This window comes from Sorex fumeus, unplaced genomic scaffold (genome assembly GCF_029834395.1).
Source record: "Sorex fumeus unplaced genomic scaffold, SorFum_2.1 ptg000008l, whole genome shotgun sequence".
NCBI lineage: Eukaryota > Metazoa > Chordata > Mammalia > Eulipotyphla > Soricidae > Sorex > Sorex fumeus.
This window is the reverse complement of record NW_026606065.1, coordinates 63,522,602-63,594,690: the sequence shown is the minus strand read 5'-3', so window position 1 is coordinate 63,594,690 and position 72,089 is coordinate 63,522,602. Positions and strand designations below refer to the sequence as shown.

Sequence of the window (72,089 nt, the reverse complement as noted above, 5' to 3'; positions counted from 1 at the left end):
ACAATGTGGAGCAATAATTGTTGGCAGGGATGTGGCATAAAAGAAAATCTCATTCACTGCTAGAGCATGGGTGGGATATTTCTGGATGGATATTAATTGGTTAAGACTCTTTGGAAAATGGTTCAGAGATGCCTTAATAATATAAGAATAGAGGTTGCCACATGATCTTGTGATTACTCTTTGGCATCTATCCCAAGAACATATATTATTAATCCAAAAAGACATATGCACTTATGTTCATTGTAGCATTGTCTACAATAGACAAGATTTGGAAGAAGCTAAATGCTCAACAACAAATGAATAAATGAAGAAATTTATGTATATACTTACAAAATGAAACACTCCTTGGATTGGAAAAGATGAAATCTTGAAGTTTTCTGCAACTTGGATGGGATTGGAGGTAGTAAAGTGAGCACGCATCAGATTATCTCACTTACATGCTAAACATAAAGATATAAATTGAAGAATTAGACAACAAACAATGCAAGCCATTATCTGTTGTCAATAGTCTATGACCTGAGTATGCTAGGAGGGTGGATAGTGGAAAGGGAAATGGTGGTGGCTTCTTATGCCTACCAAGGTGGTAGGCATGATATTCGAGTGCAGCAAGTAAAAGATATACTCTTTCCATATATACATATGTATGTACATATATACATTTTACAAGAGTACCGATATATTTTACTCTAGTAAATTTTTTTAAAAAGTTTTATGTGGAAAGAACATTTAAAAAGATTCTACTATATATAAATACTGATAAGAGATCTTATCTTTCTACACCAACAGGTGGATAAAGCCCACCATGCATATTTTTAATGTAAACACTGACTAATCCTTGAAGAATACCAATATATACCAGCAATGAACTGATGGAGACACAAAAGAACTTATTCTGTGGCACACTGGATTTTTAGAGGCTTGAAGTAAAAATTCCAAGAAGTTATAAAGAAGCTGAAAAGATAAATTTGTCGATAAATATAAACCTATACACATGACAAAGAACCAGAGCAACTGGTGAACTATATCATGGTTTTAGATACCACATCATAATAAATTTTCTAAGTTAGAAGGCAGGGGCAATATAAGTTAATAAGGTAGTATTTTTAAAAGAAAATGGTAATGCAGGAGAGATAATACAGCGGGAAGTTTGTTTGCCTTGCATGTGGTCTGTCTATTCCTGTAATTCCATGATTCCCCAAACACAGCCAGGACTAATTCCTGAGTGCAGAGCCTGGAGTAACTTCTGAAAAATAGCCATGTGACCCAAAATGCCAAAAAAAAGAGAATAAAATGGAAATGGCAAAACCTGGAGTTTTAAGTTTTGCTTTATCCAGCAACTTGACCTTAAGGTCTAAAAAAGGATATTTAAACTTAAATATTTTTTTCCAAGGTGAACTTTGTCCTTTCTTTCTGGTCTTTGCCATGAAAATTTTATCCAAAGATTTATTTGAGATTGGAGGTTTTTGCTGTCCTTTTCTGACAAGGTGATACTACTACAAAATATCACAACTAGATAATTAATAATTGTTTGATTATTTAATAATGGTACTCAATATATGCCATCACTTATGTTAGTTATTTCTGAAATTATTCCCAGAATTTCTATCAATACTAGTTAGGTCAGAATGTTTTGACAATAGAAATTCTATAAAGCATTAATACATTGAATACTTTCATTTCTTTAAGTATAAAGAAATGACTGTAAGGGATTTGATCATCCTATTGCAATGTTTGCCAATTGAAATTATATCCAGTAAGATTATTTGTTCTATCACATCTAACCACAATGGAAAATCATTGAGTTTTATCATAGTTAAATAATTGTCGATCAATGCTTTGAGCAGGTGATGTTTTTAAATTAAAAAAAAGAAATCTTTTCGCTTCTTAGTATTTTTAATTTGCTGTGAATTTAAAGTAAATAATTAATAGAAATTAATAAAAGTTTTTAAAGAATTCTTACCCATCACTATAAATTAATTGTTTTCTCTAAGATATTTATAGCATAGTCTTCTTCTTTCGATTAATTTTAAAACATTGCTGTTGGATATGTGGGTAATTTGAGGATGAAATTTTGAATATGTATCTTTTCAGAAGCAATAAAAGAAAGCCATGGGAAAAAGTAACAAGGAACGTGAAGTAATTTTACAGTTACAGGGTGATTTTCTCTGACAAAGGAGATTCACGAAAGGTTTTAACTACTTGAATGATTTGTGTGAATAAACTCAAAAAGACCTTTAGGCTTCTCAGTGGTTGGCAAAAGTAAAATGTAGGAATATAATGAGCTTTTCAAGGTAGCTAAGCAGTTCATTTTTTAATCAAGTGAGGAATAAATTAAGTGTTTGAAGCTAACAACAAAGTTCTCAACATTTTCAATATGTTAAAAATGTAAAATGTATTAATTATGCAACACCATAGTATAAGCTGCTAAAATTGAATCCAAAATATATTTATTTCTCATTGAATTCAATTATCATTTATCAGGCCATTGATTCACAAACTTATTGTTCCTGCCCCTTACTTTTTCATTTTTAAGTGTGGAATCCTTCTCAGACTAATTATGACTTCTTTTTAGCAAGATAAAGTGAGTAGAAGGAGATTTTTCTGCTTTCTGTTGAAATTTGTAGATTTTAGAATCTTTTATATAGTTTATTATAATTGTCGAAAAACATAAATAGGCATAAAACTATAATTATGAGCGGGTAAGGCATTTGCCTTGCAAGCGACCAACATGGCTGACCCGCGTTCGATTCCTCCATCCCTCTCAGAGAGCCCGGCAAGCTACTGAGTATCTCGCCTGCACGGCAGAGCCTGGCAAGCTGCCTGTGAAGTATTCAATATGCCAAACACAGTAACAACAAGTCTCATGATGGAGATGTTACTGGGCCCGCTTGAGCAAATCAATGAATAACAGGAGGACTGTGACAGTGATTCCTACTATACTTATGAATTTTATGCCCAATGTTAATGAGTTTACTGATTCTTTATCAACATTTGCATCTTTATTCATTTTATGTGAATAAAGAAAGTTATTATCAGAGACCATAAAACCCAGCTCCCGGAAGAGAACAGCGCAGAGTCTTCTGCCCCCGTGCCTGGCTGTCCTCGCTGAGGCCCCTTGGAGGGGAGCGGGTTGAGTTTCCCTCCCCGCCCCGACCAGGGCTCTGGCAGCCGAAGACCTGCAGAACCAGCCACCACCATGCTGAGACCACTCTCCGCACACGTGAAGGTACCGGAAGAGGAACAAAGGCATGTGGGTCCCAGGGCTGAGATCTCCAAGCCTACTCGGATCGGGGCTGAGCATCCTCCACCCAGATCCTCCAAATCCCAGTAGGCAGGGGTCACACCCACCAACTGGCCCCCTGTGCCGTGTAATCCCATCAACGGCCAAGAATCAGAGACTATAAAACCCAGCTCCCGGAAGCGTGGGGCCACATTCGCGGACGTGCGACATCTTATAGTGACATTTTATTATCTCATTCCTACTTTGGACAAACTGGCAGGCTACCGAATGTAACCTGCTGCCTACACGGCAGAGTCCGGCAAACTCCCCATGGTGTACCCAATAGGCCGAATACCAGTAACAATGATGGGTCTCATTCTCCTAACTCTGAAAGAGCCTTGAATATGGCACTTTTTAAAAAATCTCAGGGCTAGGACAAAGGAGACGTTACTAGGGCCTGCTCGAGGCAATCAATGAATAACAGGATGGTCATGATCCTGATGAAAATTATCTTAATTATATACATATTGTAATAGCAATGTTAGAATGAACAAGGAGTCTTATAAGATTCAGTTGGTGCTGATGTAGTGAAAAGTTGCATAAGCAAACAAAAATCTAAGGCTTTAAAAATGTGTTACCCTATTTCAGCAAGATAGTCTGAAATGTAAAAAATTTTCCTTACAAGTTGGAGTTCCTAGTCTGATCTCTAGCATCACACCTACAATACCCCAAAACATTGTCCCGATTTTGAAAATTTAAAATGACTGAAGACGAATCATCACCAAGAGTAAGTTTATTAAGGACCAAACATGATAACCTCTCAGGGTCTGTATGGCAAACCATAATGCCCAAAAGTAGAGAGACATTATGGGGAATCATGTCTGCAATGGAGTCAGGGGGAGGGCGGGATATTAGTGGTGTGGAATGTACTCTGGTAAAGGGATGAGTGTTTGACCATTGTGTGATTATAACCCAAACATGAAAGCTTGTAACTATCTCACGTTGATTCAATGAAATTTTTTAAAAAAGAGAGTCAGCTTAATTTTAAGTTATCATCAATTACAATTAATAATGAATTTGTTTTGCTCAACTTTCTCTACAAAAATCTTTGCTGAACTCTTGTTAGTGAAGTTCATAAGTGCCAGTTGTTGCTTTCTATTTAAGTAAATTTTATATTTAAGATATTTAAACTATTGTGACTGCAGCAAGCGCATCTTTCATATTAGAGGTTCATGCATGGTGGTAATAGGGAAATTGAGGGATATCAGGATTATGTTTAACAATGCTGGAATTGAACCCAGGCCCACACACATGCAAGGCATGTACTCAGTCACTTGGCAACTGCTTGGTTTTCTTTAAAAATCCCTAAAGTACTCAGTTTTATATTTCAGCAGTGGATATGGACATTGCCAGTACATATACAGATGAGCAAAGTAAATACACAGCTCTAATACTAATAAAAAATATTTGCAAAGACACATACACATAAGAGAAAACATTAGAATTTTAACATCTTCTATGTTAAATAATATAATCTTTTAAGCAAAAGTAATTATTTTTTATTTCAGGACTCATTCAAAAACTCATATAGATTTACAGCAACATTTATTTTAAAATGAATTGCACCACATTAAACACTGTCTCTAAGCTTTCAGTGACTTTTCTCTCCTGTAAGCACTTCCACTAACTCATGAATGAATACAATTCTGACTACAATGCAGTTTACTCTCTTCTCCTTATTTATGCAGAGCTTGCTTGATTCAGCATTTGCTGTAGAGATGTTAGATGTTCTATAAAATATGGCTTTATCCGTCCCTAATTTTTCAGGGATAACATATGCATAAATCCAGTAATATAAAACTAACCTCCTCTCCCCAAAAAGATTTTATTTAATCAGGTGTTTGGATGTTGCTTATACCCTCTATTAGAATACAGAATATTTCTAGTCAAACGCATTTGCTGTGTTATTATTCTTATTGTTTGATAATTATCCATCACAGTTCCTGAGTATCATGAATTTAAAAACATTTGTTTTAAAACTAAAAAAGGTCAAAGTTTTGGGTTTTAACAATATTTAGGAAAATAATATTTTATAATTATTTATTTTAGTATCAGTGATCATTCTTCTAAAAAACATTATTTTTAAAGAATATGATATTGGCAGCAACTGTGATATGATTGCTACTTTTCAATAACAGGTCAATTGCCTTTACCATGTTATTCCTCAAAAGAGAAGCTCTCAATACATTATGAAGTTCTTAGTACAATATGCAAACTGACAGTCTTTTTTTCTTTGAAATATCAATTCCTTCTTTTAGTATGAATACAACATTTTTTTTCACTTATCACTGACACTGTAATCCCATTGTTCATCAATTTACTAGAGTGGGCACCAGTAACATCTCCATTTGTCCCAGCCCTGAAATTTTAATAGCCTCTCCTTACTTGTCTTTCCCAATGATTGGAGGTTCTTTCAGGGTCAGGGGAACAAGACCTGTTTTGTTACTGTTTTTGGCATATCGAATACACCATGGGAAGCTTGCCAGGCTCTCTGGTGTGTGTGGGATACTCAATATGCCAAACACGGTAACAAGAAGTCTCACAATGGAGACGTTACTGGGCCCACTTGAGCAAATCGATGAACAACGGGAGGACAGAGTGATATTTATATTTATATATATATGTAAAGGTAAAGGCCCTCCCGTTGATCGTCGATTTGCTCGAGCGGGCCCAGTAACTATATATAATATATATTTCCCTCTATGATGATGTGTCAAAGCAGCCATGTGGTCCAGGAATATGTTCTCTCATGCTTGAGACTTATCCCAAGCATGTGTAAAGTGGCTTGGAGCATGACAGCGGTTGGTTAGTGGAGGCTGGCTTCTGGGGCTTGGTCCCTTGGGGCGGGGAGGGCTCTCCCCCGTCCCTCTCTAGGAAGCCCTGAGTGAAAATAGTCTGGTGCCGATTCCGCTGGCAAACTTATGGGAACCTCATTTTATACTCCTTTCGTGGAGAAGCCGCGGTGAGTTCTGGAGGGTAGATGATGAGGAGATTTTTCGGCACTGGCAGGAGGTGACTTATGGGTGTGATAGTCCAGTTGCCGGACACTGGGGGAGGCAGGCAGAAGATCTCTGCTTCCGGGTCCTATTGAGCCCAGAGTCTAAGGTCACAAAGTTCCACATTATCTGTGTTCCGTGGGACTTCACTCATGCCAAGTGTCATCTATCTTTCCCAATACATATAACTTGGGAAGGCCGGATTTCACACCAGGGATCAGGAGCACTAAGAAATGCATCTAAAATATTCTACTTCTCCTGCCACAGTAATTTATTCAGCTTTGTATTTTTGGCTGGTTGCAGCTTTAAAATATTTTATTACTTACAAACTGTAGTACAGTTAAACTACTAAATATCAAGGGGAAATATAGTGGAGAATCTTTGGATTCACTGTTATGCCATTTATGACACTAAGGTCCCAGTTAGTCACTTATTTCCTTCATAACAGAAATTGTATATTATGACCCTCTGCCCTACTTTTATGTTCCATTATTGATTTTAATATTCTCATTTCTCATTTTTATCCCTGAGAAATTCCTCTGAAAGATAAATTTACAGCAAAATATATTCTCCAATTTCCTACACTAACATTCTTCCAATTCTATATGTCGCAACATTTTCTTACAATTATTTTCAAGTTTGACCGCTTTCCTCCTATATTCACAAAGATTTTCCTCTGAGATTATTTAAGCTAGAATATATATTTGAAGTTATATTTTATGCATCATTTTTAAATGCATTTCTTGATTACATTCTTCTAAGCACATTGTAGGTTTCAATACCACAAAGAGCTCAAATATCTGATTTGTTTAAGAGCTAAATTACAGGCAATTGGATGTGTTAGTTTGACATATTTAGATGCTATAGTCTGAATGTTTCATCCTTCTATAATTCATGTGATGGGACTAGGATGTGGAATCTTGAAAGTTCAAATTGATTGGACACGTTTTAATGTAAGACTTATAGAATTAACATGTTGATAGATGTAAACACTATCTTGAAAAATCTAAGAATAATCACTTCAAAAAATATCAGTAATGAAAAGGTAAAGTATTTAGGCATAATTTTAGACCTTAGGCTCCTAATTTTACATAACTTATCTTAAAAACCAACTGAATCTAAACTATATTTAAAACAATAAAAATCCACCAATATTTATATTATAATATGAAATTTATTGACTCAGAGATAGGTTAAAGTTTTCATGCATGAGATTTTACAATAACAAATTGTCACTGTCACTGTCACTGTCCTCCCATTGTTCATCAATTTGCTCGAGTGGGCCCAGTAACCTCTCCATTTTGAGACTTGTTGTTACTGTGTTTGGTATATTGACTATGTCACGGGTAACTTGCCAGGCTTTCACGTGCAGGCAAGATACTTTCAGTAGCTTGCCGGGCTCTCCAAGATGGGCGAAGGAATGGAACCCAGCTCGGCCTCGGGCTGTGCACAAGGCAAACACCCTCCAGCCCAATTATAAGATTTAAAAAAAAAAAACTGCAAACAGTTTTTATACCCAATAAAAACAAACTAAATGAATGTTACTCTTTATTCAATATACTATATTATGAAATATGTTTTCCTTACCTTAGTAACCTGTTTCTATCACCTATACCACATATCACCATAATCACTTCCATGCATAGTCCCTGAACACTCCTGGAGTAAGCTCTGAGCACAGGTAGTTGTGACCCAAATCTCCATGCTACTGAACAACAACTTCTGAAAAAAAAAAAAACTACTTAGCTGGTTTTTACTATTACTTTGAAATTTTTTTATCAAATTTTTGTGAGGTACAGAGTTATAAATCTTTTATGATCAGGTTTCAGTCATATGATGTTCCAACACCCATCTCTGCACCAATGTACATTTTCTACCACCAATGTTCCCATTTTCACTTCCAACCTCCTACATCTAGCCTCACCTCCAGCCCCACCATACTGAATGCCTCTTATTCTCTCTCTACTTTGGGGCATATGGCTTGCAATACAGATACCGAGAGGTCACCATGTTTGGTCCTTTATTCACCTTCAGCATATATCTTCTGCCCAGAGCAATCCCTCCAACCATAATTGTCATACTGGTTCCTTCTCTATCACAACTGTCCTTTCCCCCAGGACTGGAGACAGACTTCCAACCTTGAACCAATCCTCGTGGCCCTTGTTTTTACTGTACTTGGGTGTTTAGTCTCATGTTATGTTATTTCATATCCCTCACATGAGTGCAATCATCCTATGTCTGTCCCTCGCCTTCTGACTCATTTCACTCCGCCTGATATTCTCCATGTCCATCCATGTATAAACAAATTTCATGAATTCATTCTTTCTAACACCTGCATAGTATTCCATTCTGTAGATGTACCATAATGTCTTTAACCAGTTGTCTGTTCTTGGGCACTCAGGTTATTTCCAGTTTCTAGCTATTGTGAAGAGTAGTGCAATGAACATACAAGTGCAAATGTTATTTCTGTTGTGTTTATTTATTTATTTTTTGCATCCTGGAATATATTCCAAGAAGTGGTGTTGCTGGGTGACATAGAAGCTCAATTCCTAGTTTTATGAGGGATGTCCATATTGTTTTCCAAAAAGGCTGGACCAGTTGGCATTTCTACCAACAGTAAATTAGAGTCCCTTTTTTGCCAGCACTGGTATTTTTGGGTTTTTTTTTTTTGGATCGGTGCCAATCACTGTGTTGTATCTCATTGTTGTCTTGATTTGCAGCTCCCTGATGATTAGTAATGTACAGCATTTTTTTCATGTGCCTTTTGGTCATTTATACCTCTTTTTTTAGGAAGTTTCTCTTCATTTCTTCTCCCCATTTTTGATGGAATGGGAAGTATTTTTCTTGTAAATTTCTATCAATTCCTTATATACAATGGATATTAACCCCTTATCTTATGGGTACTGGGCAAATAAATTTTTAGTATTCTGTGGGCTTTATCTCTGTATTTTGGTCACCATTTCTTTTGAGGTACAAATGATTCTTAGTTTAATATAATCCCATTTGTTATATTTGTTTCCATTTGCTTGGCTAGTGCAGTTTTATCTTTAAAGAAGCCTTTAGCTTCAGTGACATGGAGGGTTCATCCTATGGTTTCTTCCACGAACCTTAAGGATTAGGTCTGATATTATGGTCTTTAATTCATTTTGATCTGCCTTTTGTGTCTGGCGTTCAAGAGATGTCTGAGTACTTGTTTGTTTGCATGAAGCTGCACAGTTTTCCCAGCACCACTTGTTGACGAGGATTTTCTTGCTCCACTTCACGTTTCTTGCTCCTTCATAAAAGATTAAGTAATCAAATATTTGAGGGTTCATGTCAAGATATTCAACACTATTCCTTTGGTCTACAGCTATGTCTTTATTCCAGTATTATTCTATTTTAATTTCTACTGATTTGTAGTACAGTTCAAAGTTGGTGAAGATCATTCCTCTCATCTTTCTTTTCCCAAGGAGTGACTGAGCTCTACATGGAGAGTTATTTTTCCCTATGAGTTTCATGAGTGTTTTGCCGAATTCTGGGAAAAACGTCATGGTATCCTTATAGGACCACATTTAGTTTATTTGGGGAGTATTGCCATTTTGACAGTGTTAATCTTTCTTGATTCATGAGTAAGGCAAGCATCACCATTTCCTTGTGTCCTCTTTTATTTGTTCAAGTAGTGTTTTGTAGTTTTCTTTGTATAGGTCCTTTACCTCTTTGGGTAAGCTGATTCTGAGTGAACTATTTTCTGAGGCACAATTGTAAAAAGATGCTTCTTTTTCTAATATCTCTATCTTCTCTTTCATTATTTGTATATAGGAAAGTCATGGACTTTTGGCATTGATTTTGTAACTTGCTACGTTACTATACAAACTTGTTGCATCTAAGTAGAGTCTTTAAAATTTTTAAGTACAGTATCATGTCATCTACAGATAGTGATAGCTTGACTTCTTCCTTTCCCACTCAGATGTGCTCGATATTTTTTATTGCTTAACTGCTATGACAAGTACCTCAAGTACTATATTGAGAAGAAGCTGTGAGAGTGGGAAACCTTGTTTTGTGTCTGATCTTAGAGGGAATGCTTTTAGTTTTTTCTCCATTGAGGTTAATGCTTGCTGATAGTTTGTGGTAGATGGCTTTGACTATACTGAGGAAAGCTACTTCAACTCCCATTTTGTTAAGAGTTTTTAATCATGACTGGGTGCTGGATCTTATCAAATGCTTTCTCTGCATGCATTGATATGATTATATGTTTCTATCTTATCTTTTATTGATATGCTGTATAATGTTGATTAAATTGCAAGTGTTAAATCATCCTTATATCCCCAGGATAAATCCTAGTTGGTCATGGTGTTTTTGATGAGTTGTTGCATTCAATATGCTAGGATTTTTTGATGATCTTTGCATCTAAGCTCATCAGCGATATAAGTCAGGAATTTTATTTTTGTGTGTGGAGTCTCTGTCTGCTTTGGGTATGAGGGTGATATTTTTCTTATAAAAACTGTTTGGGAGTGTTTCTGTTTCTTCAATTTCCTGGAAAAGTTTCAAAAGATTTGGCAGTAGGTCCTCTTTAAATATTTGAAATAATTCACTAGTGAATCCATGTGGGCCTGGGCTTTTGTTTTGGGAAGACCTTTGATTATCATTTCAATTTCCACCATGGGTATAGATCTGTTCAGATATTCCAATTCTTGGTTCACCTTTGGTAAGGTATAAAACTCCAGGAATTTATCCATTTATTCAAGGTTCTCTTGTTTCATGCCTTAAAGATTTTCAAAATAATCTATGATGATAATATGGATTTTTGCAACTTTTGTTGGGATGTCCCTTTTTGCATGTCTGACATTGTTTAATAGGTTCCTCTTTCTCTGTTTCTTGAAGTCTCACTAGTGATTTGGCCATCTTGTTTATTATCTCAAAGAACCATCTCTTGGTTTTGTTAACCTTTTGGATTATTTTCTTGGATTCCAGCTCATTGATTTCTGCGCTAAATTTTATCATTTCCTCCATCCTGCATGGTTTGGGCTCCTTTTGTTGGTCATTTTCTAAGATCTTAAGCTGTAAAGTTGTTATTGATGTGGACCCTTCTTTCTTTCCTGATAAAAGCTTGGAAAGATCGAAACATTCTTCTAAACACTGCTTTTGCTGTATCCCACAAGTTCTGTAGCTCATGTCTTCACTCTCATTTCTTTCCAGGAATCTTTTTATTTCCTCTTTCATTGCCTCTCTATGCCACTGTTTGTTCAGTAGTGACTTTTTAAATTTCCAGATGTTTGATTTGATTCTCCATTTCTGGGTCTGATTCACTTCTATTTTCATTGCATCATGGTCTAAAAAAACAGCTGATGCAATTTTTATCCTCTTAATTATGTGTAAGTATGCTTTATGACATAGCATGTGGTCTATTTTGGAGAATATTCCATGTGCTCTGGAGAAGAATTTTTCATCCTGCTTTTGCAGGATGAAAAATTTGATACAATCTACTAACTCCCACTCTACCATTTGTTGCTCATATTAAAGATTTCCTTGCTGAACTTTAGAATGGTTGATCTTTCTTTCTTTCTTTCTTTCTTTCTTTCTTTCTTTCTTTCTTTCTTTCTTTCTTTCTTTCTTCTTTCTTTCTTTCTTTTTTCTTTCTTTCTTTAAAAATTTTTATTAGTGAATCACCTTGAGGTATAGTTACAGACTTACAAATTTTTGTGCTTGTGTTTCAGTCATACAATGCTCCCTCCACCAGTGCCTATTCCCCAGCACCGATGATCCCAGTACCCCTCTCACCACCCCCCACCCCTCATTCCATCCTCCCCACCCCACCTCTGTGGCAGGGCATTTTGTTTTTTCTCTCCTTTTGGGTGTTGTGGTTTGCAATAGAGTTATTGAATGGCAATATTGTGTTCCATCTACAGTCTACTTTCAGCACCCATCTCTCATCCCAAGCGAGTCCTCAAACCACACTTTACTTGGTGTTCCCTTCTCTATCTGAGCTGCCTTTTCCCCCAGTATGTGAGGCCAGCTTTCAAGCAGTGGAGCAAACCTCCTGGTACTTATCTCTACCATTCTTGGGTACTAGTCTCCCATTCTGTCACTTTACATTCACAGATGAGTGCAATCTTTTTTATGTCTGTCTCTCTCTTTGTGACTCAATTCACTTAGCATGATAGTATGGTTGATCTTTCAAGAGGTATAAAAAATGTGTGGAAACCTGCATTATTCTTTTTTATCAATGTCTTTCTACAAATCTATTAGCAGTTTTTTTAAAAGTTATTTTGCTGGTCCCTGATTGCGTTCATATATATTTAGTAGTGTGAGTTCTTCCTGATACACAGATTTCTTGATCAATAAGAAATGACCTTTACTGTCTCTTCTAACTTTCTCCAGTCTGAAGTCTCTGTGGTCTGATACTAGTACAGTATTCCAAACATTTTTGAAGCAATTGTTTGCTTGTGAATTGTTCTCAATCCTTTTACTTTGAGCCTGTGTTTGCTCTGACAGTTTAGATGTGTTTCTTGAAGGCAGTAGTGTTGGTTTCAATTTTCTGATCCATCTTGCCACTCTGTATCAATTAATTGGTTCACTTAACCCACTGATAGTCAGAGATATAATTGCTGTGGGGTTTTGTCTCATATTTCTGAAGGAGTTTGTTGTGCTTGTGGGGCTTTTCTTGAATCAAAGTAGTTTATTTATTTTCCTTGAAGTCATGGTTTTGAGTCTATGAAGCTCCTGAATTTTTTTGTTTGTGAAACTGTGTGTTGTTCCCCTTAGTCTGAATGAGAGTCTGACAGGGTAAAGCATTCTTGGTGAGCTGTTCACTTTGTTGATTTTTTCACTATATCCCACCACTGTTTTGAGGCCTGGAGGGTTTTGTCAGAGAAGTCTGCTGTGAATCTTAAGAATGCTCCTTTGTAAGCAATTTCCTTCATTGATCTTGCTGCTTTCATTATTCTATTCCCATCTATGGTTTTCGTCATTCAGAGAACGATGTATCTTGATTTCTTTTAGTTAGTACCCTTCAGGCCTCCTGGATCTGGAAAAAGCACTTTTTCCAGCTCTGGGAACTTCTCAGCAATGATGGCTTTGACAGTTGCTTCTTTATCAGGGTTTTCTTCCTGCCCCTCTGGTACCACAAAGATTCTTATGTTCTTATAAAATTCATCCAAATATACTCTTGTGATCTATTGATTTATTTTGAGACTTTTTTCTGTCTTCTGCTTTTGTCTGGAGATTCTTTGCACCTCGTCCTGGAGCTCACTGGTTCTGTCCTCAGCAGCTGTTACTCTACTGCTGAGAATTCTGGTGAGTTTTTCATTTCATCTACCAGCTTTTTCAGATGTGTCATTTCCGATTTGTATTTTTGTTTGTATTTTCCTCATTTCTTCTCTCATATCCTCTAATGTTTTATTGGCAGTGCATTCCATTGTTTCTTTGAGCTCTTTATGCATCCCTAAGTGTTCCATTCTAATATCCTTGTCAGAGAGGTTATATAGCTCACTTTAGATGAACAACGGAAGGACCGTGACCATGACCGTGATTAAAGGTTGGGTCATCTGGGCCTCACAGACTAAGACTAATGGGTTTCTGCACTGCTTTACCATTGTGACCTTTGCTATTTGGATCCTCACACTCATTGTTGCCTTTGTGGTTTTGGTATAATATTAACTGGAGTTGGGGCTAATGGATTATTGGCTTAATATGGTTGGGGTGGTCAGGCTGTACTAGTGAGAGTTTTGTATAAGAGACTAATTTGTGGTCCATATGGGATCTGTTGTGGATATTAGCTCATTGCAGTGTTTATACCAATCTGTAAGCTACTCCTCTGACCTGAAATTTGAGGTAATCATTCTTTGCAGTTTGTGGTCTAAGTTGGGCCAACCTTGGGCCCACCATTCTGCACTGCTCAGTCTTTCAGTTCCAGCCAAGTCCACATAGAGTCACCACTCAGGAAGCTACTATCTTTAAGATCATTACTTTTATTAATACAGTTTTAGCCCTCAAAATCAAAATGATTTCGGAGAATTATAATTTAAGCAATAAAAGACTGTTTCAAACTTAAAAGATAGGGAAGATTATTACATCATGGGATGCTAAAAGTTATTTGCAATTAATTCCACTAAAATAAGAAATATAATTCTTAAAATCTGTGCTTAGGGTGCTTTAGTTCTTTGGTTTTTGCTAATTTATTTCACAACATAAGGAAAATATGTGCTCATGTCTTCATGATAGAAGGAAGTTTTACAACTTTGAACAAAGTACTCACTGAAATTAGAGCCTTGTTCCTCCCCAAAACCTAAAACCTAAGGGTACTATGTTTTTTAATGGTTGCAATTCCATGGCATGGCTCTCAAAAAATGTTGTGTTGTAAACAAACAGAGAACATTCTAAAGTGTTTCATTAGATAAAAGGAGCAAATAAAGAACTTGTAATTTTTCACAAGTATTTATTCCAAGAAAAGCTTTATACCTTTTGGATTAAGAATCCAAAAGACTATATAAAGTTACCTCTTTAAGGTTGTCATGATCATAGACATGAACCAATTCTGAAAAGCCAACTTGTCCATAAAATTTATGTAAGTTTAAGTGTAAATTTAAAAAAACCTCTTTCAGAACTCAGCAGCTTGCGGCAGAAATGTGAAAGGACTATATGTTAAACTATGGCGCCGTGCCCTCCCTCCCTCCCTCCCCACCCGGGGCAGTTTCTTCCTCCTCCAACCCACCCCCACCCCGGGCAGTTTGGTGGCTGCCACCTCAGAGCTTATTGGATAGCCAGGTATGAGCCAGCGATGATGAGGCAACTACAGCCTCATGGGATGGGGGGGCAGAACCTGCACGTCCTTCACACCCTACTGAGGTCACAAGTTGCCCTCCACGAGCAGCTCTCTTGCACGGCCGTGGCTCCAGAGGAACACAAACCAATCTCATAATTATCAGGCTTTTGGCAGAAATCCCTCCAGACTTAATTACTAAAATATCAGAAATCCAAAATCATATGGTCTGCATAACCAGCAATAGAAAACAAATTATTTCACAATGCCTTTTCAGCAGTTCTGATTGTTGGGAGGAAAGTCCAAATAATAATGGTGCATCTTTTGTTGAAATAATGAATGTAATCAAAGTAGAGAGAGAGAGAGGTAAGTAGAAATCATATGCCTCACAGCCATCGAGGGTGATGGGAAGGGGGGTATATTGGGGTTCTTGGTAGTGAAAAATGTGCACTGGTGAAGGCATGGGTATTTGATCATTACATACTGAGACTTCAACCTGAAAGCTTTGTAACTTTTCTCACGGTGATTCAATCAATAAATTAATAAAGAAAGAAACTTCTAAAAGACACTTATATTCTAATTAATTCTAATGCTTGTATATCAAGTAAGTTTTGACTTCTAGCAATCAAAGAAAATTTTCAGTCATATTTTTAATTCAATAAATACGTTTCTTCATTTATTTGGACTTGGACATATTGTATATTGAGAAAAAAATACATATAAGAGGTAAATATACTCCATTGGATAGTATGTGTTGTTCTCTGTTATTATTGAAATTAATTTTTAAAAATCTAAATTTTGCCTGATGAACTATGAATAATGAAATTTTATTAAAATGTCTAATTTGTTTAGGTACATGCATTGCCTAGTTATCCAATTATTCTGACAAAATTACAAATGAAGAAAGTTAAATTTGTTAAATTAAGAGAGTCACTGAACTAATTAAGATTGGTGAAGCATATTATTTGGGAAAGATGATAGCAATGCAAAATGTACCCATTCGTTTATTTTGAAATTTATATACCCATTGACACATATCTCAGAAATCAGAAAACAGTTAAAATAAAAAAATAAACAAGCGAACAACAAAGAATATTGTTAGAAAAATACATGATATTCTAAAAAATAATAAAATAATGCATGATTTTCTCATTTTATGAGTAAACTGTTGTTCATTAATAAGCAGAAACAAAAACAAAATAAAAATATGACCATCTAAACTTTTATAAATCATGTTTAAATTAAAAATAGAAGGGCTAGGTGAATAAAATTAACTTTAGTCATATTAATTTCTATTTTAGCTTATTTATTATGAAGATAGAAATAAATATATAAATAATTTGCTAAAATAAAATGTTTAAAGCGTGGGAAATGAGAGAATTGAGAACTATCAAAATGTACATATTGATCATGGTATTCACTTTGCAGCACAGTGGTTAGAGTAGTTGAATGACCTTTTGGTTATTAGGTCCTAAATCTACAAAAATAACATAAAAATATCAACTCAATCACTACATTTTTAAATTTATTTCAATTAAACTTGAACCCCAGACAATAATAGAAACATAGACAATAATCAGAAAATTTTATTCCACAAGTACATGTAAAGGTGAAGTGCAAAACTATGATCTAATTTATAACATTGACACTGCTCTATGAATAAGGCCATTAATTAGCTTTGTGGTGCAGAGATATAGAAATTATTTTTTCCAGTTTCCCGATGATACACTCCCAATTAATCCAATAACTTATTTTTACATTTTATTACTATAACATTGAATTATAGAGTTTAAACTTGTATACTCTACTTGATGTGATAGCACAGTGGTAGGGCATTCGCCTTACAAGCGGCCAATATGGCCGCCCCGAGTTCGATTCCTCCACCCCTCTCGGAGAGCCCGGCAAGCTACCGAGAGTATTTGATATGCCAGACACAATAACAACAAAGTCTCCAATGGAGACGTTACTGGGCCCGCTCGAGCAAATCGACATCAACGGGAGGGGCCTCGAGCAAACTTGTATACATTTTTGCATTATAATTTTACCACACTGAGTATATTCCTGAGTGTCAATATCCCTCCACTCGTGTCCATTTTACTCCTTGCCACCCACTTAGCACAGTCATCTAACTCCCGTTAGTGACCTATATTCGTTCAAGTCTTTGTGATGGTTTCATTGGTCAATTTTCCTTCCTTCCTTCCTTCCTTCCTTCCTTCCTTCCTTCCTTCCTTCCTTCCTTCCTTCTTTTCTTCCATCTTCCCTTCCTTCCTTTCCTCCTTCCTTCGTTCCCTCCATCCTTCTTTCCCTTCATGTAAGTTTAAGATACGTGAGACAATTTGGGACTTTGTTTTTCTGATATCTCTCTCTTTTGGATGAGAATTAGGATGCCTAAGTGTCCTCTGGCTATTTTCTGTCACGAACATAGTTATAGGCTTGAGGAAAAGGTGCTGCCTGGGTCCACAGGACTTGGAAATACCTGGAACACTCTACTCATACTCAAGGTCTCCAGGCCTGCTGCTGGCAATGCTGGGGTAGGTGAAATGATATGGTGCTCTATCTGAAACCAAAGTAAGCTCCATGCAAACCATCGCCCTAATTATCTTTCCAGTGCTTTTTCATATACTTCACTTAAAATGATTGCCTGCAATTTCATCCATATTTTAAAATAAGGCAGTAGTTCATATTTTCTATAGTTGAGTAATTTTTCAGCATATATTAAATGCATACATCATATTTTGTTAATTTTCCCATTTGTTATTGACCGTTGAGTTGATATCAAATATTGATATTGAAGAAAAAAATTAAGTAATGCTTTTGTGTGCCTTGAATAGAATAGAATTTGTTGATTATATAACAGATCTATTTTAATCATTTGACATTTTCAATGAAAATTTTCCAAATTACCTTCCTACAATGTATGGATGTTAGTGTCAGGGATCAAATCCAGGTATTTTTTAAAGCAAGAAGCCAGTTACATCGCAATGATTTTTTTTTTATCTACTGTGTCTGTGAAAAAAAAATGTAGTTCTTTAAATCTACAAATAATCTAGGCATATTGTTATTAATTTAAAGTATCTTGTGTTGAAACTTCAAATATATAATGGCATTCTTTCCTGGACTAAATGTAGAACATATTGAGAATGAGAAATCTACTTGTAGTGTTTCTGTAATTAATTTTTTTTTGCTGATTTTTAGGATTTTCTTAGATTTACTTTTAAGGAAACCATATTTTAAACAGTATTGATACATAGTAAATATATGAAAAGAGAACAGGTGTGGGCTCAAAGTGAGATTCATGGGTTAGATAAATTGTTTATTCTTATTTCCAAAGCTATGTTGTATTTTGGGGGCAGGAGAGGTCCACACCCAGAAACACTCAGGGGTTATTCCTGGCCTGCACTCAGGAATCACTCTTGTGGTTCAACATGTAACAATTACTATGGAATAATGTAAAACTGCAAGACAAGTGCCCTACATGCTGTGCCATCTCTCTGGCCTCAAACACATTGTATATTAAAACGTTTAAATCCTTAACTAACTGTTAAATCCTTAACTAATAGTGAATTTTTTATATTTAAAAGAATCTCTAATTAAAATTATACCTTGCATTACTATGTTTAAAGGAAAAAATACATGTAATGCTACCAGTTAAACATGCATAGTTTATATATGTAAATATATAATTTAATATACAAGAATATAAACCAACACTTTAGTTTTTTATTAATTTATATACTTAATATAAGGCATGCAGATAATGTTAGTTGTTGAGTGACAAGATATCATTGCATCTCTATGAAAATATTTATATTGCCATCCAATTTTTCTCCATTTATATATGTACTTTTGTTTGCTTTGGAGAAAACTGCCAGGCTAATGACATTTAGAGTGATGACAGAATCATCTGTCAGCCTTCTCTGTAATTCTCTCCAGGCTCTGGCAGACAAATATGTTTTCACTTGCTATAAAAAATTAAATACCTAAACAATATAAAAATAACCTTAAGGTTCAGATAAAATAGGTTAAAGCAAGGACATTGAAAGTCAATACATCCTTTTTATTTAAACTTGCCTTATTCAATTTTACAGATTTTTAAATGTATAATTCTTTAAAAAAAATTCTTAAAATCCTACAGAGGGGAAGGAGAGAAAAATAGAGCCAGCAGGAAGATTGTTCTGCATGCAGCCAACCAGGGTTAAATCCCTAGCACTCCATATGGTCCCCAAGCACCACGAGAAGTGACACCTCAGCACAGAGCCAGGAAGAAGCCAGGTATGACAAAAAAAATAAATAAAACAACAAAAATATTATAGAGGACAAAGACATACAGTATCCTAATAGCAGACATATATGTCTTAATAGAATATGAATCATTGATTTTAAGGAAGGTAACCAAAACAAAATAAAATTTAAGTGCATTAAAGTATCAGAATTATGACAAGAAATTGGTCAATAATTGATAATTCGTAATTCTTTAATAATATTGATAATGTTTCAGTGTATTAGTATAATATATTTAGCAGTTCTGGTTCTCATACATACCCTGAGAGTCCAGAGTTACAGACATCCCAGAAATAATAATAAAATTATTATATGTCTGTCCAATAATTAATGCCCTTTTGTTGGGCTGCAAAAACTGATTTATTTAAAGTGTCTTCTTTTTCCAGCAGGGGATATGGTTAACCTCTTCTCCGGCTCATTGGAGGTGAAAGAGAAAGGGGACTTAAAGGGAAAAATGTGAGAAATTGTGAAAGGAAAATATGTCCTGAAAACTATGATTTGTGTTAACTGAAACTGCATAAAATAGAACATTATTTCCTCATCAAAAATTCTTCTAATTTATGTACTTAGATTTTATGATAATTGTTCATTGTTAATTTTAGGTTATCTAAAATCTTCAAACTACAACCATATTGTGTCCTTTATAAAAATCATCCATACTTGGCTACCTGCTAAGTCTGTAATCATTATTTTTGCTCCAAACATCTAATTCTTTCTTACAAATAGCTTGGAATTTTTTCTTTCTGAAAAAAAAAAATAAAACAAAAAAACAGTCCAAGTGCCCTAGTGCTGTTTATACTCCAATACATCACGGAGATCTGTACTATTATTCTAATAGGTCTGTGTGGTTCCACATGAAAATCTTTACTGAAACCCAAACAATTAAAAAAATCTATTTTTTATGAACAAGGCTTCTGAAACAGTGTTTCACTTTATATATTTGCAAAATGATGCTATCATATATTATGCTAACAGTGCACTCATGAATTTCCACATTGATTCAAAATTTCTATATTCAAGTTACACTAATTCTTTTTTTTTGAGTAGTTTTCTTCCATTCTCCTTCCAAAATATTTCTCCTGCGTTTATCTTCTCATTTTATCCAGTTACCTCTAATTCTCACTTAATTCTAACTTAAGTGTCAGCACTTTGTTTAGTTTATTCCTCAAATGCCTAAATTACATTTATCTGTCTGTTATACACTCATAGAGAAGCCTGACATTTCTCTGCAAAACCTGAATACACAAAGGATTATTTATTATCTTTTATACTTGTGAGATCCATGGGGCCAAACATATATAGATATTTTTACCTCTGTAATATATAAATGTGTTAAAATGTAATGATATCATAAATATATTTCAATATGGGTCGAGTCAGTGCTTAGCTCTATAAAGAATTATTTTAATGGTTAAATATCAAATAACAAGTTCAAGAGAATTCTATGACTTATGGTTAATGAGTTTTATTTCTGATAAATATACAGCTTTGCATTCAGAAATTTCAGATCCTCTAATCATTGTTTATCTATTTAACCGGTGGTGTTTATGGTGGGGACTGGGGATAACATACACCTGCAGTGTTCTGTGGCAACTTCTGGTTATGTGAAATTCCTTCAAAGTGTTTGAAATAGAGGGGAAATAAGTTTTATATAATGTATATCATATACTGATTGATGGTGATATTTTGCTTAAGGTTATCAATAGAAACAAATTTTGGATCAAGACCCAAATAACCATATTGTTTAATCTCGAAGATAATGATCCCATTTATTGAATAAGTCTAAAGTTATGAAGTCTATTTCTCTTTTTTGGAAATTCTGATTTCAGACATACATAAAGACATCTTTGAATATTAGAGAAATATTCTACTAAACCATTTTTATTCTGACCAACTGTACACAAGTTACTGTTCCTGATGCCATTGCCAAACATTTTAAATTATATTTTATTAAGTAGCATAGTGAGAGAGAAATGATATATCATTTTATTTTATTTCCTGATAATTAGTGTTACTATCTTCTCAAACTCTTATAGGCTAACTGATGTCTCTTCAGAGAATGTCTACTCAAGTCACGTTCTTTTTTAAATTGTGTTATTGTTCCATTCACTTGTAAAAATACCTTATTGATTTTAGATACTGAATCTTTATCTTTTATTTGTTTTACAAATATGTATTTCACTCATTCTGCCATGCATTATTTTTACATGTAATTTAAAATATACTAAAATTTCTATAAAGATTTTCACACCTGAGCATAGAGTGAGGCACCTTAGCACAGTCATTGAGTGACACAAAAGACTAAAAAATAAATAAATTATTTGTATATCACTATCACTATCGCCCCGTTGTTCATTGATTCTCTTGAGTGGGCACGGTAACATCTTTATTTGTCCCTGTCACATGCTAGTGTAGCCCGATGACATATTGGGGGCTCCTTCAAGATCAGGGGAATGAGGACCATTCATTGTTACTGTTTTTGACATATCGAGTATGCCACGGTTAGTTTGTCAGGCTCTGCCGTGCGGGTGGGATACTCTCTGTAGCTTTCCGGGCTTTCCGAGAGGGATGGAAGCTTTTGGGGCAGCCTCTAATCACCTTTACAGGTGTTCCTAGTCAGGCATATAGGTGAGTATGACACTCTCAGTAGCCTGCTGGGTTCTCTGAGAGTGAGAACTAGAGAATAAGAGGTTGCACGGCTTCCAGGAGCATGGTTTTAGAATCTCTGGATCCTGGCCATTGATGGGGTTATAAGGCAGTTGGTGGGTGTAACTGTCTAGCTACCGGAAGGTGGGATAACTGGGTGGAGGAGGCCTAATCCTGAACCGAGCAGACTTGGAGATCTCAGCCCTAGGTTCTGCACACCTGGATTCCTCTGCTAGTTCCTCGTCCAAGCGTGTGGAGAGTGGTCTCAGCATGGCTTTGGCTGGGTCCCGGAGGTCCTCAGCTGTCGGGGCTCTGCTCAGGGCAGAGAGGGAAACTCAATCCGCCCTCCTCCAAGGGGCCGCAGTGATGACTGTCAGGCGCGGGGGTAGGAGACTGCCTTGTTCTCTTCTGGGAGCTTGGTTTTAGAGTCTCTGGATCCTGGCTGTTGATGGGGTTATAAGGCAGTTGTTGGGTGTAACTGTCCTACTGGAAGGTGGGGGAGTTGGGTGGAGGAGGCCCAGTCCCAAATGGATCAGGCTTGGAGCTCTCAACCCGAGTACGCACGCCCGGGTTCCTCTGCCGGCTCCTCATCCAAGCATGTTATATATATATATATATATATATATATATATATATATATATGCATATATATATAGCAATAAAAAATAAGGATCCCAAATCGGTATATAATTTTCAGAGGGAATAATAAGACTGAAAGTATCACACAAAAATTTCAATATTTTTAAAGGTAAAGTAAATAAAACAGTATATTACTATCATAAAGAAAGATGTGAGATACAGCCGAAGAGAAGGGCCACATGGAGGGCGGGATCCACAGCTCCCGGAGGGAAAAAAAAAAAACAGGTTCCAAAAAGAGCCGAGATCATCGGGAAGTCCCAGACGGGGTAGGTACCGCATCCAGCCTCCCCCAGATGGAACCCCGGTGACCAGAAGCCTCTGCAAGCACAGCTCGAGTATGCGGGAACTAGGACTTTTACTCAAAACCGCGTGGCCACTTATGCGGCCACGCGACATCTCTCTATATACAAAGTGATAAATGGGAAGTAAACCACCCAACATTTCTCCCTGAAAATCAGAGTTAAGTTTGGAGCACGGCCACAGCCCCAGAAACACAAGGACTTAATGCAGAACCCAGCAGCTTGGAGCAGAAAAGTGAACGGACTATGCATTAATCCTGGCCATCAAGTCTGCCAGAGGGGAAAGGGTGTTGCCCCATTCGTCCTCTCTTCTCTGGAAAGAAGTATGGCGGCCACATGGGAGCCTTGTTGACAGCAGGTATGAGCCGGGGGTGTCGGGGCGACTAAAACCTCATGGAAAGGGGGGCATTCCGGTCTGTCCTTCACGCCCTACCAAGGTAACCAGTTGCCCCCCACGAGCGGCTCTCCAGCACGGCCACGTCTCCAGAGCACAGAAACCAATTTCTTAACTATCTGACTTTCATTAGAAATACTTCCAGGGTCAATAAGTAAAATAGCAGAAATCCAAAACCAACATTTAATTCTTGAACCCAGCTGTAGAAAGCAAATCACTTCACAATACTTTTTCAGCATGTCTGATTTGGGGGGGGGGGCGGGTAAACTCTAAATAATAGTGGTGAATCTTTTATTGAAACAATGAATCTAATCAAAGCAGATAGAGTGTTAACTAGAATTCATCTGCCTCACAGGGACTGGGAGGGGTGGGGGGTGGGGTTTTATTGGGGTTCTTCATGGTAAAAAATAAGTATTGGTAAAGGGAAATATATTTGATATTTGCATGACTGAGACCTAAACCTGAAAGCTTTGTAACCTTTCCCACAGTGATTCAATAAATAAATAAAAAAATAAATAAAATAAAATAAAATAAAAAAAGGAAGATGTGATACCTATTAAATAGAATAACTCAAAAATAAAAATATTCATCCTTTTATGGATTTAGGATCATTAATAAGGGTTCCAAGAATACATGAAAAATCGTCCTTTGTTCAATAGAGAACCTCCTTCAATACAGACTTAAGTATTCATCCTTTAACTTTTTGGGGGGTCAGAGGGGCACTTCTGACTATGCTAGGGGGCTATTCCTGCTCTAAACTCTGGAATCACTCCTTATGAGGAGCAAACATGCATCAGCAATGTGCGAGCCAAACACTATGGCTCTGTCCCAAGAATCATCCTTTATGAAAAAAGCTTATAGCTCCTTTATTATATCCAGATATATATATGTACATATATATGTATATATATATATGTAGAAACACTTTTGTAAGCTCAGTTTTTCCCGTAGGTACCACATAAAAGACTAAAAAAAAAAAAGACACTGGATCGTGCTATAGTGTAAAAGGTCTGTGTGATATAGTGCAAATTAGGCAGAAAACAATATTATTTAATTGTGGGAGAAAAAATTTTAAGGTTATCACTAGAATGATGTTCTAACATAAAATATACACAATGAGAGTGTCTTTGATATATTCCTTTGGGGGCTTTGGGTAATAGAGATAGAAATGAAGAGAGGATGACTTTATAGAAAATTGAATAAAAAACCAAAATCTTAATTAAATTAAAGTACATAAATACCAAGACTTAAAGTAAAAATAAATTTATATACATATATATGCTGAGAATGAGAAATATTATAAGCTCTAATTTTATAGATATAAATATGAAACCATAGTGACTAGTTGCCAAATATTATACATATAATATATAAACAGTTACCTAAAGAAATTATATTAATATCACATTTTTATTTTTTGATTTTGGAGTGATAGCACAGTGGTAGGGCATTTGCCTTGCATGCAGCCAACATGGCCGACCCGAGTTTGATTCCTCCACCCCTCTCAGAGAGCCCGGCAAGCTACCGAGAGTATCTCGCCCGCACGGCAGAGCCTGGCAAGCTCCCCGTGACGTATTCGATATGCCAGACACAGTAACAACAAGTCTCATGATGGAGACGTTACTGGGCCCGCTCAAGAGTTATAATAGGCTGGACTCAGGGATTACCACTGTCTCTGTGTTCAGAGTTCATTCCTGAAAGGCCTTGGAAAAGCATATTTGGTGAGGGAGACCGGATTTAGATTTTTTGTGCACATGCAAGCATGTTACCCACTAGACTGTCTCTTCAGTCAAGTTTTTATATTTCTAATCCAAATACTTGGGCTGGAGAGATAGCACAGCGGGTAGGGTGTTTGTCTTGCAAGCGGCAAATATGGCCGACCCGAGAGCCTGGCAGGCTACGGAGAGTATCTCGCCTGCATGGCAAAGCCTGGCAAGCTACCCATGATGTGTTCAATATGCCAAACACAGTAACAATTGTCACAATGGAGACGTTACTGGGCCTGCTGAAGCAAATCGATGAACAATGGGAGGACAGTCACAGTGACAGTGATCTAAATGCTTTAATATTAACAAAATTCCATTTATATTTTATCTATGATCAAGTTATCGTTATTTTACCAAGAAATAATTCAAATTTTAATTTGACTTACACCCAATGTAATGGTTGCCTCTGAGATGCCTTAAACAAATAAATTGATTTTATGAACAGATAATTGTGATAAATTGCCACAAACTTCACCTCCCATTAAGTCATTCACATATTTACATATAGAAACTGGTTACACTTTTATCACTTGTCATGCCATTGATCTTCTATTTGCTCGAGCAGGTGTCAGTAACATCTCCATTCAACCCTGTCACGTGCTAGCATAGCACAATGGCATCTACTAGCTGCAGGAAAATGAAGAGCCTCAAAACAGTTTGTTCAGGGCTTTGACAAAGAAATCTGACAATCTCGCAGATGGGCAGCCATGCATCCTTTTGACATCATATGGAATCCAGTTGGTAACAGCTCTAGTCCAGCAGTCTTCTCTAAATTGCATTACGTGAATTTTTATCATATTACCAAAATTAATGAGCAATGCAATATTTCCTTGATATGAAGAATATCTATTTTTATTTTGTAATTGAAGATGATGAAACACACATGACTCTATGTGTTTTAGGGAACAATTATGCATCTTTAAAGTATATTTACGATATCACAACTAACAGTAAACACATGTACCCTTGTGCTCCAGACCATTGGACCTCCTCCCTCTCAGATGAATTTAGCTCTGCATTTTTTATTGCAGCGTTGTTTGGATTTGTCATATCCCTTGCTTTGATTTTCTAGATCTTACATATTTTGAAATCAACATTTATTTGTTTTCTCCTTTCTTGTTTTATTTTTTATTACCCCTTATATTATATATATGCTAAGAAATGATTTATTTCATCTACTCTGAGAATCATTATTTTTAAATATATGCATATATAATTTTTAGATCTTGACAAATTATTGTTTCAAAATCACAAAATTGAACTTCATTTTTGGAAGTTATCTCTAAATATAAAATGTACATTCAGTTAATCATAACAAGTGACCCAGTCAGAAGAATAGATAATATCTAATCAATTTTTTGCAAGAAGGGAAGACTGCATCTTCTCAGATTGCAGTTTTGGTCAAGAAGTTTGATCTACTCTGCTGATTTGAATGGTTTGTTTCATCTGTCACCATCAGTGTTTGTATGGGACTGCCAGGCTGGTGTATATCTTGTGATTTGTCCTAATCTATGAAATGTCAATGTTATCCACAGCCTAAAATAGGTCTGCCTTACACCAATAGTGAAAGACAAAGTCTTTCAATTTCAATTTGCTAGACATTTATGCAATTATAATACTGAGCTTCTTGCTTACAACCAGCTTCTTTTCCTTAGAAAAGGACAAAATATGATTATTAGTAGGGCTTTTTAGCTTGATAATTTTCTGAATCGTGAGAAAAAGAGAAAAAAGAATACCAACTAATTTCCGGGTCTCTTGAGCACACAGTTCCTACATATGCGGTCTTTTTCTTTTTTGAGAGAAAAGAAAATGTACATTGTCACTACACTTTTGTAGTATGGCATGACTCTTACAAGTATACCCTGTTCTTAATGGTTTTCTTCTGAATTTACCTTGCCAAAAATGATACTTTACATCTATATAAAGTGATTTACCCCATTTTTCCATAATCTCTGTCATAAGGCAAGGATTTTTTGAATAGCAGGCACAGAACCATCTTCAGATTTCATTATTACATCTCCTGTATAAATCATATACTTTGCCACTGATAGCATTTCCATCACAGTCTCTATCACTGGTACTTTAGTGAGTTTGAATGCTGGTCTGAATGGTTTGCTGTCCTTTCAAACTTGCTGCTTTAATGAGAGTAGAAATGTCTTGATAAAAAAAATGTCAAATTCATTGATTACCTGGTGGAACACAGTCTGATTATCAATAGTCTCTGATTCTTACTGCTATTGGATAACAATATGCTGATATGCCAATCAAAGTAAGATCTCTCTGCAGCTTCTGATTTATAGAATCTGATCCTAATTTCCTGACACTTATACTGTCTTCTCCCTTTAAACACACATACGCATGTACATATGCACACAAACACACAAACACACCACTACCACTACCATTGTCACACATATACTGGGGATTGAGAGAGAGGAAGAGAGGTTTACAGTTATCTCCTTTAATAAAATTATACCTGCCAAAAATTCTTTATCTCATGTACATTGTCCATCAGAGATAATGTGGGAAATATTGCTTACCAGCTAATATGATACAAAGTAAAAAGCAAAATAATCAGTCATTTTTGATCTTGATATTTAAAGTGAAAAAGTGTTTTCACAATAAAGTTGAGAAATTATCAAAAACAAATAATAGTTGTCATTGATATGTAGTTCATATGTAGTCACAGACTACATATGACTTTAAGAGATGCCCATGGGCTTTTTATTTAATGTACTCAATAACATTCTCTATGAAAGTGCGTATATTTGTTCTACTCTGATACACAAAAACACTGAACTATAGGATATTCACAAAGAGCTTCACTCTAAAGATCATAGAAGAGTATGAGATGCTTTCCAGAAATAGAAATTGTGTGAGGCAAGACTATTTTATGTATTTTATATCTGGAAACTTGGATCTAAAGGAGCTGTGGAAGGGGATGTGTCTTCCTCAGGTGTTGACTCTGTGCAAAGATCAAGATCTACCTTGAGTGCTGTGGATCTGTCATTTCTTTGTGGAGTCAGACTTGCTAGATATAAAAGTGAGTTCCCTAGAGGTGTATGCAGGGCTCTGTTCCAGGACCCCTAAATCTGCCCGAATAGCTAACTTCAACTACTGTTATTATTTTCATTATATGTTCACCCACATATTCATATTAGTACTATAAGTTGTTACTTTCTAAAGAGATGTGATGGTCTTTGTACTAAAATTACTCACATCAATAATACATTAGTAAAAAAGAGAGATGAAAGAAAGTCCCTATAACAAAACAAAGGAAGAAGAAAAACAGAATAAGATCTAGGGATGCCAACTGAATATAATTAAAAAAATAAATAACAAAATATAGTACAAATGATATCTAGTTTAGAAAGATAACACTGTAGTTAAGAAAATTGTTTTGCATGCAGTTGAGTCAGGTTTGAATCCCTGTTACTGCTTACTGTCCCCCAAACAGTGCCAAAGGTCACTCTAGAATACAGAGCCAGAAATAGGAGCCTATCACTGACACTGTAATTTTTCCTTTTACTAAGGAAAACCAAAAAATAAAATAAAATAAAATAAAATAAAAAGGCAAAATAATGACTGATTTTTGACCTTGAAATTTAAAGTGAAAAATAGTTTTCACAAAGTTGAGAAATTATGGAAAACAGATGATAAGTGTCATAAAATAGGGGAAACAGTATGATTTAGCATCAACATCAACACAGGAAAGAAGGTGTAATCTAAATATAGCTATGGCATTCACTCAAAAGTTCCTTTCTCCTTCTCTGTATGATATTTTTGTGCAGCATGAATTTTTTATCACAAATCCTGGAAGTCATCATTTCCTAGGTGTCTAGCCTTGAACTTATCACTGGGCACACTCATTCGTAGCGCGAACATTCACAACAATGGCTTCATGAAAATCAGAATGGCTGATGACTCTCTTCCTAAACCAGTCTCCTAAACTCCAGATTATTTCACCAAATGCTTCCTAGATGTCTCCCAATGAATGCCCCATAATAATTCTAAAAGCATTATGTCCATCATTTTCTCACAAATCTGTGTTGCCCTGAGTTCCCTAACTTAATCTAGAGCAATAAAAAGCTTGGGAAAAACAATAAGGAGAAATCCCTAGGCAACAATAATAATCATATGATGTCACATCTCTAGACAATTTAGAGTATCCCTCAGAAATTTTCCACACAGAGGAAATGAGAGAGAGCAATAGCAATCCATCCTAAAGATAGTTATACTAGCAATGGAATTTTCTCGAAATGTGCTTCTGTGGAAAGTGGAAGAAAAGAACAAAATAGATTTTTGACTCTAAAGGAAGGCATGGAGGACTAGCTATATAATCTTCAGTACCCATTGCAAAATAAAAAAATCCTTGCTCAAAAATTATTGTTTCAAGTCAGCAATAGCAGGTTGTTGGATCAAATGCGGGACACTTCTAAGTGCAAGTCTGGGATACAAACATCCTGTTGGTTTATTGGCCCACGCAACAATGACCTGAAGTCATTTCTTAATGTCATTTTATAAAACTGTTGGAATTGATTCGTAAGCTTCACATTAAAGGTCCTAGATTTTATTGAAAAACAGAAAAGAATTCATAGCTTTTATTGTTAAAGTGAAAAAGAAATAGTTTCTAACTGAGAATAAATGTTGCACAGTGATTTGTTACCTGTGTATTTATGTATTTAACTACAGATGACATAAAATACTTTGTAAATATTCATACCAATTAAGGACCAGTGCTCTTACTTTGCTAACTCACAATGACTCTACATTCATAACTTCTTAGAAAAACATTTGACATATATTCATGCATTAATGATTGAGATGTTTTCAGTATGCTAGTCAATATTTGTCTTAAACTGCATGCATTTATTTTAAAGAAAATATTCATGCTGTTTCTATGAAGCTTTGTTTTTAGTTCTGTCATCTTATCTTCAACTTCCTTCCTGACAATCTTAAAGGGAAAAGTAAGCTTATTTCTATTCAGATTCCGTTCTTCTATTATTGAATTTCTTTCATTATCCCTTAGTGGTCCAAACTTTTCTATTATTGATCATACTGTCTTTCAAGAAATATTGAAAGAATCTTCTCTTGTCATATTCAGTTTCAGTGCAGCACATCTTCATATCATCAACCATGCCTTTTCCATCAATGCTTTTCACCCCTTCAGTTTTCCTTCATTATTTACTTTTTCCCTTCCTGATATATTTTCCAAGATTTAAATAAATTAGGCTTCAATGCAAAGTATGTCTAGTAAGGCATCTATAAAAGAATTCTATTAATATTGGGATATATTTGTGCATTACAGTTGACATATGTGCCCCCTGCTGGTCTCATTTTGATCCTTCATCATTGGAATCTGTCAATCATTCTAGATTGTATGTGGGTTTTATAATGTGAGGATATTTCCCCAAGGCTAAAACAACTGAAAGTTGAGGATAAATTGAAATAGAAAATAAAACAATGAAATGCATTCAACATAAAGGCACGACAGATGATGCCATTCTGTATATTCTTACTCTTATGATTTTCAATGCCCTGCCATACTAAAAGGGCAAAATTTTGTATTACTAGAACTCTATGAGAAAATGACTTTCAAGTTTACCCAGCTTTTAGAAAAAATATTAAGTATTCTGAAAAATATTAGGGTGAAAATGTGACTTGTTATTATTCTTTTAGCATGATTTTTAGTTTTCAGTGTATGATTATATGCATAGTTTTAGTAAAGGTTAATATGACTGCTTTTGTATGTACTTTTGGCGGCATAGAGCATAGAAGTGTTTCAGGAAATATAACTCTTTATGACTTTTTACAGTCATAAAAGGGGAAACAACCATTAGAGTTTGCTTTAGAGCTGTTGTTAGAACATGTTTAAAGAGTTCGGAAGAGAACCTGGATAGTATAGCAAGTAGGGTACTTGCTTTGTGTGTGCTAAAGCCTTGCCAGGATTGATTCCCTGAGTGCAGGACTAGGAGTAAGCACTCAATGCAATAGAGTTTGATACAAAATTAAAAAAATAAGTAGATTTCAAAAGAAATAATTTGTCAAATATCTATTGTTGGATAATTTTGGGTTGTCCTTGCTCCTCCAACAGGGAGTTTAGGTTTATTGAGCTACTCCTATAGCAGTGCTCCTGAGGCACACCCAATTCTATCAGGCAATAATAATCCTATTATACTTTTCTCTTCCCTTTATGATTTTCACATGGTTTATTTAGCAATGTCCTTTTTGTGTAAACACCTTTAAACAGTTGATGCTATGATTTGTAACATGGGAGTTAATTGACTCCAAGTAATATTTACTTCCGAGAATCCATCATATTTACTTGACTTAAGCCACAATTAACCTTAATTCCTAACACACCCAAAAGAAAGTTCCCAGCAAGTGACAAGGGTGGACCCAGGGCAAGGTGTAAGCTATCCTGGCATTGAAAGGGGACAAGCTAAGTGCCATAAAAAAAAAAACTATTATAAACTACAAGCACAGTCATGGACATTGTCATGACCAAAAAGAAGTAACTGAATAAGGACCCTGCTCGGGTTATGAGGTCTGTAGTCTGGAATATATAGCAAGATGTCCCGAGGAAGAACCAAACTTTAAGCTTAATATAGCTCTTATTGTGATCATAAAAAATGAATATAAGTATTTAAGAAGTAAGTTTACTATGATTGTTTAAATGGATTACTAGCTGAGGAAAAGAGGAAGCAATACACCCTAGATGGAATACCACCCTTGAGTGGATCTCCTAGTGATCTAGAGTGCTGTACCCTCAGATGAGATTTTTGTCCTTGAGTTAATCTCCTGAAACTCCACCTGACGGAGTGGCTTTACATCTGTTTGTTGTTATGACAATCCCATCTATGTGTACCCCCACCCTTCATGATTTCTCTTTAACTATACTATAAAGGGAAGAGAGGATGAGGTTAAATAAGGATAAGTGAAGTGAAGGAACTATGATGGGGAAAGGAAAAGAAATTATTATAATGCGGAAGAGAAATTATTACAATGCAGGAGAAGAGATGAAATGAGGGTACAAAAAAGGGGAAAGAGGAAACTATGATGACTACAATTATGATGAGATGATGATGGGAAAAAAGAGAAGTGATTATGCTGAAGAGGTGAAACTATGCTCAGGAGAAAGGAAGAGAAATTATTATGCTGTAATTTTAAAAGAGATCGAACTACTTTGAGGAATAGAGAAATAAACTGACTGCTAACCAGCCTGAGGCACAGCTCCATTTTTCTCCTTTCCTGGTCCTTCATCCATCCATTGCTGTGGGTCAAGTAGAGGAATGGTTCTTGGCCACCAAACGCTAAAGTCCAGCACATCCACTTTTCTACGAAACTCATAATCGATATATACTATTTACTTTACATAAATTAATTTTTTGCAAGTGTTTGATGTCTATAGTCACTATAAATGCAATGGAAGCTTAAGAACTTTAGTTGTTTTAAACCATAATCATAATACTATGGTCATAGTTTGAATATTTTTTCTGTTCAAACAATTTCCAAATTCATATGTATTCAATGGACTCTGAGGTAAACCTATAATAGAGTTTTGTGATAACTATGCAAGTATAATCAAAATTATCAATGTAGAAATATCTGTATGCTTAATGTTATTTCACTTTTATTTTGTCTTTTTTTGTTACTTTGTGAGAATGTGAAACCTATAAAGTCTGATTTATTAAATGATTCATAAATCACAACTTACTGAAAACTGACCAAGTCAGTTTTAGGATGTACCGGTTATATTCCCAACCATTCAAAATTTTACTTCATTAATTAATTTCTTTATAATTTTCTTTTGGGCCAGATCTGGGTATGCACAGGGCTTACTCCTGGCTTTGCACTTGGGGCTCACTCCTAATGAGGATCAGGGTACCATCCAGGGTGCTGGAGATGGAACACAGGCTGGCAAAGTGCAAGGTAAACAGCCTACTCACTGTACTGTCTCTCAAGCCCAACTTTTTCTGCTTTCTTGATTGATGATTTATCATTCCTTTTATAAATTTAGTATGTGTATCTTTATGCTGCTGTGTGACAGCATTTATATAAGGTACAATCTAGTCTTCTTGATGAACAAACATTTCTGTACTTTGGTTTGATATTTCCCATGAAGATGAAATGTTAATTGCCTACATAAAACAAAAGAAACAGCTAAGAAAATTTAAGACTAGTGTGCATATCTTACCTAGAGTCAGAGGTGAATGCTTGGTAAAGAGAAGATAAACATAGGGACAAATTCCCAATTCTGAAGGAATATAATGTGACCATTAAAATTTCACAAGCATAAACTCTTATAAATTTAGTATATCAATAGAGTATTGTATATTTAAGGAATAAATTTTACTGCTATAGTATTATATTTACTTACAGGACACATTAAAGTCAACAGTACTGGGCTCATAAAAATATTTAAAGACACATATTTTAGAAATAAATTTATTCTCATTAATTTCAAAGTATTAAATGTTGAGATCCAGTAACCATTTACTTCTAAAGATAGTTTCTGAGTTTCAGAGCTCAAAGCTATATAAATATGAATCAAATTGAACTAGTCTATAGGTCAGACCTTAAGAAAAATTTTTTTAACTATGGAATGCATAATAATGCCAGATGTAGTACTGCTGATAAATTTAAAGTAAAGGGATTTTTTTTAAAAGTCAAAGATTTATTTTATTATTTTTATTAAAGTTAAACTTTAATTTTATTAAAGTTCTTTGTTGTAAATTATCTAGAAACAGAATAGAACTGCTTAATGTTGAATAATTTTAACCAATGATTGTACTAATGGAATTGTATGCATTATAGAGAATATACTTGAAATATTAAAAATGGACAATGAAAATTTACATCATTTAAATTAAAATTATGAGAACTCATTTTTAGTCAAGATGTAATAAAATTACAAATAGATTTATGATTTTGCGAAAAATCTCACACATTGGCAACTAACCAACAGGCAAATGTTTACTTAAATATAAAAATTTAAAATCTGCAAAATATTTATTCATAATTTCTATGGAAACTCCATATGCCAAATGTGACCCAAACTAAACTAGTTCATACTAAAAAAAATCTTATAATATAGTTTACAAGTAAAATTATTTTTCTATGTAAGTGCTTAAATGAAAGCTAAAGTAGGGTATAGTGTGAATTATAAAAATTTGAAGCAATATACAAAAATTACTGGCAGAAAGATTAACTAGTGCAACTGCCTTTAAAAATTTTAAACGTTGGTGCTATCTTTTAAACTTGACTGCTTGAATTGGATTTTGTGACTAACAAATATCCACCTACGTACATTTCTATCAAAAATATTTATATGTTAACTCTAATAATTTCCAACAGTGCTATATTAATTGACTGAAATTTTGAAAGTATTGAGATGCCCAACAGTATTTAAATAGACATTATGTTGTAACATATTCAAGTTTTGTAATACTTTCAAAATCAAGAATGAGTAATATGCAATATAAATAGATTTCATTGGTAATATGCTGAGTGAGAAAAAAAGCAAGATATACAACAATGTACATTGTTTGAAAGAAATAATATAGAATCCTGTGGAGAATGATACTTGCAAGTGAATGGGAAATAGAAGGGAGTGTGAGAGAATTATTCTTGGGTGTTATTTTCTGTCTAGCATACCAGTTTCACCATGAATTTTTTTTATATTTCTATGAAATACGCTCCTGCACATTATTCAACATACATCTTACACTCAATCAATATTATTAATTACTGAATAGATGTCGAATAAAAACGAAAAAATAAAGCTGTGAAATCATAGTCAAGAGAAAATTATAAAGCTTGTATCAAACTAAAAAGTGATTTGGAATCAGTTAAACTTTTTGTTACCTTAATTTCTTAGTAAATCATCAACAAGAATTTCAAATTCAAGTTGAAATTCAAATTCAATCACATGTGGTGACAATACATGTGATAATATGTTTTACCTTCATAGATAAATAGAGACATATGTGAAACAATGACTTCACATTATATCCAAGTTTAAGTAAATCACTGTGCATCACAAGAGCAATAGAAACAGGAAAATAAAAAAAATAATAATGAGTGCATTTTACTCATGATTTTTCTTTTACAGATTGAAGTAGGAAATCAAGTGATGCCAGGTAATATAGAAATAAAGCAGAAGTTTCGTTTTTCCACTTTGTTTTTTGTATTTTGGTTTGTTTCTATTTATAATTATAATAAGTTTTGAATGGCCATTGCATACCAATCAATTCATTTTTTACCTGCAAACAATATTTGAAATTCCTTGATGACATGTAGAATTTTTTTTTCTGCTTTTCTGGGTCACACCCGGAGATGCACAGGGGTTACTCCTGGCTCTGCACTCAGGAATTATGCCTGGTGGTGCTCAGGGGACCATATGGGATTCTGGGAATCAAACTGGGGTCAGCCGCATGCAAGGCAAATGCCCTACCCACTGTGCTATTGTTCCAGCCCCAATGACATGTGGATTTACTGACATTTATGTCCAAGAATGTTTTATTTTAATACTTCCTATTTTAAAAAATATGTATATGGTTAATTTAATGTGTTCATAGTTTAAATAAAATTATTATTTGATTATAATAATAATTTAATGACTTAATCAAACACTCTGTTGCAAACAATGTAAAATGTTAACAGGATCAAAACCACTTCTTGATTTAGCTATTTTGTCTATTGTTGTGTGGACAGATCTCATCACCTATTTATGATTATCAAGCTTCCATTTATAAATTGCACTCCTATTCAAAAGTTCAATAGTCACTATTTCTTAATCACTAGTGACTCACGAATGAGACAATTTCATAAGTATTTTTAGACAGAAAGTGCCACAATATCACCATAATCAAGTATATCATGTGGTAAAAAGGTAAAGGTAAAGGCCCTCCCGTTGATCGTCGATTTGCTCGAGCGGGCCCAGTAACGTCTCCATTGGAGACTTTGTTGTTACTGTGTCCGGCATATCGAATACTCTCGGTAGCTTGCCGGGCTCTTCGAGAGGGGCGGAGGAATCGAACTCGGGTCGGCCAACAATGTTGGCCGCTTGTAAGGCGAACGCCCTACTGCTGTGCTATCGCTCCAGCGATGATGTTATATCATGTGATATAACAAAATCAATCTCTAGGTCAATATTACCAGCAATGCTTAACTAGACAGCAATGTTTTTTACAGTATGTAAGTCGCCTATCACAGCAACTTTAATAAAAATAAAATATTCAATTACTGTAGTACTTTCTTTCTCTTTACTACTAGGCTTTGTGTTCTCATCCCTTACATTATCTCATTTTCTTAATTTGTACTATCTTGGCCTAAAGAGAAAAGTATGATAAAGTAGGGAGTAAAGTGTATTCTTTGCACGTGCCTTATGCCAGTTTGATTGCTGGTACCACATAGCCTTACCCTCATGACTGCAACTGCCACCGACCCCCATCCCCTTCACCTATTCACTAGATAAAGTTCAGTAGATAAAGCACTGGGGAACCCTAAGCACTACTGGAGTGACATGAATAATTCCCAGTGCCACAGGGCTTGAATAGCAGCACGTCCTTAGGCTGGCTGAACATTGTAAGAAGAGTTCCTTAGCTTCCTAAGTACTCCTTGAAAAGTTCCTCCTCCAAATCATACAAACAAAAAAGAAAAATGTGGCATAAGTAATAATACTGTAGCTAGGGCTGTTGCCCTCCACTAGACCCACAAAGGTTTATTTTTGGCACCCCATATAATCCTCCAAGTCCCATCATGTGATCCCTGATAACAGAGTCAGAAATAAACCATGAATACCCATGGTTGTGACCCCAAAACAAAACAGTAGAAAAGAAACAAGCAAGGGGCCTAAACAGTACAGTGACTAGGGCAATTGTCCAGCACAGAACTGCTCTGGGTTCAGTTCCCAGCATCTCATTTGTCCAAGAGGCCCTGTCAGGAGTGATTCCTGTGTGCAGAGCCTTAAGTCAGACCAGAACCCCCCAAAATAAACAGAAATCTGGTTTTAATCTTTTTACTTTATACCCTCAAAAAATTAGAATATTGCATATCCCATGTCTAATATTCAAGTTAATATAATCATGACCACTACTACAAACCTATATAAAAACAAACAGGTTGTACATTCAGTGATCACATCCTGTTGGCAAGCTTTGACTATGAGAGGTGCCCAGAGCATTTCAAAATGAGGGAAACTTTGTGGAATGTGCATTTGATTTGTGTATTAGATTCCCTTAAACTTATGTTAGTAAGGCAAACTTTGTGGATTCTATGGTGGTTGTTTTTGTAGCCGAAAAACTTTTCATTTGTGCTTTTTGAAGGTACTGTCTAATGCTTTACTTCAGTGACCACTGTCACTGACCCTGTCCTCCCGTTTTTCATAGATTTGCTCCAGCGGTCCCAGTAATGTCTCCATTGTGACAATTGTTATTGTGTTTGGCATATTGAATACGATTTCAGTGGTATCATTACTAAATTGGAAAGTTTTAATTTTGTTAGAGAATATTAAATTACTCTTAAGGATACTATCGTTCAGAACTGGAGATCCCTGAAGTATTTTAGGAACCAGACATGAAAACAAATCTAATAGGTTACATCACAGAAATATTATAAGAATAGAATATATGTCACCAGCACAATCCGTTAGTACTTGTCTTTGTAGGCTTCTAGCAAGTTTACTTAATCCTATTTTATTCAGTCTCATCTCAATAGTGAGATATTAAATCTACACACTGTTCTTTATGATTACTGAATTTCCATGCCCTGTTAAATAACTGTATGCTGAACAACCTCAACCTCAAAAGGTGCTGAGGAACCTTTCTTCATACTACATAACCACACTATGCAAAAATAAATTAAATATATGTTTGGTAAAATATATATGCACATTAGAAAACATTAGCAATGATATTATCAAGGCAGTATAATGAATACATTTTATTGGTATATGCTAGTATCGAACTAGTGACTAACATAGCATATCAGTAAGTAGCAACTTTGAGGACAACACATATGATACCAAAATGACTTTAGGTAAAGTTTTTATTTTGTGTTTCACTCATTAACATTTATATTCATCTTAGAACTCAATGTTTTGTATTATTTCTATGCAATATTTTGTTGTCAAGACTCCATTTATGGGACATTTCTCTCTCTCAATGTGTATTTACAGATATGTACTTGTTGATTATATAAATGGAAAAGTTACAAATGACATAGCTGAACAGAATATGTGAGAATGTAAAAAGCCAGAATCACTTTGTCAAGAAATTAGATATCATAAATTTATTTTTTAATTTATTATAAATAACCAAATCAAAGAATACCATAAAGTTAAGAAATGGTCTGTGAAATAAGAGTCTGCAAGAAAGAATAGAAATGATAAATATTCAAATTATCTAATACATAAAAGTCTAAAAAAATGCAGTTTAGAACCAGTGTTGTCTCATAGTGAAGCATATTAATTTGTTCTTTTTAAATTCAAATTAAGATACAACTTCTCAAAGTATATGTATATATATTATTTCTATGCATATTTTTGCATGACTAAAGGCATATTTTATTTATTCTGCATTTTTTGTTTAAATTAATTTGACTACTGGAAAATTGATAATAAATGATTTTTATGTGTCCTTAAAATCATTTGTCACATTCAATTAATTTCACTGAATTTAATTCACATTGAGGTTGATTTTGAAGCTTCAATCCCTGTTAAAAATTGATGTTCAATTATTATTGAACTTCACAAATAAAATAGACTAGAAATCTATTGTTAGAAAATAATGTTCAAATAAATAAATCATGTTAATATATTCAGCTTTAAAAATGATAGTTCAATAAATTCAAAGTAGATTAGAACACATGCGCAAACATGCACACACACATACACACACACACATACACTGGGAAGATTAGTTGATTGAAGTGACAAAACACATCATTTTTGTGTATGAGGCAGTGCTGAGGTTAAACCCAGCAAGCACTGAATTCTTCCCCCTCCTCACTCACACCCACAATAGCAATTATAGCAATAACAACAAAAGCAGTAGAGATCTACCTAGATAAAATTTATGATCTAAAGTATTCCACCTGAAATGATCAGATAAATTTTAACTGAATGTGTTATGATCAAAAACATGCCCTTTACTTCAATTTGTTTCTGTACCAGTTTGTCTTTAGAGGGAGGGGAAAAGCGTGAAAACAGTCAAGTAAGTGTTTGTAACCAGCCAGAATTTTGTCAGGCTGGATTTTAACTGCTAATTAGTATAAGTCTCTAGGCAGATACCTCTTATTATTATATAGCAAAACCTCTTATTATGAAGTTACACTTCTCCTCAGGTCACTGGTGTCTGAGCTCACATAGAAAAAATCCTAATAAGCATTTAAGAAACTTTTTTTTTCACTAATAACTGTGCTTCAAGAATAATTTAGTGTAGTGGTACTATTAATAAATGCATGTTGTTTGTAAAGAAATAAAATCAACTAAGTGTGTGAGGATAAGAATAAATTGTTTGCTGCCTAAATTACAAATGATTTTCTCATTTTCTATAAGCCCGGCAACCCATATTTTTTCCCCTTGGGCCACACCTACATTCCTGACAGTGCTTGAGGGACCATAGCATGATGCCAGAAATTAAACCCCGGTGTTCCAATATGCAAGGCAAGAACCCTCACCAATGTACTTTCTCTTCAGCACCCATTTGAGCACTATCAGAGATTACTGCTGAGCACAGAACAAGAAATATATTTTAAGCATCACCAGGTATAGTGCAAACATCATTCTCCTCCCAAAAAAAATTTCTCATAGAATCATAGCCTTTGTTGATTTTATAGAATGCTTTAAAATCCTCAAAAATAAAATGACTTTTAAGATTTCTGCTTATAGAACTAACCTTCCTAAAATGGAAAAAAACAATATGTTCTTATCGAATTAATATTTTGAAGTTAAGAATTTAAGGTTGGAGTGATATTACAGCGGTAGGGTGTTTGCCTTACGTGCAGCCAGCCTGGCCGAGCCGGGTTCGATTCCTCCGTCCCTCTTGGAGAGCCTGGCAAGCTACCGAGAGTATTCAATATGCCAAACACAGTAACAAAAAGTCTCTCAATGGAGACGTTACTGGGCCCGCTCCAGCAAATCGATGAACAACGGGAGGACAGTGACAGTGACAGTGACAGGAACTTAAGGCAAACTTAAAACAAAAGTTGTTATTTTTTTCTTAAGAAAATGTCTTTTTGTTTTTGAATTTCTCATATAGGCTCTTAGCACTACAAATTCTTCTCTTTATAAAAATCTGTGTTATACTATGAGAATTATAGTTAGAAATGACCACTCCAGAGAAGAACTGAGTGCTCAAAGGACGTGAAGGGATATACATGATAAGCTTTTAGTACCTACATTGCAAACCATAATGCTCGAAAGGAGAAAGGGAGGAGGGAAGAGTGAGCCAAAGAAGTGGGGTGGGGGATCTGTAGAAGCAGGTTGGAGGAGGTGGGAGTGGCACAGGGAAACTGAGGACATTGGTGGAAAATGTGCAGTAGTGAAGGGATAGGTGTTAGAACATTTTATGACTGAAACCCAAACATTAGCAACTTTGTACTGTATCTCACAGTGATTCAATTATTATTTTTTTAAATTTAAGTTTGTGTTAAAAGAGAGACTAAGATTTACAGAAACTTCCAATTACTAAAAACACTTCAGATTTTTAAAACATGGTTATGAACAAGGTTTAAATAAGCTATGAATATCTGGTCTTAATTCTTATATATATATGTCACTGTCACTGTCACTGTCACTTTTCTCCCATTGTTCATGGATTTACTTGAGCGGGCCAAGTAACGTCTCCATTGTGACAATTGTTACTGTGTTTGGCATATCGAATATGGGTAGCTTGCCAGGCTTTGCCATGAGGGCGAGATACTCTCGGGAGCTTGCCGGGCTCTCCGAGAGGGGCGGAGGAATTGAACTTGGGTTGGCCATGTTGGCCGCTTATAAGGCAAACTCCCCACCTGCTGTGCTATTGCTTCAGCCCATATATATATGTATATATATAAGTATATATATATATATTTTTTACTCAATATATACAAAAAGCCAACTGATATTATGAGATTACAGTAAATTTTTTCAACATTTTTTCTTTTAATTATTATTCTGACAATGGTTAATATTTTATTCAAAGTGAGATAATACATTGCATAAAAGCTTGTTCTTTCACATTTATGTGCTTTCAGAAGATAAAGTTAGTACTTAATTGGTTCTGTCTAGATTGTTCTAATAGATATTATTTGTGGGGATTACAAAATATTAATTACTACACAATCACTTTGGACCTTCAGTCACCAGTTAAATTGCTTATATCAGTGTGGCCAATTTAGAGAATCATAAATGTGCAACTTTTTCTTGAGCATAGATAGTTTTCTCCAACTGAAGCATAAACACTACGTTTTATTTGAAAGCAGGTGCATCCCAAGCAGCATTTGAGAAGCGTAGTGACCACTCCAGGGTATCCTAGGTCAATCAGAGTGACCTACACTCAAAATGAGAGCCTGAGATTGCAGAGCTGCTCAGTCCCTCCTCTGACAGGGAAACCAAGGCCATACCAGTTCGACTTGGAGACCACTCAAATCAAAAGATGCCAGGTATCTCTAGAACTACACTCAGAGGTACATTAACACATATTAGATGATGCCAGGAATTAAAGATACCATACGCTACTATCAAAAAAGCCAGGCCTCTCAAAAAATCTGTTTACACTATCTTTTTCTCTTTAAAATTCTATTTGGCTACAGAACTGGCAATTGAAATATAGAGCAGGAGTAATCAAGAAAGTGATTATATACTACTGTGTATAAAAAACTTCTTCCAAAAATAGTAATTTGGATGTTTTATTGTAAATTAAGAGTAATTTTCTTCTGGCTTATAAAAATATTTAAAGCAAGGACCAGAAAGATAGTATAGGGGTAAATTGCTTGATTTATATGTTAACACTAAGTATTGTCCCCCAAGCAATATCAGGCACTATCCCTGAACACAGACCCAAGAGTATGCCCCGGCAAGGCCATGTTTTCTCAAAAACAAACAACTTTTTGGCAATAATCTCAATTTGAATCATGAATATGTTTTAGGACTTAATATAAGACTAAAATTTTTGAATAGGTATGAATATCTCTTTTAAAATTACCATGTTATGCATTAACATAAGTTAATTTCAGTCCAGCAATATAAAATAATTTATATTTTAAGCAAGTGTTTGAAAAAATATATCTTGTTTTAATATAGAAATTAATTATAAGTTATCTGGAATTTTCTTGTGGTAAGTTGTGTGACTTGCTCTACATATTTTTATTTCAAAATTGTTTTGTTTGGTAATTAATATTACATCAACTATTTAAATGCTACCATAATAACAAATAACAGAAGAAAACAAACAAAACAACAAACATAGAATGTTAATGTCCCATGTTTATGTAAATGAAGTATTTCATGAAAGTGAATAAAATGTTCAATAGTTCCAATTCTTTTCAGCACAAATATTATTTGTCAAATACAAATATAATTTTTCCTAAGGTAACAGAAATAAATACCATAGGAGAATATTTATATTTTTTATTTTGGTACTAAAAATTTGTTTTAGATTCATATTTCCTGTAATAACTACTATGTAGTTTGTTTCTACCTGATTGACTCATAATCTTTGCTAAGTTTTATTTACAAATGAATTAAAATATGTCAGATAAAGTAAAGTACTGGAATATGGAAAGCAACAAAATTATTTTCATATTTTACAGTAATAAAATGTATAAATTAAGTAATATATTTTTATTTTCTTAAAATTATTTTAAAATTTAGTTATTTCATGCCTAATATTACTTCCTCTATTTATGGTGAACAGATATTCTAAACCCTGGGCAACAGTTTTATGAAGGTGGTTTCAAATACATTGGTTGCATATAATTTCAATGTTATAACAAAAAATATTTTAAAAGCTATAAATTAATTTAAATATTTGATTTACTATAATTCTTCATAACTATTTTCACATTATTTTTCCAAAGCAGAATTTAGCTTTTATATAAAATCATCAAAAGCAATGTGTCATTTGTTTTTATTAAGTAGGAAGAGAGTTCATTCACTCTAACAGTAGATCATTTGTTTTTCACCTCAAGAATTTTAAAATGGTTGTTTTATTTAAAAACTATCATTTTATATTAAAAAAGGCTTACTGAAGTCAACTAAATATGTTAAATATAGTTTAAAAAGCTAAATTACAAAGTCTAATTTTAAATAATGTCTTTTCTTAATTCTTGGCTCTAATTTAAATATTAGAAAACACCTATCTGAATACCTCTAAAGAAACTCTTAATTTTTAATTATTTTGCTCATAGAATAAAAATTAGTGACATAAAATAATGTTATCATGGGATAACATATATGAATTACTGAAATTAAGAAGAAGCCTTACCACAGTCTATTAACTATGGTCATATAATAGAAACCACTACCATCGATATAAAGTGCACAGATATTAAGGACATCAGTCTTTCATCTTCTGCACAAACACACACACACATACACAAACACATATGCTCATGAGGTATAGTCATAAGTTTTCATATTACTAATTTTTAAAATTTTTTTTTATTAGTGAAGCACCATGAGGTACAGTTGTAGATTTACAAATCTTTGTGCCTGAGTTTCTGTCATACAATGATCACATACCCATCCCTCCACCAGTGCCCATTTCCCCCCACCCCCCTCCCACCCTGCCTCTGTGGCAGGGCATTCCCCTTTGTTCTCTCTCTCCTGTTGGGTGTTGTGGTCTGCAAAAGAGGCATTGAGTGGCAATTGTGTTCAGTCCATAGTCTACTTTGAACATGCATTTCCCCTTCTGGGAGGATCCTCCAAACACCTTTCATTTGGTGTTCCCTTCTCTATCTGAACTGCCCTTTCCCCTAGAATATCCGGCTGGCCTCTAAGTTATGGAGTAATCCTCCTGGTGTTGATCTCAGCTATTCTTAGGTATTGATCTCATATTTTGTTGCTTTATATCCCCCAAATGAATGCAATTTTTCTATGTCTATCCCTCTCTTTCTGACTCATTTCGCTTAGCATGATACTTTCCATATTGTACCACTTGTATGTAAATTTCATGACTTCATCTTTTCTAAGAGCTACATAGTACTCCATTGTGTAGATGTACCAGAGTTTCTTTAACCAGTCATCTGTTCTTGGGCACTCAGGTTTCTTCCAGTTTCTGGCTATTGTAAAGAGTGCTGCAATGAACAAACAAGTGCAGATGTCACTTCGACTACACATTTTTGCCTCTCTGGGGTATATTCCCAGGAGTGGTATTGCTGGGTCAAATGGGAGCTCAATTTCTAATTTTTTGAGAATCGTCCATACTGTTTTCCAGAAGTGCTGAACCAGTAGACATTCCCACCAACAGTGAAGGAGTGCCCCTTTCTTACCACATCCACGCCAGCATCGGTTGCTTTTGTTCTTTTGAATGTGGGCCAGTCTCTGAGGTGTGAGATGGTATCTCATTGTGGTTTTGATCTGCATCTCCCTGATGATTAATCATGTAGAGCATTTTCTCATGTGCTTTTTTGCCATTCGGATTTCTTCTTTGAGAAAGTTTCTGTTCATTTCATTGCCCCATTTTTGGATGGGGTTGGATGTTTTCTTCTTGTGGAGTTTAACCAGTATTTTGTATATCCTGGATATCAACCTCTTGTCAGATGTGTATTCGGTGAATATCCTTTCCCATTCTGTAGACTGATTATAGAGTATATTTTATTTATTAAATTGATTACTTTATTAAGGTAAAGGTAAAGGCCCTCCCGTTGATCGTCGATTTGCTCGAGCGGGCCCAGTAACGTCTCCATTGGAGACTTTGTTGTTACTGTGTCTGGCATATCGAATACTCTCGGTAGCTTGCCGGGCTCTCCGAGAGGGGCGGAGGAATCGAACTCGGGTCGGCCATGTTGGCCGCTTGTAAGGCGAACGCCCTACCGCTGTGCTATCGCTCCTTTATTACATAGGTTTATTTATTATTATATAATTTACATTTCTTCTGTAGGTTTATAATACTAAATTAAATAAATACAGTAATCATGTAAGTAATACACCAGAGTTCCTTTCCTAAAAATTTCACCAATTTTGTTACATATAATTTCAAATTTCTATAGTCTAGTTTTAAAAGTACTCAAAAGTGCTCACATGAGTTCCACAATCAAGGCATAAAAGAAGTGAATGATGTTAAATGCTTCCTATGCTATGCTGTGACGGGCATCTTATTAAAACCTCATGCTCTGGCTTCACTGATGTTTCCAGTTTTTATAATTATGTAGTAATTTTCAATATTTCAGAATATTGAAGTCCTACACAAATAAATGTTGAAATTGGATATTTCCAAAGAGAAGTAATATTTGTGAATGTTTATGTTTCATGATTTTATTCTTTTTACTGTATTTTGGTTTGGTTTTGTTTTGGGATTACCACATCAACTCTATGCAAGGAATCTTCCTGACTCTGTCTTCTGGCATCATTCTTGGTAGTTTTCAGGGAATCCTATGTTGTGCTAAAGGTATAACAGTGTTTAGCTCTGTACAAAACAAGCATTTTACCTGCTACACACTTTTCTGCTCTCTTATTTTATTTAATATATAGACAAATTTGGCTGGAACTATAGCACAGTGGTAGAGCATTTGTCTTGCACGCAGCCGGCCTGGCCAAGCCGGGTTCAGTTTCTCCGCCCCTCTCGAAGAGTCCAGCAAGCTACTGAGAGTATCTCACTCCTACAGCAAAGCCTGGCAAGATACCCATGACGTATTCGATATGCTAAACACAGTAACAATTGTCACAGTGAAGACATTACTGGGTCCGTCGGAGCAAATTGATGAAGAACGGGAGGACAGTGACAGTGATCACACCTTTAAAACATGAACACTAGCATTGATGCAGTGTTCTTGGCACTGCCGTATTGTGTTTTGAATTTGAATTTCTAATTAGTCTAATGAAATTGATGGCCCTTTGCCTGTTTGCTATTTTCTATTTTGTACCTGATGCGTAGTAGGATTTCCTAAGCACTTTAGGGAAATTAACTTTCTACCAGGATTCTTTTCACATGCGAGCTCACTAGTGTTTCTGAATCCCTTGAGATACTTGTCCTGATGGTACAGCTTTCAGTGCTCAAACTTGTGAGGTAGTATTTCTGGCTACTTATGTAAGGTCCCTTGGGATCCCAAGGGAAATTCCAAGCTAAACTCGGCTAATTAGTAACTCTTCCTTACCTGCCCCCTCCCTGGTAAAGCCTTGAGTTGTAAATTTTGTCTCCATTTGTTGACCCTTCCTTATTGGGATATAAATTCTGAAACCATTTGTTGGCCCTTCCTTATCTGTATCTCTGTTAGCAACTTTTCCCTTATCCACCCCCACCGGAATGCAGGTACCATGAGCTATAAATTAAAGAGAGCCAGGTAAACATAGAAGATAACCAAATGTCTGAGTTACGAGATACCGGCTAGCCGCCCATAAAATGTGTGGGCTCTGCTGTAAAGGCCAGTGAAGGCCTATATAAGATTTCCTATGAAGAAGTTCCGGGTCTTGCCTGACGGCTTGACCCTGGCTAGCCAGCTCAATAAACTACCTGCTTGCTTATTGCATTCCTGCGTGGTCCTTGATTGCGGTCGGAGATCCAGAGTCGTGCCCTAACACTTAGAGTTACCTTAGAGCTACTACCAATTCTTTAGAAAAGTTTCTCAACTTGCCTTTCTATAAATACTGTATAGCGCCAGCAAGATAGCTCAAAGGACTGGGATTACACGATGATATGTACAGGATCTAACGTTTAATCCCCATTATTTACCCATTAGCTCTTCTGAGTGTGACTCTGGTAACCACAAGCTCTATTTGTACCACACAGCATGGTAACCCTGTGTACAAGGATGTAAGTTCTTGGGTTAACATGACAAAGCAGAGTTAAATTGACAGCGCTACCTGGGCCTTTGAGCTCCATTAGGGAAGCACCTAAAGAAGAGTAGATCAAGGGCTGGATGCACATTGGGTAGGGTGCTTAGTTTGCATTCATTCAACCCAGGTTTGATCCTCTGAACCCAGATGGTAGCCTGAATTCACCAGGAGTGATCCCTGACCACTCAGTCACTCAGTCAAGAGAAAGCCCTGCGAATAGCTGGACATGGCCTAAGAAGCAAAACAAAGCAAAACAAGTACTTCAACTATCTATATATATTCAAACCCTCTTTTGCAGTTTTGTACTAAAATCAATACTAAATAGAAAACTGGTATTCAATTTCCATGGATCTTTGGTATCAAATCTTGCCCTAACAGTTATTCTATTACTACTCTACTAGCTGCATTATTAAATATGCAAAAATAGTATTTATTTAAGATGATTGAATTATAGGTAAGAGAAAAGTGTTTCAAATGCTTTAGAAATGACAATAAAATCATGTGTACTTGCACCAAGACAAACGATTCTGCCTGTTGAAGTGTATTCACATTGGGTTGTTCTGTAGGTCTGAACATGTTTGTTTGAATCATGTTGTGAGAATTTTAGTTTAGAACATTAGCAACATTTTGTAACTACAGATACATCTGACAATTTTGTTATTAATGCTGTGACCATCAAATAATGCCCTATAGTCTATTTGCATTAAGATTATAGTCAAACACTACAAGTTCTGTGAGTGCCAATTCAACCTACGTTTATTGTAGCAGATTTAATCAGTTAGAGAAATGTAATCAGTGCATCTAATCAGCAAGAACTAGACCAGACTTTCAGATACTAAGTTCTTATCAGAAAAATGAAGTAATTTGGAGTGGCTATAGTTAAAAAAAAAATTTAAAAAGAACTTTTATTCGTTTAAAATCTAATTTCTTCTGAGGGTTCAATATTCACTAGATTCAAATGCAGCTTTTTCATACATTAAGAGAGACATATACAGAGCAACTCTATCTTTACATTAGACATGCTACGTGAACACTATTAGACTGATATGTTTAAAGAAAAAAATTACAATCCCTGAGATAAAGTGGTATTATAGTTGCTTTTTTTTGAAATACATGCTTTCTCAACTACAATGCATTGCATAAATTAATTGATGCAATTGAATCACAAAGAACAGCTTTGCTTCATTTCCTCTCAATTTAATTCAGCTCTAGCTAAAAAGAAAAAGAAAAAAAAAACCCTCTCTTGGTAATAGATGGGTGAATGCTGAAAGTGTATAGACAGATTAGTAGTTGTCAATGTAGGAAACTGATAGTCTTTAAAAAAGAATACTGAAATTTTACTTTCTGTGTTAGTATGAAGTCACAAGTGTATAAAATTTTATTTTGTTTGAATTTAAAGTCATTCATATCATTTTAAATATATAAAAATCATCTTTTTATATATATTCCATAATTCTTTCATTATTTATCACATTAAAATCATTTTATTGTAATATTTTTTACTAAATAAATATCAATAGCCTGTTGTAGAGAGTTATATATATATATACATATATATACATATATATATACACACATATACCATGAAGGTTAAAAACATAATTTTTAAAATTGCTATCTCTTTGTGTTTCATGTTATTTGCAACATATCGCAATCCTTAATGTCATAAGCATCTTCTCTAACCTCATCATTCCTTCTTTCTTACCCTTCAACATGACTGGTAACATGCTTTATAGATTTACTTATTTAAATTACTGATATTTTTCAATAAAATGAAACTAGCTATAACAAGTGATCACAGCAGTAGGGCATTTGCCTTGCGCGCAGCCAGCCCAGCCTAGCCGGGTTCGATTCCTCCACCCCCTCGGAGAGCCTGGCAAGCTACCAAGAGTATTCAATATGCCAAACACAGTAACAAGAAGTCTCACAATGGAGATGTTACTGGGTCTGCTCGAGCAAATCGATGAACAATGGGAGGACAGCTATAACAAGTATTATGTTATAGAAATTATTTTAATGAAATAAGATTTAGTAAATATATATATATATTATATATATTGAAAAAAATCTTTCTTGGGCTGTAGCGATAGCACAGCGGGTAGGGCATTTGCCTTGCATGCAACCGACCAGGGTTCTATTCTCAGCATCCCATATGGTCCCCTGAGCACCGCCAGGAATAATTCCTGAGGGTAAAGCCAGGAGTATCCCCTGAGCATCACCGGGTGTGACCCAAAAGCAAAAAAAAAAAAATCCTTCTTGCCAATCACACTAGAAACTCCAAGCTTTCTTTCATAATAGCCTATTTAGTATATAATATGAAACAATACCAACAGTAGAACCTTAGAATCATTAGCCATTTAACATCTATTATATACATTTCTCTCTCAATAGTCACCGTCACTGTCACTGTCCTCACATTGTTCATTGATTTGCTAAAGCAGGCCCAGTAACGTCTCCATTTTGAGACTTGTTGTTACTGTATTTGGCATACCGAATACATCACCGGGAGCTTGCCAGGCTTTGCTATGTGGGAGAGATACTCTCGGTAGCTTGCCGGGCTCTCTAAGAGGGGTGGAGGAATCAAACCCAGCTCGGCAATAGTATCTTATACAAAATAAAATGTTCCCCATTTTGCAGTTACATACATTATAATAATGTATTGTTTACACCTAATACTGCATGACTAATCTAGGGGATTTTTCTTGAACTAAATACCACTATCTAGTCATCCGATTATAATTATCTGTGACTTTATTATTATGGTATCTAATGTTAGACTTTTGCTTAAATGTAGTGAGTGGGGGGAGTAGTAAAGGGAACATGGAAGCAGTGCAGGGAAATTGACACTGCTGGCATGACTGGTAATATGACATTCGCTGTATCACTGTCATCCTGTTGTTCATCAATTTACTCGAGTGGCCACCAGTAACGTCTCTGTTCATCCCAGCCCTGATATTTTAGCAGCCTCTCCTTACTCGTTTTTCCCAATGGTGTCATATTGGAGGCTCTTTCAGGGTCAGGGGAATGAGACCCGTTATTGTTACTGTTTTTGGCATATTGAATGCTCCACAAGTAGATTGCCGTGCCCTGCCTTGTGGGGAATATGGCATTCTATAGCAAAACAAAAATCCAACTATCTATAACTTTGTGCTTTATTGTGTTTTAATAATAAAATTTTGAAAAAAGTAAATGAAAGAGTACAGAAGCTCATATATGTCAAACTGAAGACAATATTTTATGATGGTTGATATAAAACATTTTTTTAAAGTGTCTATGCCAGAATATATTAAGATTCTCCAGATAAACAAACCCAGTAAAAACTACAGTTGGTTATGAAGTTAGAAGTAATTGATTATAAGGAATTAAGCAATGTAATTACAGAGACTGAAGAGTGCAATACTGCAACAACTTTAAACTGGAGACCTAGGAAATTTGATCATGTCTTTTTTTATAAAATCTATTTACCCACCACCTGGCCCCCTGGCGCCGTGTAATCCCATCAGCGGCCAAGACTCAGAGACTACAAAATGCAGCTCCCGGACGAGACCAGTGCAGTCAGTCTCCTGCCCCTGCGCCTGGCTGTTCCTCGCCGGGGTCCCTTGGAGGGGAGCGGGTTGAGCTTTCCTCCCCACCCCGACCAGGGCTCCGGCAGCCGAAGACCTCCAGGACCAGCCACCACCATGCTGAGACCACTCTCCGCACACATGAAGGTACTGGCAGAGGGACAAAGCCACGCGGGTTCCGGGTCCGAGATCTCCAAGCCTACCTTTCTGAGAGCAATTAAAAAAAATAAGTGTAAGTTTCAGTCTTATTTTAAAATCACAAAATTCTGAAATTCCTGAAATGGTGTTAAGTACTAATACCAGTGAAGAAGATTTTCAGCAAAATTACTGAAGCAAAAGGAATTTTTTTTTTTTTGGTCTTACTATTGATCCTCTGATGATTTGTTGGTGCCTACACAAATAAGAAAAGACATTCTACTATACTATCTCTAATCATTCTTTTGCAAATTTCTCCACCTCACCTCCCACTGCAAACTCCCTGAAGGCAGCCATAAATTTAACTAAATCTGTGGGTACTCAGTGTTTCTTTCACACAAACTCTGAATTAACAGTCACACTGGATTTAAATACCCAGAACCAAAACATTGATCCATTAACCTCCTCCACTTCTGTTCCTCCTCCCAACTAAATGCCCCAGAATTCCAACATCAAAGTTACCCTGGAGGAATGAGAAATTGGTCCTGGTATAACAAAACAATATGAGACCACACCCAGAGAGAGGTAAATGATACTCTGCCCACTCCCACATAGGCAGGGATAGGGAGGGAGGTGGTTAAGGGACTCTTTAAAGCATATGATGAAAATCTTTTTTTTTTAAATTTTAATTAGTGAAACACCATGATGTACAGTTGTAGACTTACAAATCTTTGTGCTTGAGTTTCAATTATATAAAAATCAAATACCCATCCCTCCACTAGTGCCCACCCTCCATCACCACGGATCCCAGTATCCCTCCCACCCCCCATCCCCTGCATTACACCCTGCCTTTGTGGCAGGGCATTCCCTTTTGTTCTGTCTTTCCTTTTGGGTGTTGTGGTTTGCAAAAGAGGCATTGAGTGGCAATCATGTTTGGTGTATAGTCCACTTTTAGCACGCCTCTCCCATCCTGGGAGGATCCTCCCAACACCCTTTATTTGGTGCTCCCTTCTCTGTCTAAGCTGCCTTTTCCCCTAGCGTGTGTGGCTGGCCTCCAAGCCATAGAGTAAACCGCCTGATTCTATCTCTGCTATTCTTGGGTGTTAGTGTCCTATTTTGTTACTTTATGTTCCCCCAGATTAATGCAATCTTTCTATGTCTATCCCTTTCTTTCTGACTCATTTCTTTTAGCATGATACTTTCCATATAGTACCACTTGCATGTAAATTTCATGACTTCATCTTTTCTAACAGCTACATAGTATTCCATTGTGTAGATGTACCAACGTTTCTTTAACCAGTCATCTGTTCTCAGGTACTCACACATTCGACAAGGGGTTAATATCAAGGATATATAAAGTACTGGTTGAACTCCACAAGAAGAAAACATCCAACTCCATCCAAAATGGGGCAATGAAATGAACAGAAACTTTTTTTTTGTAATTAAACTGATTTTTATTTTTTATTTATTTATTTTTTAATAATTTATTTATTTATTGAATCACTGTGGGAAAAGTTACAAAGCTTTCAGGTTTAGGTCTCAGTCATGCAAATATCAAATACATTTCCCTTTACCAATACTTATTTTTTACCACGAAGAACCCCAATAAAGCCCCACGCTCCACCCCTCCCAATGCCTGCGAGGCAGATGAATTCTAGTTAACACTTTATCTGCTTTGATTAGATTCACTGTTTCAATAAAAGATGCACCACTATTATTTAAAGTCCCCCCCCCAATCAGACATGCTGAAAAAGCATTATGAAATGATTTGCTTTCTACAGCTGGGTTCAAGAATTAAATGTTGGTTTTAGATTTCCACTATTTTACTTATTAACCCTGGAAGTATTTCTACTGAAAGTCAGATAATTAAGAGATTGGTTTCTGTGCTCTGGAGTCGTGGCCATGCCGGAAAGCCGCTTGTGAGGGGCAACTGGTGACCTCGGTAGGGCGTGAAGGACGGACTGGAATGCCCCCCTTCCCGTGAGGTTTTAGTTGCCCCCACACCCCCGGGTCATACCTGCTGTCCACAAAGCTCCCATGCGGCCGCCATCTTCTTTCCAGAGAGGAGAGGGCAAATGGGACAACACCCTTTCCCCTCTGGGCAGACATGATGGCCTGGATTAACGCATAGTCCGTTCACTTCTCTGCACTAAGCTGCTGGGTTAACAGAAACTTTCTTAAAGAAGAAATCCGAATGGCAAAAAGGCACATGAGAAAATGCTCTACATCATTAATCATCAGTGATATGCAGATCAAAACCACAATGAGGTATCATCTCACACCACAGAGTCTGGTCCACATCCAAAAGAACAAAAGAAACCGGTGCTGGTGTGGATGTGGCGAGAAAGGGACCCTCCTTCACTGCTGGTGGGAACGCTGACTGGTTCAGCCCTTTTGGAAAACAGTATGAACGATTCTCCAAAATTTAGAAATTGAGATCCCATTTGACCCAGCAATATCACTCCTGGGAATATATCACAGAGAGACAAAAAAGTATAGTCGAAGTGACATCTGCACATTTTTGTTCATTGCAGCTCTCTTTACTATAGCATATGATGAAAATCTTGCCATGGTCAAGAAATTGACAGAAATATTTCATGTTATACATGGTTCTCTTTCATTTTTATACTTAACAAGAAAACTCCAGAAGACTCATTAGATTTGAAATAAAAGTATGTCAAAGTATGGTCAGTTCTGTTCTATGATTTTATGTAACCAAAACAAGAACTTGGTTTTATTTATATTGTTAATATAAATTATTTCTCTTAAATATAATTTGTACCTGAAAACAAAAAAGCTAAAAAACAATGTAGACTAAAATTAGGAATGGATAGTTAGTATTCTTACTCTTACTTTATTAAAATACAAATGGAAATGATAATAAAAATATCTTCACACAAAACTAAGAGGGTGGAAATTTCCTGAGATTTCTTCCAAGGCAGACTCATTCTGTGGATGCAGTCATTAAAATCATAAAGTTGCCTATGAATATTTTACATCTGAATGTTTCCTAACTACATAAATCAAAGAAAAAACTTAGTTCAAGAAAACCAAAAACAATTTCTTTAAAACTGAGTCTGAGTTAAGTGTAACTAACCACTTTCTGCTTTCCCTTGTCCCTCTCTTTGAAAAAGAAAGTTTCTAGAAACTGATACATTAAAAGTACAGGAATACTGTTCTTCTGGACTCTTAATTTAAATGAATTGACAACACTGCCTGGGGGAAAAAGAAAAAAAATTGTTGAAGCAAGGTTGTTAGGAGACTTGCTAGATTCTTAACTTTCCCATCTCTCCTGGAAGGGATATAAATTTACAGAAAGTTGTGTCAGGCTTTGTAGCACTGTAGCACTGTCTTCCTGTTGTTCATCGATTTGCTCGAGCAGGTACAAGTAACATCTCACAACAAATTATAAGACTTGTTACAGTTTTTGGCATATCGAATATGTCACGGGTAGCTTGCCAGGCTTTACCATGCAGTCAAGATACTCTCAGTAGCTTTCCAGGCTCTCTGAGAGGGGCAGAGGAATTGAACCCGGGTCGGCTGCGTGCAAGGCAAATGCCCTACTGCTGTCCTATTGCTCCAGCCCTGTATATGTATATGTAAGTTAAATATTGCTTTTCTCTTTCTTTTATGTCTATTGCATAGTTTTATCAATAAAAGAATAACTTACATAAAAATAAAATCACTTGGGGCTGGAGAGATAGCACAGCGGGTAGGGCTTTTGCCTTGCACGTGGCTAGACCCGGGTTCAATTCCCAGCATTCCATATGGTCCCCTGAGCACCGCCAGGAGTAACTCCTGACTGCAGAGCCAGGAGTAACCCCTGTGCATTGCCAGGTGTGACCCAAAACACAAAAACATACAAACAAACAAATAAAATAAAATCACTTGTCTCTGATGAGCATACAGCAATTCCTACTGTCCTGGTGAATACAAAATACAACTCTTACATAGTTTGCCTAGTTTATTTTAGTTGCAGCAAAGGACTGGAATGTAGATGGGTTTGGGTCCGCAGGTTTTTCAGTCTTGTAAAGATTAGTTTGACTATCTTCTCGTGAAATCTGGCTCAAAAAGCAAACAGACTATAAATCTGCCTCTCCTGTACCCAACTTTATTACACAGAATATCTTCCTAACATTGGTAGAATGTCCACTGTTTTCACACTGCATCCACATTCTATTGCTGAGACTATATAGGTGAGCAATAGAATATTGGAGATATAAACGAATAAAGCAGAAGGAGTATTGGAGGATTGACTTGCACATCCCTCTACCCTGGTTCTTCCATTTCCAAAAGGGGAAAACATGGAGAACACAAAATATGTAAAACTTATTGAAAAAGATTTCTGATGAAAAGCAGAAAACATGCATTCAGTACTGTTCATTTCTAAAAAAGAGTAAAATAGAAAGCACAGTGCGACAGGCATGTCAAGTGGGAGTGCAAAAGGAAACAGCAGGTACTGTCTTAGTTTCTTTTGCATGGTTTTAGACTTCCTGTATATCCTATTGCTTCCCACTGTCTTTCCCAAATGGGTGACAATACCTGAGGTCAGTAGTTCTGGCCATATTTGGCCACTTTCATGAGTTTCCATGGTAACAATAAACTGTCCCAGGGCTGGTAAGCATGCTTTTGGTCTTTTGAAATATTCTTATGATCATATAATGAGTTAGAATTCACTCAGCAGTCACTTAACATTCACCTACACTTTACCACCTTGATCATAATAAAGCAGTCTTTGAAGGGTTTCATAAAATTACAGTGAAGTTTTTTAACTACCATAAATTGGAATTAGTCCCTAGCCTGGTGTCTTACTCTGGGTAGTCAATTTATGTTGCTTACTGTTCTTGGTTCTATATCATTTTTCTCCTGACATCACATATACAACACAGTTTGGTATCACCAGCTTAATATAAACTATTAGTAAAAAAAATCTGAAAGCTGGTTCTTTAAAAATCAATAGAATTGATAACATTGAATTAGATTAATCATAGAAAAAAGAAAACAAATTACTAGAATGATGCATGAGTTAAAATCAGATCTGTTTTGTGTAAAATAAGAATAATGACCCTTCTTTCATTTATCTTTGTGATAACAAAATTTTCTCTGTTTTTTGTAAGTAATCAAATTAAATAAATGGATGTCAAAATTCCCTTGATCACTTGACATTCCATTACTCATTGATTTGCTCGAGCGGGTGCCAGTAATGTCTCCATTCATCCTTGTTGCATGTTAGTGTAGTCCAATGGTGTGTGCTCATTACAGGAACAAGAAGAGCCTCAAACTGATCATTCAGGGTCTTAAAGAAGAAGACTGACCATCTCGTAGGTGGGTTGCCGCACCATCTTTTGACGTCCTGTGGAATCCAGTCATTTAGTTCAGCACTCGTCTCCAAATCTCATTACTGTCATGTGATCTGATTTTCGATGCCTTGGCAAACGAGATAGCATTCCTGATCCTTGACTGTCAACGGAAATCAGAACTTTGGATTTTTTCTCTCATTTGAGTGAAGCGTGATATTCCAACTATAGTTTTTTGATTCCTCTTTGGAAGACCTGAATAGCATTCTCATCCTCCTTTCATAGGGCCCAGTTCTCTGAGGCATATGTTAATGCAGAAAGAACAGTGCAATTGAAGAGATGTGCCCAGAGCCGGCGGTTCTTTGTTCTCTTAGCTATTTCTTCAAAGCTCTTGAAGGGGTTCCAAGCCGCTCTCTTCCTCCTGCTCAATTTAGGTGCCAAGTCATTCGTCATGTTGACTTTTCGACCTAGGTACACATAACTGTTGCATTTGGAGATGTTTGTTCCATTGAGAGTGAACGGAATGTCAGAAACAAGACTATTTCTCATAAACATTGTCATCGTGAGATTCAGCTGTAGTCCAACCTTTTCACACTCACAGTCAAAGTTGGCCAGCATTTGTGGCACTTGGCTAATGTTTCATGTTATTAGAATGATGTCATCAGCAAAGCGTAGGTGGTGTAGTTGCCGACCATCTATCTCACTCCCATTCCTTCCCATTCTAGTCATTGCATAACGTTCTTGAGGGTGGCACTGAAGAGTTTTGGTGAAATGGTATCACCCTGCCGAACCCCTTTCTGGACATGGATGATCACATATTTGTAGAATTGTGAGATCCTTGTAGTGAATCTGTAATACAGCTCACAGAGGATCCTGATGTATTGAGTTTGAATGCCCTGTTTCGCTAGGCTTCAATGACTGCTTCCATCTCAACAGAATCAAAGGCCTTCTTTAAATCAATGAACATTAGACAGAGCGGCATCTTGAACTCCCAAGAAACCTCAATGAGGTTAGTTATCATGTGGATATGGTCAATCATGCTAAATCCTTTGCGCAACCCAGCTTGCTTGCATGGTTGTCCTTCATCTAGTGTTCTGCCAATCCTATTCAGAATGACTCGAGTGAACAGCCTTTAGATGACAGACAATAGGCAGATCAGGCGATAGTTGCCAATGCCATGGATATCTCCCTTCTTGTACAGTAGTACAGTTCTGCTGTTTTTCCACTGGGATAGAACCTTACATTCAGACAGGTAGCGTGTGAATAACCAAGCCAAGTGTATTGATGAGTACCGATGGCAGGTTCTTCAGGTGTTCGGGTCTGACCTTGTCTGGGCATGAAGCTGTTCGCTTCTTTACCGATGAAATGGCATGTTGGATTTTGGAAGGGAGAACGTAGGGAACAACATATCCATCATGCAGAATTTGGTATGTGGGCAGGTGGATGTGGTTATTGAAGAGATCTGAGTAGAAGTCATGGATAATCTTCTCCATTGCCCTTCTGGAAGATGTGATCTATAAGGACATCAGAAGGCAGTTATCTTGGTCTTGTAGTTGATGAAGTACAGGCAGGAGTTGCGAACACTTTTCCTGGCTTCTGCTGCATCTGCCAGCACTGCTGCTCTTCTCTCTTTGAGGTCATCCTTTATCGCTTCTCTCTACTCTTTTGTGAGTTCGGAGTTTGCTTGCTCTTGCCTGAGGCTTGCACCAAGCCATGTTGGCGAATAACCTCAAGAGTTTTTAAACATAGGCTTTTTTTGTGGCTATCTCTCTCGGCATTCCTCGCACAATCATGGAGGTGTTGAACCAGTCGATTTTATTCCTCCTCAATGTTGTTATTGATGGCATCTTTCCATGTTGCTGCAATAGTTCCAAAGAGCTCCCAGTTAGTGGTCATTCTGGGAGTTCTCTTCTTTAACTTTGCAGCCCTCTCTCCCTGCTCTGTGAAGCAAAATTTTGCACAAAAGAGACAGTGATAGGATCCTGTTTGGAATTTTGGGACAACAGCGACATCAGTCAGGTAAAACCGTCGATTGAATATGATGTGGTCAATTTCATTGTGGAACCATCCACTGGGAAACTCCCAAGTCCAACATTGAGATTCAGTCTTCTGGATCTATGAGTTACCATGGATAGTCTTGGTTGACATGATGAACTCAGACTGTCTGTCACCCTATTCATGCCATTCTAGGCCGTGGGTCCTGATGTGGAGTTCTTTGGCTGATCTTTTTGGTGCTATCTTGGCATTAAAATCACCAACAATGATCTTGTGGGAGGTGTGGTCTTCTTTATAGAACTTCTCCAGTTCCATGTAGAACTTCTGAATTTTTTTGTAGTAATTGGATGTTGGTGCGTAGACAATGAAGATAGAAACTGTTAGCATTAAACCATGTCTATTCAAGTGTAATCATCTGATTTGGATTGTTAGTTATTTGAATGAATCGATTTTTATGGCCAACTTCGTGTTGACAAGGACACTGACACCACCAATGCCTCTTTTTTTGCATATTCTGAGGAACAGTTCTACAGTGTCGAAAATGGCATGATGTGATCGATGCCTTCTTGGCTCAATCAGACCAATGATGCTGTACATGATCTTTTGAGCTTGTACCATCAGGATGTCAAAATTATATAATGAAATGATAATTTAAATTTTAAAATGTATAGAAAAATTGTCTGCAAATTAATTTGTTGTATATTGCCAGTATAACCTAGATGCAAAATCAATGACAACCTTTAAAAATAAATGAAAAAGAACACAATATAACTTTGAATATTTGTACAAAGATGCTTAGCAAATTACAAATATATAATACAGAAATTTATAAATAAGTATTCTTCATAACTGAGTGGGACTTGCTGGAATGAAAGATTAAAAGAACATTTCATGAATTTGACGCACAAAAATAATTTGATATTCTATTAGTTAATATGTTATAGTATTTTATTAATATATACATATATAACTAGTATTATATTAGTGGGTGGCATTAAAATAATCCACATTACATGATCACCTAAAAGTTTAGAAAATTATATGACAAAATTCAATGTAATTTTAAGTATAAACATGTAAAATATTAGTAATTAAAGCAAACTGAGGACATTTCCAAAATACAAACAAACAATTATATACCTGGTAATAAAGTAGATGATTTTCCCTCAATATCAGCCAATTCATTCCACTTCTTATCAATATGTTATTAGATGTTTTAAGAAGAAAATTTAGAAAATAGGTATGCTCCAATGATTATAGAAAGAAACAAAGCTTTTTTTTTGGTTTGATTTTCAGAAAACATTATCGTGTATGTCAAAATTCTGAAGGAATCCATTAAAGCTATTAAAACTAATAAGCAGACTCATCAAGGATATAAGGTAAATTCAGTGTACTATGTATATACTAAATAAATAATATGTTATATATTTAAAATTAATTATCAAAACTAAAAGTATGTGAACAATTTGATTTACAAAACCATCACAACAGAAACTAACATAAATTAATAAAATACGTGACAAATGCATTTAGAGCACTATAAAACATTATAAGAGTAATTAATGAAGTTCTAGATTAATAGAAGTCATGCTTCAGTAGAATGATTATTTTTAGTGTTTTTTGTTTAACATTCTGCCATGCTTAGGAATTTTTCCAGGGATCTATGATCAGGGGTCAATCCTGGCAGGGTTCAGGGAACCATGTGAAGTGCTAGGAATTTGAATGCAGGTCAGTTACAGGAAAGACAAATTCCTTAATCCCTGTATCATCTCTCAGCCCAAAACAAATATTTTTAAGATAACATTGTTGTATCGAGTCAATCTCTGTTAGCGTACCAGGTAACATTATTGGACATCAATTTAAAATCCACATGGTACTTCAAATAAGCCAAATAAGTAAAACATAATTAAAAATAGACCAATTGATTTTTTATAAAGGTCTTCTGATTCATCATTTGTTGAAACATTGCATTTTAATATGATTTTGAGACAAATAGAATCATGACAAAGAATAGACCTGAATTCTTTCCATGCATGATATGAAAAAACAACACAAAACAGATCAATGACCTCAGTCTGAGAGGTAATATGATGCAGGAAGGAAGGAAGGAAGGAATGAACGAACGAATGAATGAACGAAGAAAATACAGGGATAATATGTATGGATTTAGATTTTTTCAAGATAATTCTTAGGTATAAACTAAAAATTACAACTTGAAAAGAAACATGAAGAACCTCAATAAAATGAAAATAAGAAACTTTATACGATTAATTAAGCAATGTAATGCAAAATGGGAAAATACATTTACAACAAGTATTTTATAAGAAATATATGTTTAAATATATATATGAACACTTATAATTTCATAAAAGATAAATAGAATGATAAAAATATAACCAGGTAAAATCTGAATAGCCATTTTTCTGAAGAAGCAGCACAACTGACCATGAAACCTATAAAAAGATATTCAAAATCTTTCAGTAGCCAGGAATTGCAAAACAAATCACAATAAATTACCTCTGAACACCATTTGAATGGTTAGAATAAAAAAGTCAGATGTGAACAAGAACTTCTGAGAATGCAGTGCAATGAAACCTTGCAAATAATCAACAAGGTCAGTAAGTCTATAGGATATAAATCAAGATACTGGTAGGAATGTAGAATACAATGGCACTTATGTTCAAGTTGTCTTAAAAATATGAACACAGATTTATTTCACAACAAAGTGATTCTTCATCAAATGCATACCCAATTGAAATCAAAATACGTCTACAAATTTTTGTGTTAACATTTTATAGCAGCAATAATTATAATAACCTAAAATCAGAACTAATTTCTTTTTGTCTTTTTCTTATTTGGTCACACCCGGTGATACACAGGGGTTCCTCCTGGCTCTGTGCTCAGGAATTACCTCTGGCAGTACTTAGGGGACCATATGGGATGCTGGGAATCGAACCCGGGTTGGCCGCATGCAAGGAAAATGCCCTACGAGCTGTGCTGTTGCTCCAGCCCCATTAGAACTAAATCAGTTCTTCGATTAATGAATGTTTGAACAAGGTATATTAACCCTTTGCAGTATTTTTAGTAATAAACACGAATGAACTACTTGAACATATTATAACATGGATGAGTGTTAAAATATGATATTTTAATATAGAAAAAATAGTCAATAAAGCATATATAATTTCATTAACATGCAATATCCAAAATAACACATACACATACACACACATATATATATTTATATAAATATATATATATAGCAGATGTACAGTTCCTTAAGATAGCACAGTAGCACTGTGTTTCCATTGTTCATAGATTTGCTTGAGCAGACACCAGTAACATCTCCATTGTGAGACTTGTTGTTACTGTTTTTGGCATATCGAATATGCCATGGGGAGCTTGCCAGGTTTTGCTCTGTGGGTGGGATACTCTTGGTAGTTTACCAGGCTCTCCGAAAGGGACAGAGGAATCAAACCTGGGTCGGCCACATGCAAGGCAAACACTCTACCTGCCGCACTATCTCTCCAGCCCTCCTTAAGATAGTGTATAATAAAAGAGAAATAAGGGGATGATATCTAATTAGTATTTTTTCTTCATGTGACAGTGAATAATGCACTAAGTGATGGTATAGAGAGTAGGGATCTTGCCTTGCATGGAGTCAGCACATGTTCAATCACCAGCACCCCATATAATCTCAAATCATCCATAAGTGCTTCCTGATTGCACAGTCAGAAGTAAGCCCTGGGAACTGCAGAGTGTAAACAAAAAAGTTGAAAAAAAATAAGAAAGTGTGACCCCTGAGTGCAAAGTTAGGAGTATGGCCTGAGTACAGCCAGGTGTGTTTATGCATACCCCCACTTCCAACCACATACATACCACACACACACACACACACATATACACACACACACACAAGAAAATATGCAGGCAACAGTGTTATGATAACACATTATAGAACTGTTGCTGTGTTATTTGTTCTCTATCCTAAACTCTGAAATCTTGTCTGTTGTAAAACCACATTAACCTAATTTAATATATAAAGTCCCTATACTTGTTTATGGGCTGGAGCGATAGCACAGTGGGTTGGGTGCTTGCCTTGCAAGCAGCCAACATGGCCAACTCAGTTTCTATTCCTTTGCCCCTCTCAGAGAGCCCGGCAAGCTACTGAGAGTATCTTGCCCACATGGCAAAGCCTGGCAAGCTACCTGTGACGTATTCGATATGTCAAACACAGTAACAACAAAGTCTCATGATGGAGACGTTACTGGGCCTGCTCGAGAAAATCGATGAACAACCGGAGGACAGTGACCTAATACTTGTTTAAGTTTAAAACGGCAGATTTTATTTTGGGGTGAGGAAGCAAAGATAAATGCACATTCACTGTTTTTTCTTTTGTTTTTTGTAGGTGAACAAACAACCTGATTGATCTATCTACTCTTCCACATTTCTACTTCAAATATTCTTTTTTGATAAGAAGTAACATTAAACAGATTACCACAGATATCTGTATATTTTCATGACTTTAACACTGTATGCATGCATTGATGAACAAATAAATAATGAGAGACTGTGGCCATTTTTTCTCCCACAGAAAAAAAAGTAGAAATTACACATGTTAAAATTATCTAAAAATTACCTCTGTGTCAGGCCAGTCTATTTAGTAACAACAATAACTTTCAGTCTTTGCAGAGAGATTGCTCTGTCATTTTATATCATTATTTTTAAGAACATGAATCTGAATTTCTTTATAGATAAAAAGAATAAAAGGAATAATAAGAGGGGAAGATATCCAATTGGCTCTTATTCCAGCCATGTTGCCAAACAATCAGTTTCAACTGTTTGCCTATCATTAGGCTGAATATAACTTGACTTCTTGTCTCTTGTTCTTTCTTTCAGTTTTCTTTTTCATTTTCAGATCCATGCCTCACTCCCTTTCAAATATTTTTTTTGCAGCATTCATTTACAACTTGACAAATTTCTCTAAATGAGTATTTAACAGTTCCTTAATACCAGGGTTCATATTGTACTCATACTGCTTTTCTTCCTACATTTATGTGGTGGACAGTATACTAGTGTGCGTTTATCACTACCCACCCACAGTGAAATTCCTATTTATTATATCCTTCTACTTCAGATTTTCTACTCTCACCAGAGCTACAAATATATTTTACATGGTTAAGTCCATAAACTTCTGCTTTTATAATAATTGTCCTGAACCTTTCGAGTTTTCTCTATATTTATGTACCTTTATTTGAAATTGTTTTGTTATTCTATATTTTACCACAGAGATTACTTACCTTTCCATTCTATTTCCTAACGATTTCTTTTCTCTTTCTGCCACCCCGTTTCAATCCCTGGCAATGTAAAATGCACATGCCTCCTGGAGCAACACCAGAAGTGATTCATAAGTGGAGAACCAGGATTCCTTAGTGCATTTCTAGTAATAAGCCTTTAGTTTTTGAATGTGGACCAAAAAAAAAGCAATTTTAAAAATTAAAACATTAAAATAAAAAAAAACAGACTTGTGGGAATACAAAGAAACAGTGCAAGAAAACAACAAATGGCCCAAAGCAAAAGAACCTGCAAAAAAGTTTACAGAGCTAAACTTCTCATGGTGGGTTGGGAGAAATAAATTGACGTGAGCTGGATTAGGGGATGATCATTCTGGTGAGCAACATGATATTAGAAACACTGCCATTAAGAGCATTGTATAAACTGGGGTCTAATCTTTTTAAGTTGGGTTGTTTAGAATTGTATTGACTTGGCATTCACATTTCTAAGCCTAATCATCAATATATTTTAAATGCAATTTTTAATTTTGAGAGCTACAGAGAAAAAAAGCTAGGATTTTTGATCATTCACTCACTAGTGGACACAGCAGTATTCAAATGCTACATAAATTAATAATATCCTCAAAATTATTGAACTTTCTGTCTCCATTTCAGTATTTAGAAGCTAAATTTAAGAAACCTTTCATATACCAAACACAGATGATTTGAGCTTAATAAACTCAAATAGAGAGCTACAGTGAATTAAACACCACCAGATATGTCTAAACTGAAAAGGTTGTATTGCTGAGAGAAAAATAATTGGTTATCTTCTAAAATAATTAGAATATGAATTACTTGATAAATCAAAGGTAAAACTACAAAGGTTTTTTGTGTGTTCAAATATTGAGTGTGGGTGTGGCACATGCATTCGGTGGCTATGAGTCACTTCCCTACCCCAGCCTGCCACCACTGATGAATATATGAAGGAGGGAACATGGCCACCAGGCTGGTTGGTGATGAGTCAACTTTTATTTCAATCTCTGTCCAGCCATTTATTCTGTTCTCCCCACATGCCTATTGCAGTCTCAAGTCCATACACTTCTGCTTTTATAATACTTGTCTTGAATGTTTCAAGTATCATTTATAGTTGCAGTTTGCATATTTGAAAAGTATTATAATTTGTGGCATCACCGCCCCTCCTAAGAATATTGAATATTTCCTTCAGTTTACAATTTATCTGGAACTGAGCTTTGATTAGGCATTTTACTCTATGTGCAAAGCTAACTATGAGAGAAATTGAGAATGAGTGATTGCAGGTTGGTGTCTGCAACTTCCTGCTTCTTTTGTGTTGCTTCCACTACAGGTTAACATAAAGTTGAACAGTCCTTTTGGTTGTTATTAATAGAAAGTTATTGCAAACATCCTGTATAGACAATTGTATTTGTGTGGAGTTATCATTTTCCCCCAAGAGAAATAAGAGTTATGTAATTAGAACTCCTCTGATAACTAAGTCACGCAAAGAACACTTCATAAGTTAGGATTTTTGATTATTTACTCACTCGTTTACACAGTAGTATTCAAATGCTTTGAATGCAATAGAGAACATTCTTCTCTATCTCTAAAATGTATCTTTAAAATATATCTTTTATTTCTCATGCATTCGATTCTAACACTAATTCAAACTCATTCATGCAATTATCATTCTATCTAAGAAAATGCTTTTATTTTTTATTTTTTGGCAGTGGGGGGTTCATAGTTCTTTTTTCTACAACCATGCTGAGTTTTAAAATGGAATACATTTTACCCCCTTTGTGGTATATCCGTTCCAACTAAATAACCATATAATGCAAATAAATGGAAGATTTATAAAAACAATTAATTTTGAAAAGTTTTATAATACTGTTTCTTCTGAAATTATCCGAGAAGCTATGAAGTTGGGTCATTTACATGGTGGAGGTTCCAATAATATACAAAAAAAATGGTCCTGTCTTTGCGCCACTCTCTGTTCAGTGTGCATTTTCCTAATCTGAAATTGTATCCTTCAGCCTTTTCTGCACTGTACTCCAATGTATCCTGATATTTTGTCCTGGCTTTCCCTTCCTTTAGTCTCCAGCCCACAGCCCTGTTCTTGTGGGTGAGATCCACATGCTCTGTACCTGTAACTAGGACTCTCACAAATTATCATCATCAGTTCCCTTCTTCCCAGCCTGGCTTTCCTTTGACTCCAGTGTTAGCCCAAGTGCATTTGTGGGTGAGACCTCTGTGCTCAGTACCTGTCGCTGACTGAATATGCCACCTGTCCGGGCACTTGAACCCTAGCTGATCCTGCAGTCAGCCTGGGCATATTCAGAGAGCAGAAGAACAAGAGAGAACATTCTTCTTTATCTCTAAAATATACCTTTAAAATGTATTTGTTAATATATCATTGAGCAAATGGACCCAATGGTTATGAAGCCATTCATCATTTTTCTCAAATAGTAAATGACAGTTTATATTTATTCACAGTTATCTTATCTTTCTTTATTAACAGTAGAACAATCTTCTTTCCTCTCCAAGAGATCATTTCCAGACAAACTTCTATAATGTTGGAATACATATTCAATACTCTAGGTGATATATCTATTCAGATGTTAAAAAACATCTCAAACATCTTAAGTCTAATACTAAACCTTCCCATTTTCCTCTTGCCTCAAAACTGTTTCATGCACAGATTTCTTATTCTCACAAATGCTGGTTTTATACTGCTATCTGCTGAGAGCAAGATATCGGGAGTCATATTTGATTCTTATTTTTCTCACAGCTTTACTTGATAAGTAACCTTAAAAATTTTCCTTAGAAATATAAAGAAATGAATAGCAACTATCAAAACTCACTTGATGTTTTAAGTTATTGAAAAAAATTAAATTTTAGAGGAAAAATGCAAAAGTAAAGAGTGTATAAAGTTTTTTTTTAAGTAGCAATACAAATCTTTCCCATTCTATTCAGTACTACCCCTTATATCATATCAAATCATCACTTGAACTTCAATCATAGCAATAGCTTACTTACTACTCTCATTTCTTATTCTTTCTTTCCATTCTTCCATAATTTACAGTTTATTATCACCTACAAAGTGACCTTTAAAATCTAACATTTGGGTGCTGGAGCAATAGCAAAGTGGGTAGAACATTTGCCTTGCATGCGGCCAGCCAGGGTTCAATTCCCGGCGTCCCATATGGTCCCCTGAGCAAAGTCAGGGGTAATTCCTGAGTACAGAGCCAGGAGTAATTCCTGTGCATTGCCAGGTGTGACCCAAAAATCCAAAAAAATTAGTCTAACATTAGAATTATGCTACTTTTTTATGTGGAGTTTCACTAATAAAAAAAATTATGTTACTTTTTTGTCATAAACTGTGAAAGTTCCTATTTTACTCATAGCAAAAACAAAATCCTTGCAAGATTTAAAATACTCTGCATTTCCTTGTGCTCCATCATCTTTCTGGTACCATAGCCTATTCTCAGCCTGTCTCAGTCGATACTTCTCTCAAAGATACTTCAGATAACAATACAAAACTGGAGTGAGGAAAAATTATATGACAAAAAAACTATATGCAAAAATAATTATATATATACATGTATATGTTTGTATCCAGTATTATATCACACTTTGGTGAAAATAAATGATTAAAATGGCCAAGCATATATATGAAATTGTTATGACAACATAAAGTAATAAGACTCCTTGAGTATCTGTATACTCCATATCATAGATCATTGTTATAACTTGTAGTACTCTGAAATATATTATCTTAAATTTCTTATAAGAGACTAATGTCAAATGTCTTATGATTTAGTATAGTTACTATCTTATGACATTACATTAAAAATTTTCCTCTAAAATTCTTTTTATTAATGACTGTTAGAGCTATTATTTCATTTTGACATTCTTAAATGTGTTTAATATAGCTTAAGGGGGAAATTATTTGTATTTTAGATAAAATAGTCCCTTTCGGCCACTATAAGCAATTTCTTACATTACATGTAAAAATATCCAACTGCAGCAGCATATCTCACTTACATATGGAAAATAAAAAATGGTATAAAATAAAGTTAATAAAATTATTTTATTAAAACACTTGAAACTTTTAGGTATCATTTTTAAATTAGAGGTTGTTTCAAAGGATTTTAGAGTTTCCTTATTAATAAGGAATATTCTAAGTGCAGGAAGAATAAATACTTATAAAAATAAAATCTTGAGGCAAATACATCGTAAACTAAAATTTAATAGTTTATCTAAGAACCGATCTTGATCTGATTCAGGATGAGAATGATTACAGATATGAAAGACAAAGCGTATAAAAATTTGAGTCATAATTAATTAGGTATACAATTGTGGGAGAAGTCAATGATACATTACAGATGTCTAACTTGTATGTGTATATACTTAAATAAGATTTTCTATAAAAAGGCTAGGAAAGGGGACAGGAGAGACAGTACAGCACTTAGGACACTTGTCTTGCTTAAAGCTGGCCCAAGATTATTCCCAGGCCCCCTATATAGTTTCCCCAACCATCAAGAAGTGATTGCTGAGTGCAGAGCCAGGAGTAATCTCTGAGCACTATCAGGTGTGGCCCTGATCCCCCTGAATCCCCAAAAGAAAAAAGGCTAAAGTTATTTTTTTATGAGTCAACTGTACTTTAATATCAGGACTGTGAAAGTTATACTTAAAAATTAAATTAAAAACTGGACTTGAAGTCAAAAACTATGTTCTATACACAATAGAGTCCATTTTGGAGTTCAAAGACATACATTGTAACCAAAGCAATGGGAGTCAATGAGATGTTTTGGCAAAAAGTAAAAACATCTATTAACAAAATCAAAAGCCTTTTTTGACAGTTCAGTTAACAAAAGCAAGGAAGAAATTCAAAATGTGAGTGCATTAAGTCTAGAACTAGGAGCCACATGTTTCATTTGATTAAACCGCCTTCTTCACATCCTTGCACTCGGATGCTCTGAAACAGTCTTAGAGTGGTTTATCCTCTTTGTCTTTCCTAGATGTTAAGAAGCAAGATTATCAAAGGAAAATATCTTATCAACCAGCACACCAGAAGCTAAAAATCTCCACACTCCACAATTGTTGCCATGCTCCAGACTGGACTCCATTGCTGGGGGGTGAGTGGGGGGGAAGTCTCATCAAGAAATTATTCTGTTAAAAAACTCAGATGTGTGGGTTTTATGATGGATTCTCCAGTCTTTTCTGGGGTCTAGCATGGGCTACCTTCTCCCATCTCCCTTCAGTTCTGGAAGTCCTGGCAGTCACACACATGCCTGAAAACACCACCCAGTTAAAAATTTAACTCCAGCTGCATTACCTCGTTTCTGAATTCACAGCTGTGAATCACATCAAATTCTATAACACTGATAATCTAGGAATAGCACACCAGATTTGATGGAATATAATGTAAGGCATCCAATTTCAACTAACAAAATAGCAACAACAAAGAAGACTTAATGTATAACAACATCTTAATAATCTCTTATACAAGGATTAACTAGCTCCATGGTCAGATATAAAATCTTCAGTAACTTTCTTCTAAGGAAACATTTTTTGATCATTACTTTAGCAAATTATAACAAACGATATAAAATAAGTTAATAAAGGCTGGCTATGGGAGCAGCTTGAGGGGTGTTGGGAAAACTGGAGATGATGGTGGTGGGAAGGTCCAATGGTGGTGGGATTTGTGTTGGCATATTGAATGTCTATAGCAAATCCTCAGGCGCAACTTTGTAAACCACAATGTTGATATAAAGTGTAAGGGGGAAAGAAATTAAAATGAACAAACAAAACGGCATTGTGAAACTAAGGATGTTACTTTCCATAAATATACTATATAAAATAGGAAAAAATACTGCCACCTAAGTTTAAGAGAGTGATAACTGAACTTAGTGAAGCTTAACCAATAGTTTAAGTACATTTGAGCATGAGTTTTTCTTTTCCACTTACTAAATATTATCATAGTTGCTAAAACTTTCAATCCCTTTATAATTCTGGTTTCTTCACCATCTCTTCCACTTTAAATTTTTCTTTAGTTTTTAGTTGTATTATCATTATATTGTTATACTTTGTTTTATATTATACAATTCACTTCCACTTTATAGTTATTACAGAATACTACATATTAAAAATATGAATCAAGTAACTATCTTCTGTTAATATTGTTTAATACAATACTAATTTATTTCCCTTATATTTCCAACAGAATTAGCATATCATTTGTTCTGCCAATCCCCTTAAATATTATATAAAACACTAGCATGTCTATGTTATTCAGCATATGCAGACTATTTAAAGAGATGGTCACTACTTTATGAATGAATTTCTTTTTTCAAACATTCTTTTCCATATATATTATTCTCGTGTTTGTTAAACATGAAATATTATTTATTTTAATTTAATGACTCATGTAAAAATCTGTATAATGAATCATAAAATTAAAATTATTTTAAATCATGAAGTATTTTATAAACTCAAGCCTGTTGTATCCATAGCTTATAGAGCAAAAGTTTGTGTATAATTGGGAATGTTTCTTTCTCCTGGAAAGTTAATGTCAGTGTAAAAAATAATGGAATTCAGGGCAGGTCAGTGTTTGGATTGTGAATATATACTTTTTTCTGTATATCTGTGCCCAGAGTGTTCAGATATTTGAACAACCCTAGGGTCTATTTATTCGGGTGGGATAAACACACACACAATCGCACACATATTCTCATATGCTCACAGATATCTATCATCTATCTAATATTATTTGGAGAACATTAAACAGCTACTTTCCTACTTTGGACAAAGTTGCAGGCTATCGAATGTAGCCTGCCCACAGGGCAGAGTCTGGCAAACTCCCCGTGGCATACCAAATATGCCAAATACCAGTAACAATGATGGGTCTCATTCTCCTAAAGAGCCTTGAATATAATCTCAGGGCTAGGATGAAAGAGACGTTACTGGGGCCTGCTCGAGGCAATCGACGAATAACAGGATGATGAAATGAAATGAAATGAAACAGCTAAAATATATAGAAAAATGTGTCAGTGTCATCTGTGTTATTAACTTGCCAGACACACTTTGTTGACTCTTTAAGTAGGGCTAAAGTTCTTCAATGCAGGAAATAAATAAAGCTTTCAATTTATTTATTTGTGTCTCCTCAGAATTAGTTCTCTTCAGGTAACTGAGAAATGGTCAGCAAATTTTAATGAGCATATAGATAAATGGAAGCTACAAATTCATATTACATTAATATTTATTGCTATCAAGTGATAGCATTGCGGGTAGGGTGTTTGCCTTGCACATAGACAACCTGGGCAACCTCTCGGAGATCCTGCCAACTACTGAGAGTAGCTTGCCTTCACAGAAAAGCCTGGCAAGCTACCCATGATGTATTCAATATGCCAAACACAGTAACAATAACTCTCACAATGGAGATGTTACTGGGCCTGCTCAAGCAAATCGATGAACAACAGGCAGACAGTGGCACATTGCTACCAAGTGTTTCCAAATAAAATATTCTTTCTGATTGTTTAACATGTTTTGCAAATAAATTACAAAAAATGTATCAATAAATTAATAATGGATTGATAGTGAATCATTAATAACTACATGGTTCCTATTCAGTGTCAAATTAAAGATAATGGTGAAAATATTTGAAATAAGTAACTAATACATGTCAATACCATTTTTTTAATCCAAACTTACATTGCATCAATAAAGTTTTTGCTTGAAATTAGGTAGTTAATTTATAAATTCATATGAAAATGCCACAGTGACTTAAAAAGGTTCATAGACTACTGCATCAACTTTACTAAGGCTGCATTTAAGTACTGTCCTTGGACCATCCTAGAGTGATAAAATCTAGGCCACATTTTACAATGCTTCCAATTCCTTTCAGGTAATAAAAAGTACTCCAGTCATTTCCAGTCATAAGAATATTTCCATGCAATCAATATATTCAGTTCAATGTAGTTAAGATTCAGTTTACTCTCCAAGCTTTGTGTCAATTTTTTTTTTGCCTTGTTTAGCTTACTCCTGGTGCCAGACAAGCATTTTAGAAGGAAAGGCAACTGGGTCAGCTTCTACTCTTTTTAACTGTCTAGTTCCTGCTTCTCTTCCCTATTAACTAGGCCACTCCTGGAGACTCCAGAGAGGAAAGGAGAAGGGAAGGCAAAACAGGCTAGGTGCAAAAAGGTCCTTTTCCCCCTCAGTATCAATGTAATTAAACCTTGCTAGCTCTGGTCTTGGCAGTGGCTGAACTGACACACTCTTGGTTTGTCAGATAATAAAAGCAAGCTGCTTTTCCCCCCTGAACTTATTTGTGAGTACTTTAGAGACACCCCCTGGGGATATTTTCCTAGACTTCCTTTGACATGTGCAATTTATTTTCTTCCTGGTGATCACTTATATTTCTCCTTTCAACACTGAGAAATTTAGCATGCTGACTACCTTTAAAAAAAAAAAGGATGCTGGGAAATTATTTCTCTAAGCTATTTCACAGGAATAACTTTATTTTTTTTAATTCTCTACTATGTGCTACATATCTCATAGTCAAACCAAGCAAAATAATAAATAAATAGAGCAAAAATAAAATGTCTGCATTTGTTTCTTTTCACTCAGTACAAACTTGTTAATAAAGATCAATTGCACTGTAGAATTGAAAGGTGGGATCCTTAGTTCTATAAGAGAAAAACAATACTCTGAAAGACATTTCTAGAATCCTCATCTTCTACAGTCTTTGAGCTTTTTATTTTATGGCATTTTAATTTGATATTTAATGTGAAAGTGC

General features: G+C 35.4%; 1 long non-coding RNA gene across 1 annotated transcript; it reads left to right on the top strand.

Annotated features, from left to right (window-relative positions):
• Positions 1–19,073: 19,073 nt before the first annotated feature.
• LOC130019383 (uncharacterized) lies at positions 19,074–62,511 on the top strand. The gene is made up of 3 exons (XR_008791753.1): positions 19,074–19,285; positions 59,304–59,386; positions 62,416–62,511. It is a non-coding gene; the product is annotated as an uncharacterized LOC130019383 (long non-coding RNA).
• Positions 62,512–72,089: the final 9,578 nt, after the last annotated feature.